The sequence below is a fragment of the Haemorhous mexicanus genome, chromosome 2 (genome assembly GCF_027477595.1).
Source record: "Haemorhous mexicanus isolate bHaeMex1 chromosome 2, bHaeMex1.pri, whole genome shotgun sequence".
NCBI classification, from domain to species: Eukaryota; Metazoa; Chordata; class Aves; order Passeriformes; family Fringillidae; genus Haemorhous; species Haemorhous mexicanus.
In genome coordinates this window covers 108,653,211-108,725,299 of record NC_082342.1, presented here as the reverse complement: position 1 = coordinate 108,725,299, position 72,089 = coordinate 108,653,211, and the positions used below count along the sequence as shown (strand labels likewise).

General features: G+C 43.3%; 1 protein-coding gene across 1 annotated transcript; it reads right to left on the bottom strand.

Moving 5' to 3' along the window:
* Positions 1–25,509: 25,509 nt before the first annotated feature.
* Positions 25,510–64,243, bottom strand: PTCHD1 (patched domain containing 1). The gene is made up of 3 exons (XM_059839898.1): positions 63,808–64,243; positions 51,083–51,743; positions 25,510–33,125 (listed from the first exon to the last, which is right to left on the bottom strand). The coding sequence occupies exons 1-3, from the start codon at positions 64,234–64,236 to the stop codon at positions 31,471–31,473; spliced, it is 2,745 nt and encodes a 914-aa protein (XP_059695881.1). The 5' UTR covers positions 64,237–64,243; the 3' UTR covers positions 25,510–31,470.
* Positions 64,244–72,089: the final 7,846 nt, after the last annotated feature.

The following is a 72,089-nucleotide window of genomic DNA, read 5'->3' as shown; positions in this document are numbered from 1 at the left end:
TTGTATCTCAAAGGACACCTCTCTTGTGCCACCCAGCTGGATGGTTGGACTCAATGATCTTAGAGGTCTTTTCCAGCCTTAATGATTATATGATGATTCTACACTTAAAGGGTTCAGGTGCTGCCCTGTTTCTCTCTTGAGCTCTGCACCACCATCCTTCATCCCACTAAATGATGTGCATTTTTACATCAATGTCAACAACAAACATCAAGTCCTTGAGTTTCTTCTTTATTGAGACGTGAACTCTGCTTCAGGATAGTATTTTCTGTATTATGATTTTTTTTTTCATTTTCCTCAAAGTGGCTTTTTTTTGTCTGTCTGGTTTTGGAGGAAGATCATGGCTGCTTCATGGAATCAAAGCCTGTGAAAAGATTTCTTAGCTAGTCTTTGTAGATGTAAAATTTTAAATAAATACTTTTCACAGACATTGTGAACTCCTGCTTGCCTCAGTAGCTATAGCACAAAGACTTGAAGATGTATTTGAATTAATGGAGGTCATTAAATTAGTTTTTTAAACCAAAGAACAAAACTTTATGTAAATTACAGTGTGATTTTAGGGGTGAAAATGGTTGGTACTGGTGACAGAGACAGCAAGAGAGGAGAGAGAAAGGAAAAATAAAGCACCAGCAATAAAATCAAGCAAGTTTGTTTAAGAATAGCTGCACAGTCCTTACAGTAGATTTTTCAGCTCATCTCTAGGACTATGAATATTGTATATGTAAAAATGATTTACAAAAAAAATCCACCTTGTTCTGCTCAAGACAAAAAGGAATGACTAGGCTGGCTTCATTGCCAGTATAAACTGGGCAGTAAATATAAGGAAAATAAATTGAGAAATTGTGGAAAAGACTTTGAACAATTGTCCCAGCTCAGGAAGGAGTGAGGAGGGGCTTGGGACAGGACTGGGGTGGTGCTGTTGCCTGGGAAAAAGGCTTTTGTTTTCATCTTTATCTCACATTGTTAAGACACGTGTGGGAAATGCTTCTGGCATGATGGAATCCAGCAGTTTGATGACCTGCACTGGCCTTTGTCTTAGCAGAAATACAGGAATATTTTCTACTCTGAAATAAAGAAATAAAATCCATCTTTCCTTCCATCTGCTTGAATAGGAGTTAGATTGGGCCCCAAGTATTTTAAATAGCTTTGTGTTGAATTTCAGCATGAGCTTGGCCAAAATTAAAACATTAACTTGGAAACAGAAATGAAGGCATGGGCGAGGGCATAAATGACAGCTGGGAGAAAAAGACCAATCAACAAGTTATTATTTTCATCTTCCCTTTCAGTTTTCATTACATATGACCTGATACCTAGGAGGGATCAGTTTGCTGCTGAGAACTGTAGGCACCCCTCAAAGCAGAGAACAATAACTGTGAAATGCAGAAACCCTCTAGCACATGAGTGCAGGTTCTTGAACTTCAGGATCTACCACTGTAGCTGTGGTGATTTTTTTTTTTGTAAGTGCCTTGGATGCTGGCACTGCTGTCAAATCCAGAGTCCCGAGGTCTGTAGATTACAGAAAATGGAGGAGGATGATGTAAATGATGGTAGAGTCTTAGATAATCCATGTTTTACCAACTTATGTAAAAAAATATTCAAGGGAGACATTTCAGAAAAAAACCCCAAACCCACAAAAAGCAGCATGATGTGACAAAACACATTGTTCACAGAGCATAACTCAATATTTTAGAAGATGAGCTGCTATTTTAGGCTAAAGAAGCACTGACTAGCCTGCCATACAGGGAAGGACCTGCTCTGAGTTACTAAGGAAAGCTAATGTTTTTCTCCCAAAATAATTAAAGCATATCTGGAAAGTCCTAAGAATCTCCTGATCTAAGGAAATGAAATGCTCTGCTCAATTCCAATTTCTCCAAGTTGCTCCATTTCAAATGTAAGAAAACAACTTAAGTCAAGAAATGCCTTTGGAAAAGGAAGCAGTTCAGAACAATGATGTTGGGAAAAATCAGATTCTACTTGATTATAAAAAAAATTATTGAGAGAAGGGCTTAATGTGTACATTTATCAGATTAAAATGAAAAGATGGGAAAATAATTAAAGAATTTTACTGCACCATAGTGGGTATGTCTAAAAATGTGCACAGTTTTTCTTTTTTTTTTTTATTTTTAAAATCTATGTTATAATTTTGGGGGTGCTTTGTCAGACTGTGTGTGTGCATACAAATAAAAGAGAAAAGAAACTTCAAGTGCTAGAATTGGCAAGCTTAATTTAGGTTTTTTAAAACAATCAGTGCTTGTGGTGATGGTAGTAGTTCTCTTTCTGTGTACTCTTTCTAACATGACTCATTTGTTTGTGATTAAAAATTTAAAAAGCCACTTCAGGCATCCCGTGAGGATTTTCTGCAAATCCCTGTATTTGTGTCAACGGGCCCATATGCAATTTTAGCTCAAAAAATGCCTTTGTCAATCCACCTTCTGGCACCTAGGATGTTAATAAAAGGCGAGGTCATGGCCAAAATTTGCCTCTTCTATCATTGCTGCTGTAAATGGGAGATGAGCTTGTAGTTTCAGAGCAGAGTTTGGCCTTTAATTGGTGTTGGCTCATCCTGTGTGATCGTGAAACATTATAGTAACACATGGGGTTTTTATTGTAATTCCTTTGCAAGGGATATTCTTGCTTTTCCCCTTCTCTCTAGATTGCTGTTTATCAGCTCTGCCCAAAGGAGAATGTCATTTATTCTCTAATGATAATTTGTTCTCTAGCCCAGTGAGTGGGTGCATCGAGATTTGCCCGTTCATGTTTATCTCAGCTCTTTGGTGAAACCATGGAAGCAATTTTGCTAAACCCAGCCTCTGTATCCATGTGTTTCTTTGGCTTTATTCGTGGGGCAATCTTTTTTGTCTGAATTACAAAGGTTTTCATTACACCTTTTCCTCGTCTTGTAACCCAAATCTGCCAGCTCACAGCCAAAGCAACCATTCGTGTTCAGGACTGTGCTCTGAACTTCTGAAGGCTGTGGAGATCTGAAAAGGTGATTTTAGTCAGCTGCTTATTTTGCCTAAAGGTTCTTTGTGGGCCTCCACAAAGGGTTTTTATCATATGTGTTTCCAGCTGCTGAGAGGGTTAAAAGAGGACTTGTGTATTTGCAGAATAGAGTATAAGAAATTGATACCTTAGGAAGGCTGAAGAAAAGGCTAGGAAGTCAAAGGGGATAAGGAGATATTTTGATAAACACTTTTGTCTGCTTCTCATCTGTGGTTATCCAGGCCATCTTGTACTTAATTATGCATCTGGTTCTGGTTTTGAAGTCTGAGGTAAAAAGACTGTTCTATACTGGAAGTGTTTTAGAATTAATTCCTCCAATTTTTAAATTTTGTTCATTGCACAATGGCCTTGTGTGTTATTTTAAGATGAAGACTGTGCTAGCATGACTATGCTGAATTTTCTCAAGGGTAAACTGCTGCATACACCTGAAGCCACACTGAAAATCAAGGTGGAGATCCAAGTCAGGACAAGGCAATTTGTTTTATGAGCAGGCTGATTCACCAGAAGCAAATGAAAGATCCAAGAGAATCAGTCTGATGTCAGCAGAAGATTAGCAACACATGAGGATTTCTCATAAAAACCCAGTTCTGACTAAATGTTTTTGTTGTAAACAACTGCTGCTGAAATGCTACACGAGAAGAAATACCCTCCTTCATTACAATGCTCCGAGTCTTTCTCTTTTCACAATATAAATGCACCAATTTTCTTTGGCTTTTATAGCTCTGGCAGATAAAGTGTAGAGGGCTGCTTGAAGGATCACCTAGTTTAACCTTTATTAGCACATGAATGCATGAAACAGTATTAAATAGAAAATAGAAATGCCTGAAGATCATATCAAGTGCTCTGTTTGTATTTACAGGTTGGACTGTAATTTCTGGAGATACTGGATGACAGGTCTTTGTCTGCCTGCCTGTTAAAAAGAAGAGGTTGGCATTCTAGAGGTAATAAAGCAAGAAAGATCCTCTCTTTCATGGTTTTGAATGCTTTACTTCTTTTTCCTTAAATATATTTAACAGTTTCTCTCTCTCCTGGAATAAAAATTGTAAATTCTAAGTGTGTCATTTGGCTTTCATGACATTTTATTCAGTGTCAGAATGTGACAATGCTCACTTGTTTCTACCTTTTGACATGATAAATATGGAAATATGAGGTATAAATCTTTTTCTGGAGATGCTGTTGAATTAAAACCCTATTGTAATATTCCTTAAAATGGAAAGTTTAATTGTAAGTGAGCTGAACACTGTGAAAACATGCAGCAAACACACAGATATTTTTTTCAATTTGTATCTTGTATAATGGGCTCTTGAAATCAACCTGTTGGTTGAATAAGTTCTTTAAAGTGAGATTTGACTGGTGTGAGTTGGTTCTCTAGTGAGGGAATTCACACACACAAATTGAAGTTATTTTTCTAAAATTCACTACTAAGCTCCTTCCTTCCTCTCGGAACCCAAAAAGACAGATGTAAAAGAGCAGAAAAGGCTCCCCTATCAGCCAAAGCACATCAGTTTGCAACTCATGCATGATCCAGAGGTGTTGAACAAAAGATTCCTGAGGTAGACACCAGGAACTCATTTTCCATTGGATGTAAGGAGGCATTTTCCCATTCAAATTCCACTTGCTGCAAGTAATTTAGTTCTCTGCACTTCCTAATTGTGCATGAACAGCAATGAAGGGGTGGCCTATAAATGAACCTTCCCAGAAGCTGCAGGCAGGTTGGCCCAATGCAGCTTTGCAGGGCCAAGAGAGCTGGCAGATTTTCTGTGCCAAACCAGGTTCAGCTGCTTCTAATCCATATTCTGCTGCAATTTAACAGCCATGTCCTCCTGCTCCTTCAAAGTCACTCCAATCTTTGTCCCTGCTATTGTTCCTCGTGTTCAGGCTGCAGGGCTGGGGGCAGTGAGCTGTGAAGCCTCCTGCTGTTGCTGCTTCCATTGCAGGGCACAGGAATGTTCTGCGTGGCAGTGGGGAGGTGGGTGGGGGATTCCCCTCTGGGGAGGGCTGAAGGTGGAAAGCAGAGCAGAGCTGGGAGAAGGATGGGGTCTCCTGGAGTGTCTGAGGGGTCCCCTCTGGGAACACAAGTCTTTTTGAAAGGATTACAGCCCCTCGTCCTTGCCACATGCTGTAATTTCCCAAGTGTGTGCATCTAATCACAGCTGTCACTTACTCAGAGAGATGGAAAAGATTTGAGGTTTTTTTTTTTTTTTTTTTTGCCCAGCATCCAATTTTCCTCACAGAGCCACATAGCTCTGAGTAGAACTTTCTGTTTTGTGTAAAAAAAAAGGGGGTCTGTTGCTTTGTGAGAGCCTGTCCTGCTCTCTGAGGTTTCTGTCAGGGTGGCACGGGCCAGGCTGTGTTCTGGTGGGTTTGCTCCGCATTGTGGCAGGAGGGGAGGCAGCCCGAGGGGTGGGTGTGGGCACTGGGGCCAGGGGCTGGGGCTGGGTCACTGGTGACAGGCAGTGCTTCGGCTGACAGGGTCACCCTGGGGCTTCACCTTCAGCATGCTGAGCTCTCTGACCTCTCAACATTGCCCAGATGAAAAATGCTCTAGTGGGAACTTGACCTTTTCCTTCCTGGTCACCAGAAGTCTGGGGGAAACAATAAACTTTTATCAAAATTGATATTTTCTTGAGAAAAGGTCACTATTGTTTAAAAAAGAGGAATTTTTTTGTTTGTTTTTACTGGCTGGTTTTGTTGTTTAGCTTTTTCGTGAGGGGAGTACAAAAAATCTGTTTCAAGGAATGGATCTGTTTGCTATAAATCAAAGGGAAGTGGAAATGGGCTGGGCACTCCATGAGAATCATAAGCTTTGGCTCAGGAACAGATTTCTTTGTTTCCATTAAAGTTAGCCTGTTCAGGACTTCTACCTTGTCTTAACAAATAATTAGTGAATGCCATCCTCTCTCCCTATGATTTTTTATATTAAAGAAGAAAGCCCAGCAGAGGGTATTTCTGTCTCCTTGGTGGAGGCTGAGAGAAAGGGTCCTGTGTGAACAGGTCCCAACATACTTATCACTTCAGCTGATCAAGGTGGCTTTTAATACAGCATTGAAGAATTGGAGAAACTCAGAAAATTTTACGTTGACTGCTGAAAGTCTGAATTTTGAGAGTAAAATAAAGCCAGAGCCACTGAGAAATCATGAAATGTTACCTGTGTTTTCTCTTTCTCTGTTTTGACTTTGTCAAAGTAGAAAGTCTTCAATAAATCACAGAACTCAAAACATGAGTTTTGGGGACTAATTCTTAATTACTTAGCACTTAGAGCCTGAATTATTGTCTTTCTTGAAAAACCTCAAAAACATCAAGTTTTACAAAGGAGAGCACAGGGTAAACATTTGAGGGTAATACCACATGCTTTGCATGTTAAACAACATGATAAAACATAATGCACCTTAACTATGGCATAGCAACAGGTCTTCCAAAAATAACTGTGCTAGTTGCAGATGAGTCTCACCAATTTGTTCCAAACCAGGATGGGACACCAAAGTATTTTAACCAAAGTCTAGAGAAGAAAATAACCCTTGGATGAGATAGAAATAGACAAGAAAAGTACAGGATGATAAGAGAGTTGGTTTTTAAAAAACTTTTTCAGACTATTTCTTCTCTCAAACTATTAACAACAGTGTGTTTGGTTAGATGCAGACTTAATTATCTTAGAGGTCTTTTCCAACCTCAGTGATGGTATGATTGTGTGATTCAGTGACTTGGTCTTGTCAGAGACATCTTCCCTGTCACGAATGCCATTTCATAAGCAGTGCCAAACAGCTGCAGAGCACTGTCATTATTCAAATGCCCATAAACACAACCTGGTCTTAGAAGTGAATATAGAGAATCCTGGAGATGAAAAATGAATTGGAGAGTGACTAAGCAAATTCAAAGTCAAATGGATCTTTTTGGTGCAGAACCATCTTAGCCTGTTAACGTCTCTTATTTAGATAAAATCTATACTTATGGATCAATGCTGTGTGGTTGTAGGGCTGCAATAGCAATGATGCTTCTATAGGGATGAGCAGCACAGGCAGCTCCAAGCATTTCATGGCACCAGTGTTTCCTATAAATTAAGTGTGCTGCATTATATTTTATTGACAGGAAATGGCTAATTTGTCTCAAAGCATCTGGCTCTTGATTTTATTAATCTGCAGGATGCCTAAACAAAGAAGCATATATATAACATTATGTCAAAAGGATAATTATTTCTGGAAGAGTATTGCTTACATATGAGACACGCTGGTGCTTCAAATAACAAGCAGTGGAATAATTGTCAAGGCTGTACAAAATCAGAAAATATCTCAGAAGGGGATAAAAAGTTAAAAACTTTTCACTGGCTTCTTGAGAAAAAACATTATGCATACATACATACATACATACATACATACATAATTGTTACAAATCTGTGCATGTGCACTTCATCCTATCTTTAGTTATTTTTTGTGCATTTAATAATAGCATTTCATATTCTGTCAAATTCCATCCAAGCAGTTAACAGACATTAATTGAGATCCATGGTCTCACACCTGTCACTTTGATGAGAGATGCTGGAGTGGAAATGGAAGAAAAATGTAGGTTCTGACAGCCAGAGAGAAGGATGTCCCCGGGTAAGCTGTGTGCTGAGAGTCTGCCTGCGATCCCTTCCTGGTGCTGCCAGCTCTGAGAGCTCTGCTGCAGCTTTTGGAGTTTTCCTTGAAGCTTCCCTGTCTGAAGTCACACTACTTTACTGCATTATGAGGAGACTTCCATTGTCAAAGAGACCAACCTGGAAAAGGGTACTCCAAAGGCTCAGAAAACAGAGTGTAAAAGGAGTATCCTTTCTATTTAAAATATAATTAAGGATGTTTCATAGATTTCATAGAATCATAGAAAGGCTTGGGCTGGAAGGGACCTTAAAGACAATCTAATTCCCATCCCCAGTGACTTTGGCAAGTGCAGGGCTGTTGGGATGTTTCCCAGAGCCAAACAGGTAGTCATGAACCTTGCGAGAGCACCAGCAATTTCCCGTGAATCCAGGAATAGGCTCCAGACCCCACATTTTCTTTCCCAAGACTTTCAGTCCAAGCCTGTGGTTCTTGGCTGGATGATGATGCCTTCAAGCTCCTGTTGGATCAGTTCTGCTGGTGACACACAGGGAGCTTGGAATTGGTCCTTTGGATCTGTGCCTGCTGTGCTGGGGCACTGAGTGCCAGTGTGCAGCAGCCCAGGGCACTGGCACTAGAAAGAGCTCAGAGCTGTTTAAGGAGTTTGAGCTCCTTCAGCAGAGGTTGTGGCACCCAGCTGAGTGAGAGTGAGCTCCCTGCTGAGACAGCAGCTCCTTAAACTTCTTCCACATTACTTTGCAAATGAACACATGTCCCACCTTAACTGTGTTCCACTGTTCCCCTTGCCCTCCTGGGAGCAACCTGAAGCTACAGGTGGGAGGGGTCTGGCCAGAGCACCGTGGTCTTATGCCAGGTGGTTGCTGATGGGTTTGTCACAGTGGTGAGGCAGGTTGGGAGCCTTGCCAGGCTGGATTCTCATCCCAGACCTCAGGGTTAGGCCTAAATGGCAAGACAGATGTGTCATGGAAAGCCAGGCCTGTGGCATTTTCTGGGGTCCCCCATGGCAGGAAGGAATTAATCTGACTCCATGTTCTTAGAAGGCTAGTTTATTATTTTATGATATTGTATTATATTAAAGAATGCTATACTAAAACTATACTAAAGAATAGAGAAAGGATACTTACAGAAGGTTTAGCAAGATACTGATGAAAAACGCGTGACTCTCGCCAGAGTCCCAACACAGCTGATGGTGATTGGTCATTAAGTAAAAACAATTCCCATGAAACCAATCAAACAACCACCTGCTGGATAAACAATCTCCAACCACATTCCAAAGTATCAAAACACTGGAGAAGCAAATCAGATAATATTGTTTTCCTTTTTGTCTGCAGCATCTCAGCCTCCCAGGAGAAAATCCTGGGCAAGGGGATTTTTCCAGAAAATATGACAGTGACACAGGCCTGTCTGTGTGTGAAAGGTGATGCTGTCACCCAGCTGGTGTAAGACACGGAGCTGGGAGCAGGCACTATGACCACCCAGCATCTTGTATCCAGCTGCAGGGATGGAGTCCCTTGGAATCAGTATAACATCCTTTCTTCAATTGACAGATGTGAGAAAACTCCTAAAAATGCACACAGCACACTCACATGAACCTCCTCCCCCTGCTAAGGCCATCCATATTCTCTGTAGCCACTACACATGGCAGATGACTCCAGAGAGCCTATAGCTGTCCCCAACTTCCATCCACTCCTAAAGATGTAGTTGGGCTAACAGATTATAAATTAATTATCTGAACAAACAAACAAATAATTATGTCATTTATCATTGCATTACATTATTCTAGTATATTAGTTATTAATAGTAATATATAAACTCATACCTATAAAACAGATTATATAAATGAATGCTATCCAGCTGGGCTAATGTTGCAAGAGTAATGCTTGTCAGTCAGCCAAAGCCACTTTTAGGTGTGGATAGCAGGTATGATGTTTGCAGAGCAGATGCTGCTTATGTTGAGTGAAGCTGTCTCCAAGTGCCTCTACAGTACACACAGGCACAATCATCTGATTCAGTTGGGATTAGGACTGTGTAATTCAGTACTGTAGAGAGATCAAAAGATTTTTAAGAGGATGCTGCCTGTTAGAGGAAGGGATAAATTGGAAGTGCTGCTAAAAGGGTTTGGGTTTTGCTTCCAGATATAAAGAAAGGACTCTATAGAGAGAGTTCACTTCTTAATCTCTGAGTAGTAGAGAACTGGCCACCTGACAGAGAATTAAACTGAGTCCTGTGGTCATTTAGTTACTGTTTTGTCAGCTGGGGTTGTCTGATTATCCAGAGATCACTTGCATATTCTTTCTGTTTGTAAAAGCTTTCCTTAAATAAAGCAGCCAGGTAATCAAACCTCACTCCAGGCTACAAAAATGTTTATAATTGTTTTTCTACATTTCATAACTTTGCTAAAATTTAAGAGTTTGTATTTAAAACTTTCACTGCCAAAACATGTGCCCAATTTCTATTCTCTGAAACGAATTTCCTATTTGCAAGAAAGAGGGGATAGCCTTGCCCAGGCAGAGCCTTAGGGTAGGGCTGGAAAGCTGGGTGAGGAGCAGGGCTGGTGTCAGGATCTGTCCCTTACTCCCTCTGTGAAAACACCCCTGAAAGAGTGAAGTTCTGCTGACTGATTTCATCCTGTGTGCAGAATGGTCACTGTGTGTGTGTGTCTGTGGTGGAGAGGGACACGGGAGTGGGAAGCTTGGGAAGGTTGGGGATGAGGAAGGGGGGCAGGATGGAGCCCTGTGGGATGAGGGTGGGGCTCAGGTGACACCAAACCCGAGGCATTGAGAGTCACAATGCATCAGGAGGGCAGAACCTGGCCTGAGGAATAGAACAGCTCTGGGTGCAAGGGCCAAAATTCACTTACTGCCATTGTGGAGTGCAGTTCCTCTTGCTAAGGAGCCAGAGTGGCCACTTGCCATTGTCATCTCTGTGACACCTCTGCAGAGGACTATTCCTGCCTCAGGGTTGCTTCAGGGCTGCAAGCATGAAACCTGGGAACTTCCTAGCCCCTTCTGCACTTGTCATAAGGGTTTTCTTACAGCACCAGAAGAGGGTATGGAACTAGAAAAAAAAAAATCAGTTTTCAACTTGCCTGTGCAAAGCTGACTTTACAATCCTGAATGGTAACAAGTGCAATTTTGGGTTACTTGCTCACCCTTCACACCACACAGAGAGTTTTCTACAGTGCTGTAAATAGTTCAGGGTACATGGGCTGGGGATGTGTCAGAGCTGTGGAGAGAAACTGTCACCTCCAGCACCTCTGCATCATTTGCTGTGGGAACTGGGAATCTGTGCAGTGAATAAGATGGAACAAGAGGAAATCTTCTGGGATGGGCTGTTAAATACTGCCCTGGAGAACTTTCTTTTCTTCCTGACTTGCCAGAATTCCACTGGGATTTAAATCACATCACTTCACTGATATTTCTCACAGGTGATGCCTGTGTGTTCTTCAATTTCTGGATTTCTTATCTGAGCCCTTCAGTCTGACTTGTTGAAATGAAATGAGGAATGCTTGGAGTTTCCAATGGAAACTGCATTGCTGTGGAGAAACCTAGTGCAATAAAATGCCTGGTTGGTTCCCCAAGAAAGTCAAACTATAAACTTTTAAAGTGACTTAGCCCTGTTGACATTAATATCTCTGTGCCTCAAGCCTCTATTTGTAAAATGGAAGTTTCCTCATTTCACAGGACATTTGGGAGAACAAAGTCATTGTTCTTGAGAAAAAGCTCATATGCTGAGAAGTGGTAGGGAGGTGGATAATTCTGTCTTACAATGGAATCTGAGTGACTTGTAATAAGGGTGGCATCGGTGGAGAACTGAACAAAGATGGAAAAAATGCAGGGACTTAACAATGTACTTTGTCATTCCCCCAGTGGGGAATATCAGGGGAGCAGTGCTGCCCTGTCTATTCTGTGCAGAAGGACAGGAGCACGGTAGGGAGGATGATTTATGCAGTTAAAAGGTACCACAACACATGTGATGGACCTAAGCCAGGTTTGCAGGAGCACAGCCCTGCCTCAGCAGCTCCATGCTTGGCACTGTCCCTGGGCTCTGGATGTGCTGCACAGCACAGCACCCACTAAAAGGCACCAAAAGGAAGTGCAGGGAGGGTGACAACAAAACTTGTGTAGCAAAGCCAAGTGTCCCCACCCTGGGTGCTCTCTGCACTGAAATGCTTCTGCCCAAGGGTGCTCCTGCACTCAGAGAGTGTGGCTGTGGGAGCTCAGGTACCAGTGGAGACACACACATGAGGCAGGGCTGAGGTGGAGAATTAATTTGCAATTCAAATGTAGTTACTGAGGTAGATAAATTTAATTATTTAGAGACGTTCAAGCCAGATTTCTGAGTGCCACGCTCATGTGTATTTGTCAAAAACGATCATTTGCTTCATTTACTCTGCAATGATTTTCATATTTTGAATTGTCACCTCAGCCCTTAAAGTTGTGATGTATGGCTGGCACTGAAATATCTGAGGAACTCCAGACAAAGAGTAAGAGCTTGGGAACGTGGCCGAGGCTGTTCTTGCTCCATTGTGGTGATGAGCAGGCTGCATTGCTGAGTGCAGGGCTAACATACACCACCATCTGCCAGGTGTACATGGGGAAAAGCCAGATCACCATCGTGCCTGGGTGCCTAAATGTGTGCGGGAGGCCAGGAACAAAAGCCATACATTACAGAAAATGAAGCCTGGGCAGATGAATTCCCTGTGAGGTAGTGGGGAAATCTTGCTGGCCTCATTTACCTCTGTGATTTCATTGAGGTGAACTTGCATGAGAAACGCAGGAGGAAGCTCTGTTGTTCTGATGAAAGATATAGAAGGAGCATGCTTAAGACAGAGATGGAAATTGCAACCCTTTGGTAGGGCAGAGATTGAGAGTAGATATGCAGCAAGTTTTCTGAGAGCATACATTTAATTTTACTCTTTTCAGATGCATCACTGTGAGCAGTACACTGTTTTCAGCCCAGGCAGATTTGGCACTAGCAGATTTTAGAGGGTTTTCAAGTGGAGTGGCACACTGCAGCTTCAGGCCCTCTGTTCCTCATGATTAATGCATCCTGCTTTCTGTGTACAAGGAACTTTGAGCTGCACAGGTACATCACAGGCACAAAAATGGCAAGAATTCAGAAAGGATTTTTCTCACAACCCTGATGGCTGAAAAATACAGAAAATTTTCCTTTTTTTCACATGACCTCATATCTTTGTTGAGCTCCATTTATCCAAAAATAAGAAACCTGCTTGTTTTGCATTTTGATGGATGAGTCTGCTTTACAGCATGACATTTTACAACTAATAGTGAGTATTTCTGGAAAGGGTCTTATTGAGCAAATCAAAAATATGTTTTTGCATCATAACCAAAAATATTGTGTGACACTGTCCTTAAAAATAATATTTGTTCTGTATTTTTATTTTATCAAATTTGTTTCCTACCTTCTGTACATCATTGTGACACATTCTTTTGTTAAGAGACCTCTAGAGGAAAATACAAAGTTTTCTTTCCTTCTATATCCTGTGCTTAGATATCTTGACTTTTAAAAGGGAGGCAAATCCTCTCTCTGTTTTAGGGCCTTTTTGATTATATAGGCCACTCAGGAATATATCTGAATTTGTTTCTGTTGCTTAGGAGTACAAAGCACACAGTACTGTAAGTCACTCCCTCTGGCTAATCCACCTGATTGTCTGTTATCTGTCTTCCCATGCCAAATGAGACCTACAGAGAGACCTACAAGCCTGACAGCTCCCTCTGGATCTTCATGGCTCTGCTATCTAGACTGGTGTCCAAATGAAGAATCATTAGGTTTTTGCACAGTCAAAATGGTCTGGAAGACCTGAGCCCATCAGCTATTAGGATGTGCTTTTCAGCATTGGTGTTTCTGACTCAGGCTGAGGCACGGGGCCATGTGCTCCTCCCCGTGTCCCAGCAGGCAGGCAGGGAGACTGGCAGCTGCTGGGAGCTGTGCTTGCAGTGTCCCTGCTGTCCCCTGCTCGGTGTGCAGCCCCTGAGCTCACGTGGTGGAAATCACCTGTCTGGGAATGAGGGGGCCTCCCCTGGGGCAGCTGCACCACGGGGGTGGGACAGGGCAAGGACAGCCTGGCAGCCTGAGCACCTCCACCAGAGGGCAAGGACTGGGCTCCCCGAGGGAGCAGGGCTGGGTCTGGTGCTGTGCTGCGCCCCTGTTACAGACCAAAGCCCACCAGAGATAAAATAAACTGGGAGATCTTGTTTCAGCACCTGAGAGATCGATGGAAAAGCAGGAAAGAGGCATCCCCACAAACTCCAGAAACCCTCTGACCACCTGCCACCCCTTGTGGATTGTCATGGCCCCCATCAGCTCCCTGCCTCTCCTGGTGACACTGTGTGCCCCTGTGCTCATCCACAGCCCTCCACTGCCATGATCACCTGAGCTTCAGATCTGAAAGGAGAACTATTCACTCATTTCCTCCTGTACTTACAACATTCAGGATTTGTCTAAACTGCCAAGAAATCTTGAACTGCTTCCACTAGTGAAGCATTCATCTAACTCTTATGTGACACTATTAGTTCCTTGTCTGGCCCCTGTTTGCAGGTGTCTCACCAGACTCATCAGGTGGATGGATGGAAACATCACAGGTCCAAGAAACGTGGCCTCAGTGTGATGATTCAAGTGTTTGAGTACTCACTTTATGTGATAGGTTGTAAGTCTGAGATATTGAAATGATTGAAGAAGTTTGGGCTGCTCATAAATTTTTCAGTGTCTTTTGCAAAGGATGGGGGAGAGGCCAGGCAGGCCTGAGTAGCAGTTAAATGAAACAGAAAATACCACTATTAATAGGGAGTGGAGAGGTGCTGGTTTACTAATTTATTTGGTTTTCCTGTGCCTCCAGTTTGCATTAGGTCCAATGAATTAATGAAATTTGAATGAGTTTACAATAGTTTTCAGATAAGACCAGTCCTTGCACAGAGAAAAAAAGAAATATAAGATGTAGTATTCAATTATACAAGAGTAGGGAGAAAGTACAGAGCAGCTGACTCGAGGTAAATAGACTGAGTGTTGGACAATGCTGTGGTGCTGCCAATCTATCCTTTAATGATTATTTATTAAGAACAGACAATATGTGAGCTCTCCCTCACTGGCTTCTCTTCAGCTGGATGCCATCAATTCAGGAAGGCTAACAACAGTGGCCTTGGGATAGACATGTTAGGAAGTGTGTTAGAGGCTACAAAAAGATGGAGAAATGGTGCAGGTATGGAAAGAATATTGTATTTACCTTTTCTACAATGAAAACAGCATGGATTTGAATGCTGCTGTTGCTATTGATTCTTGTTGACTTCATTGAGAGATACATGCAGTCAGGGATGTGGAGTTTGATTTTATGTGGCTAAACATTTAAGGAAAGCTGTCAGTGACTTTTCAAGGCAAAAATTCAATTACTGGGATTTTGACATCACTATCTATTTTCTCAAAATTATTTTAAGATCTGGTATCATCCCTGCCTTTTCTCAATATCCTTGTTTTCCTCCACTGTTTCTTCCTTTCTTCTGATGGCATCTCTATATTTTGGCTTTCTTTTCTGCTTATTTCCCATTCCACTTATTTCTTTGACTTTCTCCCCTCTTCTTTTAATCTCTTTTTTCTCCCTGCATGCTTTCTGTTCTTTCCTTTACCCCTTTTTATCTCCCTCATGCATGCTCTCTCACTTTTACATTAATAGGCTAGCCACAAGCAGTCAGCAGTTTAAGCTGGCTTTTAATGGCAGTAAAGAGAATGAGCCTTTCCATTTGTGAATAAAAATATTCTTGATAACTTTGAATGACTTCTTCTAGCAGTCTGAGATGGTAAAAGAGGAAGTCTGAGGTGAGCTTCTGAGGAAGATGAATCTTCAAAGGCAAATGCTGCAGTGCAATTGGCATTCTGCATTCTGAAAATGTTACAGAAGGAATTTGAAGAGCTGGACACATTTAACTTCTAATACAGTGTGTCCCCTTGTCAAGTGCCTCTGACAACACAAATATTTCATTATGTTCAATTGCCAAACCCCTTAACCGTCTGCACTGAAGTCATGAGAAAGTTTATAGAACTGCCTCTGTATAATGTGATTACCAAAAGATCTGACTGCATCTGGAAAAACAACTGCAGTTCAAGCTTTCCTTCCTATTCAAAATTTGCTTGCTGAAGGACCTTGCCAGGTCTCGGTCATCATTTGGCATTCTCAGTGTTTTACACGACAGGAACAATGCCTCTTGTGTTAGCTGGTCTGTCTGGCATCCCTAAGCTTCATGACAGAGGTGAATTGAAAGCTCTCCACACAAGCATTTAATTCTCCGTTCCAAGGAGCAGAAGGAGTTCCATGGACTGTACCCAAAATGGTGAAGGCTTCAAGTATGGTGGCAATTTCCTTCACATAGAAATTATTAAAATGAGGTTCAAAACTAAGGTCATAATCCTTTGCCTACCTCTTGTGTGCAAACCAAGTGCAAGCATACATCTAATACACAGTTGGACTGAATGCCCCTAAAGTATTTTACAACTTAAAATATTCCATGATTCTATGATAATGTTGACTGAGAGCCCCCAATGGAAGAGATAGGGAACATTAATGGCAGAAATGGGATGCCTGGAGGAGTGCTGCTTTTCTTTCCCTGGGTAATTGTGCTTCTCTTCAGCCAGTTAATTTGGAAAGCGGGAGCTCAAGAGGGTCCTTAATTTAGCACTGGCAGTAGTTCTCACCAGCCAGCCTAAGCCAGATGCCCACATCAGATCCAGATGCTCAGATTAGGAGGTTGGCCCCCTCCATGGAAATAGTGGACAGAGATACATCCTGCAGAACCAGGTGAAATTGGGACCTTAACTCATCTAGAAGGAATCTTTACCCTGAGACCAAGAGAAATTTGGTGGGACCCTTGCCACATGTAGGTGGTATGAAAATTGAATTGTGAAGCAAAGCAACTGCAGTGAAAACACACTCACCCGAGGCTGTATTAATATAATTTTGAATAATGAATATGTGAGAGAAAACCAATTTGCTTTTAGATATCCCACAAACAGGAAAAATATCAGATAAATTATTCATTGTGAATTATTTGCATAGGCCGATAGGAACTCATTAAACACAAGACTGATTTGCAAGGAAGAAATGGGCAAAGTATTTAATCTGGTATTTCTTGTCTCCTCAGCTTCCAATAATTGTCGATTGAACAAATTAATTTGTCCCTTTCTTCTGCTGTTAATCTGTACTTCATGGACCCTTCTAGCTGAATGTTTTACAGCAGAGATTTTCTGTGAGCTAAAGAGCTTGAATTTCACAGATACATATTAAAGTGCATCAGGAAACAGTAGAAGACATCACATTTTCTCCACTTATTGTGGCTGAATTGCTACAAATTTTAAATTGCTGTACTTAAAAGTATTAGTTACAGAGACATAAATCTCCCATTTTTTTGAACACATCCCAGCCTCTACAGGCCAGGAATCCAGCTTTTATGCTAAGTAACATGACAAGCAATTCAAGGTGCCTCTGTTTCTGAATACATAATTTGAGCCAATTTAAAGGGACATAGCTTGGGGCAACTTAAATTGCTATACCATACTTGAGTTGGAAAACAGTGGATTTTTGCTAAAAAGAGGGCTGAATCAGTATCTAGGTTGTTTCAAGCAGTTTTTTGTGTAACCTCTTCTTTAAACCCTGCTAAACATGGTCTTACAGCCAGCCTAGGCATATTCCCAGTGCATGTCTATTCTTGGAATTAGGATATACAAATTGACTTGTGTTTGCTGCAAATTAGGATGATTGTGTATTGTCCCACCTTCAGGGGACACAAGAAACATTTGATACCAGTTCTTATATATTCTTTTCATACAGAAAAGTGTTACTGTGGTTCTCAAATTCATCTCTCATAGAATAAGCAGGCTTTCCTGAAGAAAGTGCATTTTTCTGACTCCTCATTCTCATTTAATTCCATACTCTTTCCAAGGGTCATGCCCACAGTGTTCAGTTGAAGATTCATCTCCTCTAAGGAGAACAGAAAAAAAAATGTCTTCCATGTCTTCTGTATGTGATTCTTTTAATGAATTGGATAAGGATTAGATGTGGTGGCTTTGTAGCATTGCCACAATTTTTATTCACTGTGAAGCAGTGACCAAGTGCAATCTCTGATACTCTTCTGCAAAACTGCTGTTTAATCAGTTTTTCCATACTTTGTGTTTGCACCACTGATATCTCTTTCCCCCGTGGACTTGGATTTTCTGAATTTCTTACAGTTGGTTTCAAATAATTCTTTCTTTCAATGGTCTGAGTGTGTTTGGACTCTGTTCTCAGCCTTCAGAATTCTGCAGTTCTTCCCAACTTAGGCAGACAATGCTTTATTAATATCTTGTATACCAAACATGAGCATGCACACACATGCAAATGCAGAGATAGATTTGAAATTTGACCTGGTAATTCCTACTGTACCACAATTACTCTGGGATTTGAACACAATTAAATTTCAGAAACACTTCTCTTTTGTCAAAATAGTGCCATTTGACATTGTACTTGCTTTGTATTCAAAGCACAGACCAAAACTGCTACCACAAAACTGATTCTGTAACCTTTGTAGAAAATAATGATATGTCCTCTCCACTCATTGTACTTACACTAAACTCACAGCACATATTTTGTAAAAATTAGTAGCAAGCTTGGCTTTTGTTCCCTCTGCAGTATTTTGAATATCCATCATTAGATCATCTTTCTCTGTTTCTTGTGGTGTATTGAGGAAAGGAGAAAAATGATAATTTTTCCAAAATTTTGGATTGCTTTCCTTTGCCAATGGCTAAGGCCATAGGGGCCTGGACTGAGATCAGCCTTTTGCATAGGAATCTCATATCTGTGTGTCTGTGAGATAAATGAGGATGAGAACAAGCAAGGAGAGAGAAGGAGGGTGGCATTGCAGGAGGGCAAGGTGCCAGAGGATCTTCCTCTGAAGAAAGACAGAGATCTTGAAATGTGTGTTGTCACTCCCAGAGGAGAGGGGCACAGTGCTGCTGGAGGTCTGCAAAGCAGAGCCTTTGTGTGTTGCAGACTTGGTAGGATAAACCACGGGTCCTTGGAAAACAGGCAGGACCTGGCTCCCTTGAACTGTGTCACTTCCCTGCTTTGAGGGCATGCCAGAGATTTATCAGTTCTCCAGCTGTAAGGGAAGACCTTTTTCCCCTTTCCTTTTCCCCCCAGACTTTGTAGCCGAGGGAGGAGCCCAGGAATTAGAAATCCTTTGGTGTTTCATTACTGGCACATTGCTGGAAAAATGCAGTCCTTTAGGCAGTGACCTAGTTAAGGCTCCTACTTCTGCAGAAATTTGGTGTTCCCACCTAGGCAGCTCCTAGCAAATGCCTGGTGAGCCGTTCCTTTTCTCTCCCACAATCTCTGGAAGGTTGTCTCCCTCTCTTTGCAGGTATAATTCAATTCAAACAAGAGCTGCATATTCCTTGCTAGTCCTTGCCTAGTTCCCCAGGCACTGACCGAGTCATTGCCTTCCCATCAGCCTCAACGGGAAGTTGCATAATGCTGCAGAGACACAATGGAGAAAGGGATATTTTTAAATGTGTGCTTTATTTTTATTTTTTTTTAAACCTGTATAAATAAATACAAAATGACAAAGAGGTTCATGTTTACTAAACATTGCATTTGATTGTATGACATTACACAGTGTGTGTCACGATAGTTCACTTTGTAATTGTGTCCTTTTAGCTGTTGGTGCATAATTCTATAACTCCTAGGATACAATCAGTCCTGAAGCTGCATCCAGCCACCCCTTTAGTGGAACCCCTGAGTACTCACAATTGCAAGAGTGTATTAGGGGAGCGCTTGAGTCAACTGGCCAAAATTGGGGAATTTCATAAGAGAGGTCTGGCATAGCCAAAGGAGAAGGTAATGGGAGGTGTAGGATACATTCTTGAGAAAGGAGACAGCAATAAAGGTTTGGAGGATTTTTATTTCTGTCTTTTGTCCCCTTAGTGGTTAACAGAAACATACTGAAATTAACCAAAGCCAGCAGAAACCACAGGCTCATTTAGGAATATGATTTTTTTCATGCTCACTGAGAGCAGGCAAATGGACAAACCTTGCATGACCAGTTTTTACGTGATGAGCTGGTTCATATTTGAAAAGGGTAAAAATATACTCAACCACTTGATGAAATGCTGATTCTCCAAACCACTTACCATCCTCACCCATTGAAGGTCAACTGCCAAGGTTTTATGGACATTCTCTGGTCATGATTTGCTTGCTTGCTTCTTTAAATTGCACTCCATGTGCTTTTTCACATTCATTCTCTCATTCATTCTCTCCAAAAGGCTTGACTAGAGCTACTTTACTTTCACATTTTGAACTTTTAAAGATATTTGCTGCAAACAAATTTTCAATTCTGTTTGGCTTGTTTAAAGCAAATTGTTTCCAGGTAGGTTAGAATTTTGTATAGATTTCCCCCATTATTCTGTGAAATAATACACTTGTTATGTATTTTAGGAGTCGGGGTAGCTGTAAAGGATGACCTTTGAGTACTTGAGATCTATGGCTGGCCACCTGAGTATGGTTTATATTTGGTCAATGGCTGAATGTATATTAATGATAACTATGTCTAAAGAAACAGTTACAGATTTGAGTGGAGGATGAAAGCCAAGGATCTGGTGACCTTACAAATGAGCCATAACAAGAAGTTAAAAACCATAGAAAGTTTTTTTGAGAATCTTTCCCTGACTTTATTTTTCCTGCATCAGGAGATTTTTGGTAGCATTCAGCCAATTATGCATTCAAATCTGTGTTTCCAAAGAAGTCCAATGTTTGCTATTGTTTGCATTTGCTACTGCCTTGATATCTTTTCTCAGCTCACATCTGGACTCTCCTCTCCTGAACAGAAGGTTTTGTATATGAATTTACGTGCTTTGAGCTTGTGAGACTTAAAGACTTCTCCTTTCAGAACAAAGGTAAAAATGTGAACTTTATTTAAAAAAAGAAAACTCAGTCTTTTTTGCTGAAAATTTCAAATCCAGCAACTCTATTCGCCTCTCCTCCCCTTCCCAATGCTTTATTTCCATTGGGCAACCTGGTTTCAATAGAGCAGTTATATTCTGCTTGGAGTATTCTGGAAATCCATAGTTCTTCCTGGCTGGGGAGGGGAATAGTGAGCACCTTTTAAAAATTTGGTACTGGAAAATGGAGGTCACAAAATTCCTGGTAATTGAGCCTCACAAATCTAGATGCCACTGAACGGCAATGATGGGACTTTTGCTTGCTTTCCAGTTCTGTCCTTCCCACTGTGGCCACCTTCCTTTCCAGATGTACTGACAGAGAATAGAGATGGCAGGTGTGGGAACCTGGGGCACATGGAAGAGTTCATATTTAAAAAGATTTGTTTGCTGTGAAAGAAGTCATTTTCACCAAAAAGGTATCTCAAGGAAACTTGCAATATGAGTGTCAGAGGGACTGTGTGGCATGAAGCCAAAGGCTGCGGGCTGCTAAGATTTGGGAAAGCACAAGCATAAGGATGCCTGGACAGCATCCATAGCACATCTACTGCTTAGGGAAGCCACAGTGTTCCACAGAGGCCAATTTTTCTTATAAGCTTTTAAAGTACATTAGAAATTGGAATGCCCCCTTTTGCACAGCTGTCTGATGAAGGAGGAGCAAGGCGTTGCATTGCCATGGCTCAGGCATTTCCTGTGCTGCTCTGTGCTGGCCTCTGTGTCTCAGGTCCTTTGTCGCTCAGACACTGTCAGAGGGATCATCTGCCTTGGAAGCAGACTGACAAAATGAAACTCAGCCTTTGGCTTCCAGGGGAAGGGGAGAACAGTTGTCTGGAATGTGCTGGGTGGTGATTTAAACAAATGCTATTAGCTGTAGCTCCTGAGAAGTCTGGAGAGAGGTGCTGACGACCACAATGAGTAGGTAATTCAGTATTTTCCCCATAATTTTTCCATTTCTCCCTTACCCGAGTTCTACACTTTAAAGCTCTGTTGGTTGTAGTTGTCAATAATTTAAAACTCTTACCTTATTTTTGATCTGGTGCTGGAACAGACCACCTGAAGAGCTCTCCAGGGCGGTGAGTATATTTAGGAGGTTTTCTGTCCAGGTTTTCATGGAGTTCTCTACTATAAATCTAGGCATTTCTCATCTGAGTTGATTTTTTTGTCTCCTTTGAATTTACAGTTTCCAATATGTATTTGTCATTTCTACCTGTGAAATGTTCTCCATGAATTTATTATTTGCTTCTCACTTCAAATCTTTTGTATTCTGAGATTCTGGCTTTGAGGGATATGCTGGGCAAGAAAAATAAAAGGAACTCACTGATGTTAGCAATCTTATCCATAATTCTGGTCACATATCTCTGCTCCACATTTCCCTTCTCTAAGCCAAATTTTAAAAATATTTTTCTGTAAAATAGATTCTTAATGTTAGGTATCACCACTGACTGTGAGGCAAGAACTCTTCCTTGATGGAGATGTTTGAAAGTGCTGAATGAACAGTTTAATTGATATTCTATCTCTCCTCTCCCTGTTTCTGCAAATTCCATATAATAAACTGCTGTATGAACATCCTCATAGACGATGATATTAAATATCCTATGATGCCCTGACAGTGAGCTTTGGATGCTTCTGGACTGCTAGATCTATTAATGCTGTGTCACTTGTTCATATCAGAGGCATGGCAGGTCAGCAAACTGTCGGTTGTCCTGTGACAGCCATTGCAGCCACCCTTCCAGTACGATCCAAGATATTGACAGAAAGGCTCCCATGAGAGGAGCTAATGAGCAGGAATAACCCCGAAATTACAATGTGGCCACTGCCTCTGGAGCCAGTGTCAGGTGGCAGAACCCCACCTCTCTCGCCAAGAGGGGAGTGATGTACGGATTGGTCAGAGTGTCAACAGACAGGTTTGGAACTGCCTGCAGTAGTATGCAGAGAGGAAAGAAAAGAGAAATCCAGTTGCAGATGGATGTCCTTGAATCAGGAATCACTTTAAGAGAGGAGTTTCCCTCTTCTTGCTGTGGGTTATGTGCCTGAGGGCTCACGGTGTGAAGAGAGAAAATTGATCGCATCTTCAAAAGAAAAGGAAAGAAATCCTTCCAACACACAAGTATTTTGTAAGGAAGGCATGACTGTTTCAGAACACTAAAGTCAGCTGCTCTTCTCTAAATAAGAGCTGTAGTAAAGTAGTGAGGGTCAATTTGTCATTTTTAAGTAAGTTATGAGCCAGAATCCGTGACCAATTTCTTTTTCTCTATGATACTGTTTATAGATCATGTCCAATTCTTCAGCTCTGGGCCCCAGATTAGATCATGAATGATAAACTCCTTTTATTCCAAAACAATGAGGTACTGAATCTATATTTGAAATCATATAATTAGTCAGCTGTGATTTTTTTATTTTCCTTGTATAGACAGATCCTGCCTTTTATGAAACAGCCTTAATATACATTACAGCTGCTAGTCTTACATATGTTCATATGATTTTTCTCAGTCTCATACTAGCTTAGACCTTCCTTCCCTCTGCAACTAAGAGGGTTTTTATATAATTTCTTTCTCATCCTCCTGACACTATAAAACCTGAGTTTTATTGACAGCTCTGCATTTCTGTAGCCAGTTTCTTTGTTCCTAAACTCCTTACCAAACTTCTCTGTTGCTCCTCCCCTGCTGAACCATTACTAATCTCAGTACAGATAAACTATTCTTCCTACCAGCTTTCAGCTATATTTCTAGGTTGGCTTTTCCTCCTCTTCATACAGAGCCAACTTGTGTTGGGCGTATAAGAAATACATAATTGGTATGGGGGTGTATGCACTATATATACATTAGTGGGGCAACTCATTTTCCTGAATATAGCTGACAAATAAAAAATCAGTTCTTACTTGTAGCATCAGGGAACAGATTGCTTATTATGAAATATAATCAGTATGTGAAGGCATAATTTTTACAAATTGTGCTTTCTGGCATCAGTTTGTTTGTATACATTTAAAATTTTGTTTCCAGCAAACTTCACCTGTGCAAATTGGTAATTTCTAAGAAGATAAATGTCAGTTTTGCTCAAAAGTATGCCTCCTCACAGAACAGAGCATATTTCAGAGGATTCAATGTGGCCAAAAAGAATGGAATATTCTGCATTCATATTTAACATATGCTATGTATCGTCTGGATACCCAGCTAAGGCCTTTAACATGATTCTTACATTTCTCATATGTATAAATTTTCAAGTGGACTTTCTTCTCTGCTGATGGACTGTTGGATGTCTTATTCCCTGGTTCTTTCTAGCTAGTGCTTGGCTAGTGCTTATATTTGTTATATTTGGCCAGTAAACTGAAGTCAGCAAAAAAATCCTGTTCGTCTCAACGAGTTCTAAATTGCCACTAACCTTTAAAAGTTTAAGTAATATTTACAGGATGAATGTAAACATGGGCACACTTCACTGTTTTGGGTCCACAATCCTACCTAGTTTCTGTGTGCAAATTAGTTGCATAAATAAGGAAATGTGGCCTTTGGGAGTGAAAATATTCTGACTTGTGTGCAGCAGTGTAAGAATTGCGTGTGGGATTCAGACACGCTGCTCACGAACATTTGTTGGGCTGAACTGTATTCCTTGATAAGCTAAAAATCAGATTTAACATGCCTTTATTTTGAAGGTACAGGTACAGATGAACTTTCAGAATGAAATGTGCTGATTACACATTTGGAAAGCCTGAATTTTGTAAATTAGCTCGGTGGAGATTTGTATGAAGGAACTCCTGCTAATACAAATGAGGAACACCAGCCTGGTATGGGGGATTTGCTTCTGAGTTCCTGTGTGATGCTTAGACATAGCCTCTCTTTCATTACACTAGCAATTAGAGAAATTGATATCGTTTGAGTTTCAGTTTCAGATGGAATTTTTGGCAACAGTGCTTCTGGATTCTGAATTTAAGGCAATGAGAGAAAGAATGACTGAAAGGGACAAGGCCCGGAGCCATAACAGGTGACAGGAATCACCTTTAAATTGCAGACCCAAACTTCCCATTAAACTAAAGTGGCTGAAAGCCCTTGGTAGCCAAAAACCCCAAACCCCTGCTATTTGTTGCAGTGACTTGGGATTCTGGCTCACCTGCTTTTTACAGTAAAGTGATGCATATCTCAATTCTGCAGTCACATGTGACACAGCACCTGTAGCTGTCATCCACATCCCCTGGTGGAGAGGTTTGCTTCTGCTTTGAAGCAGTTGGTCCAAATGGGCCTTAGGGGCAGTGGTCCCCTTCTCCAAAACATTAGGAAAGAAGTGTAGATGGGTTATCTGTTTGGGCATGGGAAGAAGATGATTGAGCACAGTCATCAGAAGATCCTGGAGCAGCAGCTGTCGTTTTGCTGATGAGAGAGGTGGGTCTCTCAGTGATGATGGGGCTTCTGAGTTTGTGAAAGGTAAGGCCTTGGTAAGAAAATTTTTAATAGTAATAAGTCTGTTCAACTGCAATACTTCTGTTCAACGGAAGTAATACTTCAGGTCTACCTACCTACTAGATCTCAGAAGGTGTGGGTCTTGTTTGAAGAAATAAAATGTAGTTTTTGATCAAATCACTTTCAGATTTTTGCCTTAGCTGTTGGTTTGCCAGCAGAGGCTGGGGTTCTGCTGCTGGATTGTCAAGAACACCCCCAAAAAGCACTCAGATCCCAATAACATGGAAATGAATGGATGCGGTTTTCCCTGTGCTTGCTGCTGAGCACTGTGCAGCCTGGAACAAGAGGGGCTCCTGCAGAAGCAGCATGCCCATCATCCTGGGGACATCACTGTCTCTGTGCTGAGCAGGTGCCCCTGAACTACTCCACCACCCCTGTCTGTGGGGACTTGGAGACGATGCTCATCCTGATTATTTGGGTTAGGCCAGGAAAATCAGTCTGTTGCATTGGCAATGGCATGGGATTTCTGTAGCAGTTTGGGAGCACAGGAAGCAAAGAGAGAGACAGCCATTTTATTTTAGGCTTATGCTATACATTGAGATTCATTATACAATTTTTTCCCCTAAATTAATACAAAAATAGTAAAAATAGATTAAAAAAAGCCTAAACGAAAACCCCTGACATCTTGCAAGCCATTTATTTGATGCACAGATTAAGACTTGGAGCTTAAATAATCTAGAATTGTTTCTGCCGATCTTGTTTTGTTTTGTTTTCCCCAAAACTAAAAAAAGGTAATGACTTGCAGAATGCCAACGACATCAGAACAATTTGTGCCTGAGAAGCGGCTGCCCCAGGCAGGCGCACGTGATGCTGAGGTGCCCTCTCTCCAGGCAGGAAGCTGTGCCAGGACAGCAGGGCAAGGGGTGGCATGTCAGGGCATGCCATTCTGCTCCAACCCACGCACCATGGACAGGAATTTGTGTTCAATGCCCTCCTGGGATCCCTCTGCCATCTCTTTCTGAGAAAACCCCAACCAAACAAGAAGTTGGCCACTGCGCTTTCCTGGCAGTGGATGGGTTTCACAAGGGCCTCCTGGGGGCCCATCTCCCCCCACAGTTTGGAGTTAAAGCTTCTCCCTGTTCTCTAATAAAATTGGGGAGGGGGAATAAGGTTGCCTTCCCCAGTGCACTGAGCTGGGGTCACTGGTGGTGCCCTGCAGCAACGGTGCAGTGCCTGGCCACAGGTGGAAGATGCTTCCTACCTTTGGGAAAGGGAAGGGGCTCTCCCCCCTTCCCACCTCCTTCTCATCAGGCTTGTGTGTACCCCAGAAAGGCTTACTTATTTTACAATGTTGATAAGAAAATAAATGACAGGTACTTTTAGTGATAAATGTAGGGATAAAGCCATGGAAGAAATACTTTGTCCCTACATAGCTAAATTGCACAATCTGATTTTTATGGATCAGGATTTTGACATGTGCAAAGGCAGGGGAGGAAAAGGCTCTGGGTAATTCTTTCCAACCAAGAGCTTACAGAAAGTGATTTTCCAACAGTGCTTGTGCCTTATCACGAGAGCACTGGTTCAGGAAAACACACCAGCAGTGCTGCCACAGCTTGAGAATCGTGAGGAACTGTTCCTGCATGGCAGCTGATGCTCTCTGCAGGCTGCACACTCTGGGAACCCCTGCAGGGCTGTGGGATGGGGACAAGGGAAATGGCACCACAACAGCCCCTGGTCTGGCATCCCCAGTGCCCACACAGCAGTGCTGTCCCTGCCCCTCCCAATTCCCATCCTGCTGACAGTCCCAACCATGCCAGAGGAGCTACTGTAACTGGAGCGCACAGCAAACCCAGAGCTGACTCCTACTAACTCGACTTCCCTTCCCCCGTCTCCCTGAACATATTTGCTTTCCAAGTTAACAAAGTAGGAAAACCCACCACTTTGCTAAGTGTTGAAGTCACCAGGTCTTCTCCCACAACCCATTTGCTTTGCGGGCTCTCTCTGTTTTTCAGAGAAGCCAGTCTTCCTTCTGGACTCCCCCGATCTCTGCCCAGACCGCTTAGTTTTGTTTTCCCTTTGAATAAAAATAAAGGTGTTGGCTGATGTGGGATTTCATGGCTCACAGGAGGACAGTCAGCCTAGAAAAAAACATTTAAAAGTACACCTTTCAATTTACAGTACATGTTTTACCTGAATTCAGAGCTGGCTCAGAAGACTTCTGAGAGCAGATGTGAATCCTCTCATGACTCAACATAACCTCAGGCCACTTTGGTACTGTATTCCCTTCAGGTTCATGCAGTTGACCATAATAAGTGTATTTGCTTGTCTTTGGAAAAGAAGCACTTTTTCTTTCACAGACAGGTTTTTCTCAACAATTCCGGCTCTAATTTTAATCTAACTAGAACACTTCCACATTTCTGCTTTGGGCAGAAAATTTTGTCTTTATCAATTATTGTTTATGGTATAGTTATTCCAGCTATGACAAATTTTCTTTATTTTTTTTTCCATTTAGAGTAATTGTAAATTGAAAGTGGACTTGTGCTAACACAATATCAGAAGTTATATTACAAGAAAACTGGATTGATCTTGAGGGCCATATGCACGTAGGTTGGCTCTTTTCCCCCATGCTTACCCTGTAGTAAAAATATACTGTACACCATACCTTACTGTATGGGAATTTTCATGTTTGTAGAAGATATACGTGCTCAGTGAGCCATAGTCCTACATAGTCTTGTTAGCCTCAGCTAAAATTTTCCCTCTTAGATTTTAGTCAGTGCCTGACAGTGTATACTACTCTGTTCTACTCATTGCATTTATAAAAAATTGGATCATCTATATTGCAAACAAAACCACAGTGATACCTGGGCTAAAAAGCCACTTAAAAGTATGACAAAAATCTGCTTAAGCCTAGGTAGTCTTCCAAACTGGAGGTTCACCAGTAAGGGTAAAATCTCATGCACAGTTAGCCACTGGGAGTGCTTTGGGCTGAGAACAGAGCACTGCATCTGCACCTACTAATCAATCAGTGCAGGGAGGTCCATTGACTTTGGTGAAGATAATTGCTCCAGAGGAAGAAGTTGAAGGGGAGGAAGGCCAAAGTGGCTTAGCATAGTCTGAAACCTTGAGAACGTGGTTCATGTTGAGGTATTCAAGCTACCTGCAGAGAAGGAGCATTTGGAGCATCCCTCAGACACATCAGGATTCAGGCCCAAGTCTCACGGACCTGGGCTGAGTGCACCTTGGACACTTCCATGGCTGTACCTTGCCAGTGCTGGGGAACAGAATGGCAGCTTGATGTGAAACACAGTGAAAAATGTATGTAAGGTGGTTTTGGCTCTGTTCTGGGTTTTCTCTCTTTTGGGGATGCTCCAGGCTCCTGCCTGTCCTATCCCTGTGTAGAAAGGGGCATGGCTCCTCTTCTCCATCCCAGTCTTGGGTGGCTAGCCGGAGTTACTGGTTACTAGAGAGGGTAAGATGGCATTGTGGGGGGAGCTACTGGGAAAGGAATCTGCCCTTAAAAAGACTTTTAGGAATGGGCTGGACAAACATCCTTCCGAAATTATTTAAATGTGGATGGCTCTGCCCTGGGGGCAAGGGTGTGGACTGCATGACTTCTCACCCTGCCTTCTGTGGACACTCAAGCCTCTTCTGCAGCACTTTGTCACAGGAATGCCTCCACATCCTTTTTCTGACAGGTTTGGAGATAGAGAAGTAATTTTATCCCTGGTTTTATCACCTTTCTTGAAGATCTCTGAAGGCCTCACATGGTGAGATTTAATAAGAGATCTGTGAAACTGCAAGCTTGTCTTTGGACATCTCTTTAAAGATGCTCCTGTCTATGCACTGCAATTAGATGTGAGGAGGTTTATGGTAACTATCTTGGCATCTGGTGTTTGCAAGTGAATAGCATGAGGGATGGCAGAGGTGTAAAATCAGTGTTTGCCATGTATTCCTCTCGGCAGTGTACAAACAACCTCTTTGAGACGTGTCCCATTTCCAAGTGTCACACAAGTCAGTAGATCACTGCAGAGGAATTGCAGTTCCTCTGTAACTCTCAGCTAATTTGCTAATGCCCTCAGAAGTTTAAAAGCCACTGCAGCTGCCTGTTGAACAGCCAGGGGACAGGGTGACTGGTATTTAAACAACATACTGATGATCACAGAAAATCTACAGTGAAGTACATTTAAGGAATATTTTTTGGCCGGAAAACATAGCCCCAAGCCTGAGTCTAAAAAAACCCAGGGGAAACAGATCTTTTTCCTAGCCTTACATTCATTTGGCTGTCTTCAAGGTGTCTGCCTGTGTTCTGCCAAGGCTGAAGTTGTTGTTACAGCTTCCCAGCTGCTACTGAAGCAACTGTTGTTTACTTAAGCAAAGACCCTGTGCATTCCTGGACACAGCTTCCTTTCTTCTGGTCAGGGAAGGGACTTATCCAGGGAAATGTAAATGTTGCCAGCTGCTCTGCAGATTTGTTTTGCTAGTGAGAATGTAATATTTTGCTTCAGGGCAAAATATCTGGTTATCTTATTTTCTGCTAGAAAGGATGCTTCAGAAATATCTCTTGCTTGAAGATTAATATTCAGTAGGTGGCATTTGCAGGTTTTGTACAGGGCATTTGGGGGTCACTGGGATTTGGATGCTAAAGAGACGTTTCACACAATGAAGCACATCCTGGTTTTGTGACCACAGACGTCCTAGTGACTGTACAGGTACCACAGGCATCCTCCCGAGCCACGGTGCTCCCAGTGCTCCAAGCCCCATGGCTCCTGCAATACCCCTCCCCCTCCAGATACTGACATTGAAGCAAACTTTGTCCCAAATGCTGAAAACTTTTCAAGCACTCTTAGTTTCCAGATGAGCTGCAAAAGGGAGTCTGGTTGGAATACATTCCCGTTGCACCACAAAGAACAGTCCATGTGAAAGCACCCGACACACGGCAGCCAGCTTCCTGCCACGGGGTTTCCACAGGCAATGTATGGTCGGAATATTCTCAGCGAAACCTACAGAACTGGCTTACATATCCCCACTGGGGTTCAACCACATGATAAAACCTTACAGCAATGAGCCTGTCGCTCTTCAGGGTGGAGGGGGTGGAGGAGGGAAGAGATGCTGCTTTATCTGTTTTACTCCACATCACAGATGCTGACAGAATTATTGATTTAGAACTCACGGCTCCAAAAAGACTTGGTAATGTAATCTTTTTAAGTTGGGTTTTTTGGTGGTTTTTTTTTTGATTGGGTTTTTTTTTCCCCTCTCAAATGTGATGTTTTCAATAGGCCCCTTAGATATGGGCTCTTTGGGGACGTTGTAAAACTTGCTGTTGCTAAACCACAGTCCCAACCTTCAGTTTGTTCCACACAACTCTTACTGTCTACTGTCTCCTGGAAGAGCCCATAGCTGCAAGGTCTATTGCTTTACAGGTACTCTAGGAAGATTGAGGGATTAAGTTATACATTATGTAAAACTACCCACTAATCCTCTTAGTGTGCATTACCAGTGAATGGCCTGAAATAGGCTCTCACTAAAAGAGCCCTAACATTCACTTTCTTGATGACATTTTAGTATTTGAGGTTTGTATCATGGATTTTGGTGCTGAAATATTCAGTACACCATCTTCTGTCTGCTGCTAGATCCACTCACGTGTCTTAGTAGTGTGCTAACAAAATTACAGTTGGTAAAGCAGATTACATGTTTAACTAGTAGCGAGACATGTATAAAATAGAATTATATATTTTCTAGAGTGACAGAGTCACATGGATTTTTTTTGTTCCTTTTTTTTTTGTTCTTTTTTGTTTTTATAAGAAAAAGAAACAGCTATAAAACCATGATTAAAAATGTTACAAGGGATGATTTAAATTTTAAAATAATGATCCTTTTAGAAAAAAAAAAAAAAAGTGATTCATAACATAAAGGTGTTTGGAAAGCACTTGGTTGCTGTGTACTGCCTTCTTTCCCAGTACAGTTTGCTATCTTTTATATAGTCTTGCATAAATGTTTAGATTAGGGGAGAAAAGAAATATTAAATGTGATGGCAAAGACTTATAAGAGCTGACTCACTGACTTGAGTTATTGCTGTGCAGAAAGTTTGTAAAGCCTTTACATCCAGCGAACATTTAGTGCTACTTCAGCCTTGACAGTTGACCTTTCAACATGATTTGGTTTAGCCACAATAATTGCAGCATCTGCAGTACAGACGATGCAGACGACTGCTTAAGAACCCAACTTCTTCCATTAGATCTTACTTCATGCATCTAAAATTTAACCTCTCTTTGCATGGGTGTGCAAATTCTCCCATATTACCTGTTACAGGAACTGAGCAAGGTACAATACCCCAGCTCTTTTAATTTTTTTAAAATTTATTTTTAATTTCTCCCATAATTTTGAATATTCCTGGATTTAGTTTAGAGGAGGGAGGGGAAAACTTCCAATCTTCCTGTCCCCACACATTTAGTCAGTACTGGTTTCTTTTTTTTTTTTCTCAGTAAGACCTAGTGTAAAAAAGCAACCAACAAATCAAGTTAGACTGTTGTAATTTGGTCAACCACTCTGGTGCTATCCATATCCACCATTTCAACACACTCTATTTCCTCACGATTTTCAGGATTCTTCTTCTCTTTCCTCTTCTTCTTGGAGGGTGGCAGGAAAGTCAGTATCACAGGTAAAATGGCAAAGCAGTGAAAGAAGGTGACTAATGCTATTAAAAACAAGCACCTGAACAGTGTACGGGTCAGATTTGAAGGCACAGCTGCAAGAGGAATCAGACCAACAATATAGCAGAGGTAGCTCTGCAAAATAGCTACCCCATGCACTTCCAGGGCATTTTTCACCCATTTAGTTCTTGTGAACTCTTTGCCCAGGACAAAGGTTGATAACAGTGGAGCACAGTTGTCAATTGTATAATTAATTCCGTAAATTAAGCACAACACAGAAATACAATCTAGTTCCACTTTCCACAAGGTCATGAAACCTATAACTCCAAATTCAACCGAGGCAACAGTTAGAGTGAGCCAGACATTGATCAGAGAGTCTGCCACCAGGAATGCAGAGAAGAAGAGCAGAAATAAAGCACTAATGCAGGAGTTTTGTAAGGGGGCTCCCACTGAAGAGGCATAACGATCCATGTACACAAATGATGGATTGAAAACGATGAATTTCACCTTGGAGGTGAGAGAGAGCTTCCTCAGGGTCTCCAGGAGGTCATAAAGTTCTTCCCTCTTGGTTTCCATTGTCTTGGCCACCAAGAACATCCTGGAGGCCACAACATCAACTTCATTGTTGTATTTCTTGGAAAAGATGATATCCTCTGAAAAATGGGCAAACTGAGGGGTTTTCAGGAAGGAGTTCCTCAACATATCAGTGAAATTCTTCTTCGGCAATCCAGTAGATATGTTGAGTTTCCTAAGGTAATTTAAGTAGCTTTCGAACCAAGATATCCTCACAAAGCCCTTGGTGTACTCCAGCACATCCTCCTGGACACTGGTGTTCCAGTACTCGATTGACTCGTAGATGTAGAACCCAATGACCGGGCTGTAGTTACTGAAATACTTCTGCTGGGCAGTCGTGTACTCGATGGTCCGAGTGGCGGTCGCTACGATGTTGCTCAGGTCCGACCCCTCACTGACCTGCAGGTAGCCCATTAAGGCAAAGGAAATATAAACAAGGTAAAAGAGAACTACAAAAGGCTTGACATAAGTGTTTGTTATCCAGTCACAATAATAGCGTTTCAGGAACCACACCAAAAGATGACTCTCATAAGTGTTCGTTTCCTCTGAATCATCCGTGTCCTCACTGAATCTGGCTGTCAGAAGAAACCTATACCATGCAGGCTTCTCTTGCAATACCTCTGGCTTTGGTACCTTTCTGCAGAAGATACTATGCTGGTAGTTGTTTTCTATGTAGCCAGTAAACACCAGGCTGGAACCATAAAAGGAGAGTACATAGAGGTAGTTGAAGAAAATTGCAATACAGGAATTGCAGCAGAAAATCCTGGCTGCTTCAATGTTAGTGAAGGGACTGGCACCTATTCCAAAAGTGACCAGGTACATGGCAGTGGTGAGAGAAAACGAGAGCATGGAGTCTGCAAATACAGCTGCAGTCCTCTCTTTAACGTGTTGGTCTTCTCTAGTTTTTCTCCAGGAGGACAACATTTCAAAAGTCCCATACAACCCGTGACCTACAATAGAGAACAAAGGTAGTATTCAATGTATTCAAATACCAAATTTCATAGAAGAAAGTAACGTCAAAATGCTAAAAGGCTCAAAGGAAACACAGCTGGATGCTACCAGTGCTTGAAGGAAACGTCCTGCAGAAGAGAGAAATGATTATGGAGGTGTAAACCACAGGAGCACGTTTGCTACCTGCCTAGCAAACCTTACTGTGAGGGTTTGAGGAGAATGCTGCACTGCTGGCACAGGATTCATGGGTTAAAGAAACAGGATTTTTTCACTCTACTTGGCTGTTTTGTTTCATTATTTCCGAGTGCCTGTGATGGAAGACGCTTTCAAATTAGTTTTTCCTGGTGATGGTATCTGACCTGTGGTGAAAACAAAGAAATACGACCTTGAAGTGCCTGTGCTGGAGGCAGAGCATTAGTTGGCTGCATTGTAGAAAATCTGTAAAAAACGAAAATTCCACATAAACTGAAAAATATTAATTAAATCAGTTACTGATTTCTCCATTTCCTGTACAAATTTTCCATCAGGAAAAAGAAATCCTAGAAATGAAATAAACAAATAAAAGCACGAATAAATTTTAGAGAAGGACGGTGGTAAAACTGATATGGAGCTGCTTAAGGCATTGGTCTTCTTTATATATCTGAGAGCTTGTAAAACCAAATACAGCCCTATATTTCTTGGCAATACCTACATTTTGTAATATATTTAATTGACTCTTAAAATGGATATACCATTCATAAAAGGAATGACCTAAAATCCTGTGTTTAACCCCCAAGTGTAGGTAAATCAGGAAAAATACATGCTTTTATTTCAATCCTGGTTGGTCATCTTCCTCTTACAGTTTCTATGTTGTGAAGATGCATTTGGAAGACACAGACCTCTGCTCTCTGGTAGTGATCCTGAGCTGGGAATGCAGCCATTGACCATCTACCAGGTGAGAGGAGCTGAAGTAAATGTAGTTTGACGATTTACACAGAGAAAAACAGAATATAGTCTTTGTATCACACCTAAAATGTGAGATGGTAATTTTCTCATAATAATTTATTATAACATTCATCTTTACTTAAGAGATCTTTTCCATATAATCCCAGCCTCTTTGCTGCCTTTTAATTCCTCCTACTCCTTATTCTTTTGCTGATTTTGCTGTCACTTGTCTGCTTCTCTGGTCTGCTCTTGGATTATCTCCAGAAATTCCCAAAAGTCAGTCCACTGTGTTTTGCTCTTACCCATCTTCTCTGATAGTTGTAGATAAAATGATCAGTGCTAAATTAGCTGCTGATAACACTGAAGTGCAATCACTGAACTTTTGAAGCTGATGCTCCAGTCAGGAAGGTCAAGGTGATTCACAGATCCCACTTAGAATTTCAGGCTGTCTGCAGAGTACCAAGATTGCTGTATCAGCTCTGTTCTCTCCCCCTGTAGACAATTATCACTTTTGCTACCAGGGTTATAAATACCAGCCCATAAACCCCAAGCAAATGAGGTATTTTGAAGAACTGGAACACCACAAGATATATTAGGGATGCTGGAACTAGATTATCATGAAGGTCCCCTCCAGCCCAAATCATTCTATGATGCTGTGAGTCTATAACCATGTTTATTCTTAATCACCTCATACAGGCTAAATATTTAATTAACTGGACAAAATAACCCTTTTGTGGTCAGCACCTTTTACTGTAGGGGCAGTTGTTGCTGATTCACTCCACCCTTCTTGAAATCTGTATTTTGACAGATGGCAGAGCTGGTCACTCTGTTATGCTGAAAAGAATAGGTATGGAGTATTTTATAAAGAAGTCACAATGCAGAGCTCATAAGATGAGACAATAGGACAGCTGGTGTATCTCCTTATCAATCATCTGGTGTTTAGTGTAACCAAGTCCACACTCTCATGTATATCAGATACTTTACCTATTTTGTTATTTAGAGTCGTGGCATGGACGTCAAATGTCCAATTTGTAGCAGTATTACAGACCTGGCTTTGGCATTCATCTTAATTTTCCCCAACAGTGTTTTACAGCTGCTTTCAGAGGCCAGGTCAAGACTGTCAATTTGATAACTAGCACTGTGCCCCCTCTTAAAGCTAATAGGGAATACTGGAACTCCCCAGACATAAAATCAAGCAAAAAGCACAATCAGTGACTGGCACCCCGTTGCTAATTATGCTTCAAATAGTTATGTTCTAGGCTCAGTAGGGAAAGCTATTAAGCTTGCTTTCAGTGTGTTCTTTGTAAAGACAGACTGACCTTTATTTAAATGTAACTGATCACTTGCCAAAGTAGGGAGTGAGAGGTTTAATCCATTTATGGCTCCCATGAGTCCTGCAGACAGGCTCGTCTGTGAATTTCACATGGCATCATACGCATTAGCATTGAGTGAGCAAAACAGGATAAAATGAGGTCATTGGATATTACAAATTACTTCCATCATGAGCTTTAGCTATAGCATGTCTTTGTAAAAAAAAAAAAAACAACAACCCAGCATTAATAGTCTCTTGCCTAAAAATACTCAAATAGCCATATTAATTTGGGGAACCTTTGACTGTGCAATGAGAGAAGGAAATTAGAGCTAGTTAAATATGATGCTAAGCATGACATTTTAACAGGTATCAGGCTTTGGATAATGCCTGATAACATGACTTCTGATACCACATTCCTTCTTTAAGCAGGAAAGATAAAACCACAATTTGCTCTTGCATAATCTTCAAGACTACCCTAAAATGGAATCTGATTTAGAGAACTGCTCAAGTAAATGCATGAAGAGGCGTCACCACATGTGCTCCACAAAGTCAAGAGAAAAATATTTGGATTCTTTTCTATTTTAGGATAGGTTCCTTTTGTTGTTTGCTACACAATCTGTGTACTAGGAGCTGGTATTTTCCTTCAATTGTACAGTTTGTGATTTCTCTGTCCATTTATACGATAGCTACAGAATTATCATTTACATTGAGGAGGACATGCCTAAAGTTGCAGACTTTTGCACCAGTGGCACTCCTGACCTTATCCAGTTTCTTCAGAAAAAAAATAGGCACAAATTAGGCTTGGCAGTCAAAAGATTAGCTGTATTTAGCTAGGATGGGATTTACCTGACCTAATTTACCTCTAAATACTGATGTAAACACAACTTGGGTAACAATCTTCAACACTCTAACTCGCTGATGTTCACATAAGTTTAGCCCACAGAGACTAGGGCAGATATCTCCATGGAAGCATTTTGAGAGAATTTCTTTCACTTCTCTGTCATTTCAGAGTTTTCATTTTTTGCATCCCTAATCAATTTGCACCAATTACTTCTATTTCTCTTGCTGTTGCTACATCTACTCCATGTAATATTAATGAGACGAAGGGAATTTTTTTGCTTGTAAATAAATTCTGTAATTGCTTCAACTGTTTTTCCCTTTTTAATAGAGATTTAGGCACAAATCTGTAATCGTTTAGAGCAACTTGTTCATTATTCACGGTCATTCAGTAAATAACAAATATGAACTCAAACAGCTAATGGGCTACTGGAGATCTTTTCCTGCTGACATTTGCTGTTATGATTCACCGGTCGTGCCCTACAGTCAGGCTGTACAGTCACGAGCTAACAAGAAGTACACAGAAAGATGGGAGTTTTTTAAGAAAAAGAAGTTCAGGGTCAAAGGAAAATGTTAAAGGGAGAGGAGAAAGGTATTTTGGACAAAATGGAAATCAAACTTCTTTTTCTTATTCTCTTTTTCTGCTGCTTTGCATTTAGGAGATATTCCTACCTTATGCTGGAGGACTGAGAGCAGACATTCTGACTTCTTTAGTCAAAGAAAATTAAGAAGAAAATTACTGTTAATGCTGAGGATCTCCACAGGTTTTTTTAGCCTGAGGTGAGCTACCTTTAATTTTAGAACCTGATAATAATAGTAATACTACCAATAAACCCGATAAATTAGGCCTAGCTTAAATACAGCATTTTTATGAGTAGCCGAAAATGCTATAAAAAGTTTCATTCGCCTCCTTCAGAAACAAGTCTTGCAATTACACATGCTCTGCAAAATCAATGCAGAGCCTACATCAGAAAAAAAGCATTTGTAGGAAGTTGTGAAAATGAAAGAAAAATTTTATCTTCCTTAAGATTATCGAATCATTTAGCTCATTTTAAAATACTACTTATGTGCAGGCACTGAAACAGTTCTTTTCAGTACCATTTTCAAACCTCAAAAAAGAAAAGCATCCTTTCCCCTGTTAAGTGGTTGCTCAAGCAAGGGGCCCTCATGAATTGGCACGGGCAGACCGGGCTTAGTGCTGGCTCTTCTCCTGACTGCAAACAGAGAGACCCAAGCAGAGGGACGAGAAGGGATTGAAGCAGCCCTAGAGCCTGTGAGAGGGCAGCAAAGTGACCTGCTGGTCACTGGAGTCACAAACCAGTTCCTCTACCTGCTTGGCTTAATTGCTTACCTGAAACAATGCCTGCTGCCTGCTTTTGTAAAACAAGTGAGGGGTATCAATTCTGCACTAAAATCATGTGAAGTTTTGATCTTATTGTGGTAATATGAGGCTTGGATATCCAGATAGACTACTTCCATCAGAGAAATTGAAGGGAGTGATGGAGAAAGAGATTTTTGGTTCTTCTTTTTGCACTTTTACCCCTCTATGAAAGTAGAGAATAATAGTACACTGTGGGTCTCATCTTTTTTGTCCTTACTGTTTTGAAGGTTGTATGTCTCTGTATGTGTTTGATACTTGAGTAAAATCTCTCTCAGTAAAATGCCACTCACAGGTTGTGAAGTTCCAAACTTCTATGTGGAAGGTGGCATTTCAGGGCCAATAGATTTTATCAATCCCATTTTAATGCAGAGGCACACAAAACACTAACAACAACAGATCTGCCCCTCAGGAAGGCTGATAAAGACTTCAGAGGGAGCAGACTTCAGAGGGAGCAGACTTCTCTAGAGGCAAAGTTGGGCTGTGGGGTGTTTCTCCCTCCTCAGGCCTTACTTCCTCTCTCCTACTGAAGTTTTCCACTCCCACATGGCTGCTGATTCACCTGTTTTACTCTACACTGGACTAAAGGAATGGTGGGGATCAGAAAGTAGCCTTTCTTTTTTTTTTAAGGCTACTTTTGAAACAAAATCTTTTCCTTATGCTGACGGCACAAAAGATTGTCTGAAATGGGTAATGACTCATGGTAGGATATATGGGAGCCTTGTAAACTGGGTGGCTGAAAATTCAAAGTGGGAGCATGATTTGATGGAATTTCTGAGGTTAAGTGTGGATTTTGATTTTACTGCTTGCACTGTAATGGCTGCATCCCTGTAACACTATCAGCTCAGCTGGACCAGTGTTGTCCCACTCAGGTTAATTTAAGCCTGAAATCACCCCACTGAATTGGAGCACTTGTCTACAAGAGGAATTTATTGTCCTGTGAAGAAGAGTGTGAATGTACAGAGGGCAAACTATGTTGCACCAGCTTTCTTTGTGGGTATCTGTGAAGCGCAGCTTGATTCACATTCAAAGTGGAGTGAAATATCATCCGCAGAGACAAACACCAGATGAATTAACATGAAATACCTAGGATGCTGTAAATGCATATCCCAGCTTGCTGCCAATGCAGGCAAGGTCTCAAGAACTGCTCTTGTGCAAAAATAGTACATAGGAGATCAGAATCACATCGCAGGAATTGCCCTTTCCAAAATGGTACCTGCAATAACATATGATATAATGAAGGTACAATGAATTTTCCTAGCTGACAGTATTAAAAATAACAATGTATGCTGTCCAACTCTAGAATTGCTTTCTACAGTAATGTCAACAAAGAGGCTGAGATAATTTCCCCCTGCTGACTTATTTTTTTCCAGCTAGATCAGTGATCTCATCAGCTCCCATCTTCTGACAAGCCAAGTGAAACCACTAATCCCGACTCCCTTTGTCACAGGAGTTGCAATCAACCAGTTGTTGACTAAAGACCTGGCCTGCTCCATGTGGCCTCTCCCAGCAGGCAGGATTTCAGCCCAGAACATCCAGCAGGCTCAAACTGCTACTGAAGGTGACAGGCAGAGCAAGAATATCTGCATCCAGCTGAAGCAAACATCTGGCTCCATAGCCTGTTCTCACTAAAATAACACAATACCACAGCTAAACGAGATCCTTCAGTATGCAGACAATCAGCACCAAGCCTATTTATACAACACTTTTCACTGAGTGGATAACAATGTACTGGCAAGGGTTGAGCTGACCAGCTATACCATCATTAGCATGCTGTTGTAACAAACCCTCAGCAATGTCCAACTTTGTGGTCCATAAATGGTGCAACACTCCAGTTTTGCTGCATGGATGTCAGACTTGAAGGAGGGTGTGTATTGCTGAACATCCCACAGGGCAGACTTGTCTGTCCCAAACATTTGTGCTGAGCTAAGAAATGCACTGTGAATCCTACTTGCTTTTCCTACACTTGCCTGTTTGTGGGAGCCCAGTTCACAGTGTAGAGTAAAATCCTGGAGGATACTAACATCCTGTAAGGTACTCATCTAAACAACTGTGTTTCCAGGCAGCAGTGTTTGTCTCAGGGAAATTGTGACTAGGGAATTGCAGGCTGTGGACAGCTGAGTAGTGTTAAATGCATCCTCTTTGGCAAAGTTATTGAACTCCCAGCCACACAAGCTCAACCTGACCTTATTTCATACCTCCAAGCACAGGTTCAAAGGCCAAGTAAGATTGAATGCTATGTGCAGGCATGGTACAGGGATTCAGGACACATGAAGAGCAACATGGGATGGGATGTACATAAGCATAGGCTGTACATATTGCAGTGCTTTATTCACCTCCTGTCCCACAGACTCCACATGTCAGTATTGTAACTGCATTACAGGTATGACAACAAACCTCAGAAACAAGGTAACAATACTGTTGGGTAGATTCAGTATTTGCAATTATTGTTTTAAAGGGTACTAAATTTTACACGTATTATCACCTGGGATGTACTAAGGCTTCAGGTACTAACATCTGACTTGGGATCTTCCCAAGAGGGACACATACTGAAATTAGGTAGGTGAGCCTGTTAGGTATCTAGGCATAAACCATTTGATCAATCTCTGGTTTTGCTTTACATTTGATTATTAGCCATTCGTCCTCAACTTTCAGGCTGATCTCCCAACCGTGTTTACAACAGCATTGGCCATCCCAGTCAGAAAGCCCCATGCATGCCCAAGTATTCCTCAACTCACTACCAGCATCAAAACCACAGTATCTTGGTGCATGCACACCAGATAAAAATCTGCCTCAGTCTCTGGAGAGAGAGCTGTGTTTTGTGCAGTATCTTCTTGGCAACAAAGTAAGAGAAACCAAAATGTTTAATAATATGCTCTCAGAATCTGCTGTGTTTCACAGCTGTGGGTGGCTGTGCCCACAGAAATGCACTGTGAAGAGAAAGTGTCCCCGTGCATCACACGCTGCCTTGGTTGGTGTGTGCAGAGAAGATGTCTTCAGCTGGTGCTCAGTGCTTCACACTGGGAGACCACAATGATATTCTCAGTCATAGATCCTGCTGAAAGACTCTCCGGGCCATTAAGCCTGCACTGAAATTGCTTAATGCACAGCCAGGAAAATGGAGTGTGTCTGGAAATCCAGCACAAGGCTGAGGCCTCATTTAGGTCTTGTGCAGCACTCCCAGACACAAAAGGGGAGTAGGTTCCTCCTAAGACTGGTACGGATCTGCTGCACCACAGTAATTTAGATCCAACCTTCTGGCAATGAGGGTCTGCTATAATATCCTACATTTTTAAATGAGCTTTTGCAAATGGAGCACCCAGTCAATTCTTTGCTGTCCTGTGAAACAGTCAGCTTTGGTCAGGTGCAGCCCTTTCTGACCCGTACTAAAAAGTACCCATTTGCACAGAGCAGGCACGGACAAAATTAAATCAGCCTCTCACCTGAACTCAGGGGACACAGCCAGCAATGCTTGGGGTGCGTGCTGCACACACTCTATAAACTCCTCAGTACTATTTTTTATCATGGCAAACAAACTAAAATGCACCAATATTTAAGAAAATGGTACAAGTCACAAGCTAATTTTAAAACTATGATCACATATTACATATACATATATATTAACCACGATGACATATAACTATTGAAATGAAAATCATCCTACATATAAATCTCTATCTTTGAAGAAATGCATGTACGTGCACAAGGCACACATAAACATTCTGTAATTTTTCTATCTATTTAAGGGGAAAAGAAACAAAGAGAATGAGGAATATTTTAATTAAGTAGAATTAAACAATGCCTTGATATTCATAGTCCTGGACCTCACCCTAATCCCTAATCCCTAAGTGCTGGTGGTAACATGGTTCACTACTTTTTATTTTTGGAGTATTTTATAGCTATTTACTAATAAAAAAAAATCTTACTATTTAATATTGCATTTTCAACTTATTTTTTTAAAGTATACCAAATTCTGTTTAAATTAACAGCCTCCTAATATAATGATTGTACATGCAATTCAGAATTTACATGGTGAATCCTGAACAGACCCATTGATTTCAATTAAATAGAATCATTGATTTAGGATTTGGGAGAATTATGGATGTTTTTATTGAATTTTTTATTTTTGAAACAATGTAATTGAGATTTTGTTGTTACAGTGATAGCAAGAATGTCATATAAACACATTTTAAAAACAAAGATACATTTGAGGGAAAACTTGAGTGGATCTTGTATTTTGATAAGCAAACTAAGTTATAGTTTAAAATCCACTTTTATAGATAAAGAGAACATCTATTCCACTTAAAAATCAGTAAAGGGTTGTTTTGGCATTTAAATAGCAGGCTGTCAGCTCTATTTAAACGTGTCACTTGCTTTCCTATGTTTTCACAAAAGACCTGGCAAAAGTTAAAAGTCATATTTCTTTCAGTGCAACAGAAGAAGATGTGTGTTAGCAAAATCTGGTTTTAGCTGCTGGAATATTTATGTCTGCATGGGTTGCTCATCTACTGACTCCCCAGACCTGTTGCAGATGTGAACCAAAAGCATTTGAGCCAAACCTGTGCTGTAAGTGCAAGTCTGTGCTTCCAGAGCAAACACCAGGGAGCACCTGACTCTGTCTGGCCTCCAAAGGTCTCCCTGCCCCAAAGTCCTCCCAGGAATGCCTCTTCATCCTCTTTAGCTCAGAAACACCAGAAAATCTCCCAGGAAGCAGAGTGCCCTGCGTAAGCTGTCTTTTGAAGAGAGAGGGAGAAATCTGCAAGGAGGATGACAAGAGGAGGAGGGCAGGAGTCTGCTCACCACTGCTGCTGGCATGGGGTGCAGACCCCAGGGTGTGTGGGGAGCCAGGACCACCCTGTGCACCAGGGGAGCTGTACAGGATGGGAGAGTGCCATGCCAGGACAGCAAAGGAATGACAGGTGCAGCTGGCAAGATGAATTCCCCCATGGTGTACACAGCTCAAGCCTCACTAGCTGAGGAGGTGGTCACATGTGGAGTTAGTCTGTTAAGAAACCTGGGCTTGTCTCACATAGGACATGCTATGACTCACATCAGCAGAAAATTGAAAACTGATTTTCATCACTAAGTGATTTTTGGACAGATTTTATGCATGCTGTGGAAAAGTGAGAGCCTCCTGCAATCCCCCGTGCTGTGTTGATGTTTACCATGTTACAGAGCAGCCAAGTGACATACAGCAAACCTCCTGAAGATGGAGTAAGGCATAGGGGTACATTTGGGGCAAACAGGTTTTCAATCTGCTTTAAATTTCTAAGGCTACAAGCTAAAATATCATTTGCTTCTAGGAGTGCGGTCCCAGTGGAACACGGGCCAGTGGAATATGAATTTATTTACCACTCTTCAAGTTTCTCCTTTTCTGGCGAGAAAGCTACAACTGCAACATCTCAGGCATACACTTAAATTCTCCTGTTTTAGTGATGTTTGTCACTACTCTTACTCATAATATATAGATCAACCATATGTGAAACACAATGTTCAGAAAGTTGCAAAAATTCAGCTAAAGCACATCCAACCTACTATTTTTACGGATTAAAAAAAAAAAAATTACAAGTTTGGAACTCAGCTTGGGCTTTTCACAAAGCATCCAGACTTATTCCAATTTATTTAATTCACCTCTGGATTCTCTGTCAGAGGTTTCATGACCTGAAAATGACTGGTCCCCTCTCTGCTATACCTCTAGGCTATTGCTTTTTGGGGGGATGTAATTTATTTGAAGCTCACAATGTGCACCATCTCTCTCACAGCCAGACCTAAAATGAGTCACATCAGTTCCTGCTGATGTTCCCCAGGTCTTCATTGACCACCCAGGACCAGTACATAAAGTGTACCACAAACATGTATTTATGTATATATATATATATATATATATATATATATATACATACACATACACATACATTCTACATGTAGACATAGAGACAAGATTCCTTTCTTTAACCTCTGAGCTTCCAGTAAATTCTCATATATGTGAAAGTCTCTCTTGAGGGACTTCACTGCTTGAAGAAAATCAGGATGTCAGTGCCAAGCTCTTGGTGTCTGTGACTGTTTGGGATACCTCTGACAAAGCCCTCCACTGAGCCCTTGCGTGCACCGAGCTCCCCACAGTTACAAGAATGCAGACAGTAAAAGGGTACCAGCTTTCTGTTACTCTTTGCATAAATGAATGTTCATTGAACATGCTGCATCACCTGTAACACATTTCACAAGTGTACATTGGAACACCAAAAATGAAGAGGAAATGGCTGTACAGCACTTGGTTTCAATATTAAGATGTTCTCTGGACTGACTTCCTATGGATACAGCTCCTCTCTTCTAAAAAACATTGTAAATTATCTGAGTCATCAGCAGTGTTCTGAAGCCAAGAAGCACGACCGTGTGCAGGGATTTCACTGGGCTTTTGCTGGGGAAGGGGGAACTTGGGCACCATGTTGGCTGTGTGTCGTGTCGTGTGTGCCAGCTGCAAGCTCTGCCTGCTCCTTTTCAGCTGCTCAGGAAAGGGCTGGTGTCTAAAACAGTCTGCACCATTTGTTTTTCAAGTCTATTTCTTCCCCATGCAATAGTGGCTTCTGTGTTTGGGTTTCTTAAGGGGCTGGAGACATCATCCTTCAGGAGGAGAGCTGGACTGAGGAAGACCAGCAGGTGAAGGAGGTGATTAATCAGCTCCACTTTGGGTGGAAAGTGCTGACTTTGGTGAGTGAACTAATTGGTACATTGAGTGAGGAGGGCTGGCCTGGGAACCTACTTCTGCTCTTCCTCCCTCTTCCACAGGAGGAACAGAAATGCCATGTGATGCTTGAAGGACTGCATGCTGCTTAGAGATGTCATAAAAAACTGAGGGACTGAGAACAGAAAAGGGAGAAGAAAAAAGCATGACGAGGAAAATGACATGCCAGGGATTCTGTCAGTTCAGGGTAGATAAAACCAGATAATTTTATTCATTTCTTAGAAGAGGGATGAAAGGAACAAACCACAAAATGCTTTAGGACTGTAACTGAGCCGTGCAGGGTTGAACTGGGAAAGCTGAGCAGATGGAGTGACAAAAAACCAAGTGTACTTCCAGGGCACTCTTGGAGTGCTTTGGCAGTATGAAAAAAGGAAAGGATGAATGGTGGAAACCACAAGCAGCTGAGATACAACTGCAGGGCACAGTGGGGACCTATCTGTGTGCCAAGGAAGTTGTGAAGAACATAGGGAAAATGGTGGGAGCAATGGGGCCAGCTGTGGCTGAGGAGAGGGGAAGATGAGAGAGGAGAAATGTAAACAAAACCCAACAAAATGGCAGAGGGGGCACACTGACAGGAATGTGAAAAGATGAAGGAAGCTCAGTGAGACCAAAAGATGCTGAGAGTTGTGCAGGCATTAGGAAGGAGATGCCATGGCCTGGAGCAGGAAGATGGGTGAGACCTGCTAGAGGAGGCTGCCAGATATTGCAAAAGAGATGGATGAGATGGGAGAAAGAGACATGGGGGCAGCCAGCTGAGCCAGCTGAAGGAGGACATGCTTCTTCACAGCATGAAAGGACAGCAGAGGGACAGTTGCACAGGTGGAATGAGAAAGCTTAGCTGGGGAATAAAAAAACAGACTCAGTAAGCTTCATATTTTTATTAACTGACAGCAGGAAAATTGGAGGAAGAATACTATACAAAGTCAAACATTTGGGGGTGTGTGTTACTTCTGTGTGTGGACTGAAGGGCACTGGGGAGACCTGTGGAAGGGTTGCTTCACTGTCTTTGAAACTCTCTATATGTAACCAATGTTGACTCTTCAGCTTTATGGAACATAGCAAACACTTGGATGCTTGATAGGAAGGGTAACGGATGCTTTTTGGGTATATCAATTTGGCATATGTTGCAATTCTCTACCAGCATGTTCTTCAGAGAACATGGCAGCAGCCAGGCCAGGTGCCTTACTGGCTCCGAGGCACAGCACCAGTGAGCCCCATGTACTGGTGTGTGCTGGCCTGAGCACCCTCAGGTTTTTGTGCTGCTTGTCAGCTGCCCTCCTTGGGTTAGTTGCCTGTTGCCTTCATGGTCTCTAACCTTCAGCAGTCCTCTCATTTGCCCTCCTGTGCTTTTCACTCCTATCACCAAACACATTGACCTCCCCTCTTCTTCTGTTGCCTTTTTTCTTCCAACTTTCTTTCCCAACTGTCTCTGACCTCAGATCCCATCTATGGTGCTCCAACTTTTTGCATTTGTAAAGTACAGGTATCTGAGCTCACTTGTCCACCAGCACACTTCTCCCCAAGGCAAGCCACATGGAAGGTGTGCATCCAACAAATTTGTGTTTCTAGGAAGTGACTGAAGCTTCTCTGCATCTGTAAGGTGCCACTATGAGCCCTGGTTCCTCCAGGTACCTTCCAAAGTGCTCCATACCTCAGCTGCTCCCATGCCTCCTCCGCAGCCCTGTAAGGGCGTCCTTCTCCCCCTGACTTTCCTCCACCTGAGACTGAACCTCAGGAGAACCCTGCCTGGGTCCTGCCTGACATTTCCACCTGCTCCTTCCCACCCATCCCTCCCTGGATCTCTCTGTTGACTGCTTTTCCTTTCTCTCATCCCAGAAGGGGCACGCTGCAGGGCGGGATGCGATGGGGTTGTAAGAAGGGGTTTTCGTTTGCCCCTGTTTTTGCTGAGTTTCACACACGGCTGCCTCTCATTTCCTTTTACAGTGTGCTACAAGCTCAAGCCACTCTCATAACTTCTACCTGATTTTCCCCTGCCAGCATTGGAGGCTAAATATAAGCTCAGGGAGCTGGCCCTGCGTCCCTGCCCATATCTGGCAGCGCCCGGCGTTCCAGCGCGGTTTCACACAGCCGATGCTTTTCACGAACTTGGCAGCTGAAGAGAGCCACTTCTCCCCGAGTAAGCTGTATTCATTTCTGAAGAAACAGCAAACACATTGCTAGCTTGCAGTGCAAAGGGATATGTTGCAATTTTCTTTTGAGTGCCTAGGTTCCACTCTGCCTCTGGGAAGGGAAAAAAAGTCATACCAAAAACTTGTTCAGACAGCGTTGGTTGTTGTCGAATGATTTGTTTGGTAACGCTGTGATTTTTTGAGGAAAACATTATTTTGAAAGGTTTGGCAGTTTTTAAACAGCATTTAATCTGTAAGGGAAACTTATGATGGATATATTAGCATCTGTGCCAGACCAAACATCTGTACTTTTTAATGAAGAAAGCAATTGGAAATCAGAATTTTAATTCTGTTTTTCAGCTGACACTATAAATCAGCTATTTTAAACCCAACCTAGTTGTAGAATTTTTTTTTTTGTTCCTATGTCAAAAATGAACATCTTTAATTCAGCAAAGTATTCACAAGATCTAGACATGTCAGCAAGCTTGTCCTTAAATTACTTGTTTGCACACTGATGGATGTGGATGGCAGTTTGAAAAAACCACAGAGACATAAGCTAATTCATACTATGTCCAGACAAGGGTGGGAGTCTGCTAATTTTTCCAGGTTTTAGGCTTCACTTTCAGGTTAGAAATACCTGTGTTAACCTATAACTGGAGAAGAGCAGCTCCCAGTTTGACTTGACTAGATATCCCAGAGAAAAGAGTGGCTGCAGCCAGCCTGGACTCTGCTGCCGCACCCCACAGCCATTGGGGGGGTTCAGGCCAGCCCCAGCCACAGCCTCTCACAGCTGGACCTCCAGGCACCAAAGGGAACCTTCCAGTATCTGCTGGGGAAGGGGGGCTCTGGCAACATTTCTCCCAGCTTCAGTTTTTGCCACTGATTTAGAAATCAGGGATAGCAGAAAAGAAACCTGCCTCACCATAGAAGTCGTCACAGTAGTGACATAAACTGTGTAGAGTCACCTTTTGTAAGATGGGTTACAGTAATCTGCCTTAATTAAAAGCGAAATAGGTGAGAATAAATTACCCTGATTAAAACCAAAGTATGAAGTGTTTAAACTGGCATGTCATATTTAACAGGTGGAGTAGGCAAAAGATATTCCTGCCTACACTTATACGGCCCGAGTTTAAGACTGTAATTTGGTAAATTGTGGGAATTTAGAAACTTTTAAAATTCCCTGTTGAAGCAAAAGCAGAGGATTCAACATCTACAGAGGCTGGTACCCTTCACTGTAGCTTGTTTGTTCTTGGAAATGGCTGACGAATAAGGGATGTCAAAGAAAACAGGATGAATGGAAGAAGTATTACAAAGCACTTTGATCAGACTATTTTCCAGACATACTGCCCATATTTCTAGACTGGGCTTGTGACTGGACAACCTATTTAGAAAGTAATTCTTGAAAATATGAAAAGGTTGATAATTGCAAAACATTGCTGGCCAGCTAATATATCTTGGAGGCAGTGATAGTCTCCAGATAAATTTATTGAGGAGAAATGGTGTGAGATAAACAAGCTATAATTCAGCAAGGACAGGGGCAAACTTCTACATGTTGTTTGGAATAAATGGCTATGAAAACAGGGTAGAAAATTACATGAAGGATCTGTGAATTACCATGTACCACCAACCAAATGCCAACCATTTCATACCGCTGAGAAAAAATGAATGACATATGGCGACGTATGAACAGCAGTGCCATATGCAAGATGTGAAAAATCATCCTCCTACTCTACGTGCTGCTGAAAGCCTCAGTCTGAATCCTGTGCCTGGATTTAGGCACCACACTCCATGCAAGATGTGGAATGGTCAAAAGTAAGAAGATTGCTGGAAGTCTGGTAAACACAGTCTGAGGAAAGCTGGGATGAAAAGGAAGAAGACTGGGCAAGTGAGAGTGGTACCAAATATGCAAAGAAAAAGAAAAGAAATTGTTTTCCAGATGCAATGGATAAATGAAGACAGCTAAGTTGCAAAAGGGGAACTCAGGTTAGACATGATGCAAATGCTGTAGTGGTTGTGCAGTGAAACACAGGAGGAAGTGGTCCAAGGAGGAGACAGAGTGCATGATGAAAGCTATTTGTTATGAAAGATGTAATCTCATCCTGTGTCAAATGATGTCTGGAGAGTGTCCCCCCGCCTCCGCAACACTGATGAAAAGTTAAAAATCCTCAGCTGCTATAAACCAGGGAAACTTCATTAATGATGTATACCAGTAAAGGGGCCGTGCCTGAAATGTGTCCAGTGTAATCATTTTTTCTATCCCATTTCTGCTTTTAGCCATGAGATTATGAGTAATAGATACAGGGCTACATCGTTAGCCAGAAATCCTTTAGCTTTCTAAAGGTCAGTTAATCTATGATCTAATCTGATGGTCACTGGAATTAGGTGGAAGCAGTTCAGCAGGCTGTAATGGAGGGCTCTTGGTGTCTTTCAGTTGCCTTGACTTAAAACATCCTTTATAAGCAAAACAACATCTAGGTATGAAATACATTTCAAAACACATGAATCTTGCCTTTTCACTTCAGGAAGAAAAAAAAAAGGCCAACCTGCTTTTCTAGCTACCTGCCAGTTTAAAACAGTTCTCATTAAAAACTCCAAAATGTTGTCAGTGCCTTCTGTTCACCTGTTGATATTCCCATCTCTTGGGAGATTTTATGCAGCTGGGGAAGCAGGCAAGATTTACATGAACTTGGCTGCTCTATCTTGACTTGTTCACAGTGGGAGCTGAGCTGCCCTTTTAAGAGTGGAATACTTCAACCAAGCAAGAGCAAAAAAAAAAAAAAAAAAAAAAAAAATCAGGAAAAAGAAAAAAAAATAAAGGAAAGCAGAATTGCTATACAGCTTGGCACTTAGAGGAGCACTAAAATAGACCTGTGAAACTTTACATAGTTATCTGTAAGTCTTTGAGGATTTCAAATCTCAGCATTGTCACTACTAGTAAATTAAAGATCTGAAAGGTTGTCCCAGTGAGCAGATATTTGATCCCTAAACAAAGTTAATATTTCATATTTTGAGTCAGTTTTCCCACGTACTTTCACTCCATACGTCTGGACTTTAGACTGCTTTTCTGCTACTCTTGTAACACATCAAAAAATCCCCTCCTATCTAAAGTTACACTTACTATACACTACTTAGTTTGAGGAATTGAATTTTATAATACATGAACAGGCACAAAAACCCAGCAAAGAAACCAGAGACTCAGGTCAGAAAGATACCCTTTCTTTGACTCTTTCTGGTGCTGCATTTCCTCTAGATTACAATGTAGTTTAATTTTCACGGATGTCATCTGAAAATGACAGCCGATGTAATGTAGCTGGATTCTGTTTGTCACTGAATATATTCTGTATGTTAACTGGTAGTGTGATGCACTGAAGCATAGTCTTTAATTAAAGTGCAACAATACCACAGTGCAGCAGCACTACAGTACCGGCACGGCACAGGAACCTGGGGCTGGATATAAAAATAGCTGTGCTCAAAACGTGTCATATCACTACATGATGTGACTAAGTCAGTGGAGACACTTTTACACTTGAAACCTGAAGGATTACTGAACACTGATTTTCAGCTGGGGAAGCTGTGATCAAATCAATGCATGTATTATTCTCCACAAATGAATAATGGCGTGAACAAGGACATATTAAACACCCACAGTGCACAAAGCTTTTCACACTGGTTATGAACCAAAAACAAACAAAGAGGCTGCGAACTCTCCAGAGCTCTCCTTCTGTCTCCCGTGAAGTCCTCCTCTAGGTATGAAATGCCTCTTTGGGTACAATATGCAGAATTCCCACAAATGCCCTGGTGCCAGCAGGAGAGGGCTCTGACTTTGGTTTGGGAGCAAGATGACCAGACTCCTGTCCTCCCCTTTCCCACCCTTGACGAAAACAAAACAAAATAAACTGAAATCACTCCATACTCCACAGTGAGTGAAGATGGTACAAAACCCATGGAGATAAAGATGTCTCTGCTGGCACAGGAGCCAGGGAGCAGCCAGTGCCACTTCCCTCCATAACCCTCTGCCGTGGGATGTGCTGGTGCTGAGCTTGCAGGTGCATCCTTGGCCAGGGGTGCCAAAGTTCTCACCCCAGGGCTGTGAAACTCTCCCTACACTTGCTCAGTCAACACAAGGACTTCTGGAGAAATGCAACCCAGAACCAACCACTGCTCTTATCCCACAGGGAGACACCTGCCAAGCCAGAACAGCACCACTCTGGTCTCCAAAGGAGCCAGCTCCCCCTAAATGTCCAGCATGGGCAGCCCTTTGATTTGCCAGCACACCTGATGCTGTCAGTGTTGCATGGGGACCACTGCAAAGGTCTCCCTCCAAAACCAGAATCAAACATCTACAGAGAAGCAGCAGCTGGGCTGCAAAAGGCACGGCATTTGCACATCCTTGTTCCTTGCTACTGCACAGGCTCCACATCCCACAGCATGGTGCTATGCCACACTGGAACCCCAGGCATGATTTTAACATCCAGGCACCATAAAAACAGTTTAGGAAAAGAGGCAGTGTGGATTTGGCATGGGGCCGTGCTGCAGGAATAAGACAACAGGAACCATGCAGTGATGCTTGTCTGCTTGCTGGGAAATGTATCAGGGAGGCACAAACACACAAAAGAGAGAGAGGAGATAGTTACCTAACATGACGAAGGGAATTCCCAGGAAGGTGGAATTGTATTTCCCACCAGTGAGATTGATGATCCCAGCAGCAGTCAGGGTGGCAAGGGTCACTGTCAGCAATCCCAGCAGGCCAAGCCAGGGCTTGCTGCGGACACAATCCTGCATGGAGCAGCAGAGAATGGCCAAGGTGACCACAAGGACCAAGCTCGTGATCAGGTAGCGTTCTGACACCCTGCTCGTCTTCTGGAAATCCTCCTTCAGCGAAGAGGAAGTGAAAGGATACATTTTGACTTTCCTGTTGGATTTCTGGAAAAGTTCAACAGTGTCACAAAAAATGGATTCCCACTTCTCTGCCACCATGTCATTCAAGGAGTTGATTGCCTGCAAGTAGTAGGTGAGCTGAATGGCTTCTGCAGACTTCACCCGGTCCTTGCTGTGCACAGTAACCCCACCGAGCTGGTGCCCATTGTACACTTCCCTGCCATCCTTTAAGTGAGTAATCGGATAAGTGATTGCAAAATTAGTTCGATTAGAAGAACGAGCAGCCTTTAATTCCTCCAGTACATGCACTATGTCGTCCACTATGCATGTCTTGTCATTGTTCAGGATACATATATGGGCAAACGTGTAATTGAAACCAGGTCTTTGAACTTGGATCCTGGTCACTGCAGAGTGCAACTACAAGGGAAAGAGAAATCACACACGTTATTCACCAGTTCATCTCGCACAGCAGCAGCCAGAACGACAGCAGCTCCTCACCGCCGTCCCTTTTCTATTTGATTTAAGCAACAACAACAAAAGTTCTGGTGACTGCAGTATTAATAGCACAGTCATTGCAAAAAAAATTAAAAAAAAAAAAACATGCATCAAATCATCAGTATTATTCTCCTGTGTCCTTTGCTGGTAACTCTGGTATAATGTGATGTGTGTATGTGCCACATGCAGCTCCTGTTTGGCCTCTCTAAATAAGTAAACTCAACAGGTCCAGCTAAAGCCCAGCCATGTCCAGGGACACCGTTGTGCTCAGGATTGCCCAATTACCCTCTCAAGAGATCAACTTGAAGTACAGAAGGCAGAAGAGCACTGTGACCAGGTGTGCCACCTGTGCAGGATGCGCTGGCAGCCTGGCAGTGCAGGGGACCAGCACAGGCCACAGCCTCATGTCCTGCCTATAGGGACTGCTGGCACAGCAGGGAAAAGAGATCTGGCAACAATTAATTTGCCCTCTTTTCGCCTCCCTCTTTCCCCCAGTAGTCTGAGAGCAGGAAGCAAAGGCAGAGACAGACACTGGTTTTCTCTTGCTCTCTCTGAGAGGTTCTGTTTATTAGTGAGGGTCCCCTAACTTTAGGGTTTGTAGGTTATTTAGGTCTAGCAGGTCTCAGTGCATCTTCCTTTTTGTTTCTCATCCTTCTGAAATTTGCCATGCCTGAGCTCTGACCCCAAAGATATTCAGTTATTTTTGAGCATCAAAAAGGCAGAAAAAATTACCATTTCTTCTTGAAAAATACTGAAAACTCTTGCAACCTTTTCTGAATCCATTTTAGCCAACATAGAAGAAACAAGAAATTTAAAATATGGCAAAAGAATAGCCCTAATAAGGTAAAGTTACAATGTTTTTAAAAAATAAACTATTGAGTTTGCTAATGTGTATCACTCTGTCTGATGATAAACACTGTTTAAAAAAGAGAAGGTAGCGTACAGGTGAGCAGTAGAGCTTATACACTGTTGGGGGGGAAAAGGAAAAAATATCTAATAATCCTGGCTAACCTCCTGTATCTGTTGAAACTAAACAGTCATAGTGATTTTTGTGTGGTACTTGAGACTTATTTGCAGCACCCCACCCAGCTACCCTTCCCCCTCCTAATTTATACGGTACTATCAATCTGATTGTTTTGTGATTCCATTGCACACTCTGTGATGGGTATAAATTTAGTTATGCCTCCATTCCACAGGATAATGTGACATCATATAGACAAAGATTACAACATTCCTATATTCTCATCTTGTTTCTCTAGCAGCTTGGGGCTGTATTTTTCCACCTTTGAATAGTTTTAATTTTTTTGTCAGAAATACTGACATTAGGAAGATAAGTTTGAAAAGTGAACTGAACTAACAAATCTTTTCACAGTACTGTGAGAACACAATACCTGGCCATGGTGAGAAGCAAACTTTTCCATTGTGGTGGGAGAAAAAATGTAACTGTCTGTGCAACAGATTAGGGTCTTTTGCACAACTTTCTTCTAAATCAAAACAAAATAAAATATTTGCAGGAACATGACAAAGAAATGAACCTCTATGGGGAATACTTCCCATCTTTTCAGTTTGGAGTTGCAAAGTTCTGCTGTTTTGAGGTACAAATTCTATTGTAAGTGACTACAGTTTGGGGAAAATGCCCCAATTTACCAGATCAAAGACAGATATCTGGTTGTAATTTTTTTGCAATGGGAGCTACTGAATGGTTTTCATTGACAACAGCTATAAAACAAGATGTCACATAAAGAAGTGCAGCTGAGGGAAACCAGGAGGAATAGAAGGAATTTCCTGCCTTTATTAGATTCACAATAGAACTCCTTCAGAGAGGATCTATGGAATGACACAATGCAGAAGAAACTAAACTGACATGCAACTTTTATCAAACAGTGTGTGTTGCTATTTACCCACCCTGCCTCACTGCAGCATTTGCTTCCTTCCACATCTGAAGCACTTTTAATATTTAGGTTATAAAATAACCTCATCTATTACTTCATCTTTAGTGAAAGGCTAGAAGCTAAATGTCATACCTAAAACACTCCTTTCCTCTTGGAAATGATAATTTCAGGCTGAGGAGCTTGTTCTGCATCAGTGGCCTGGTGCTTCTGAGACTGTGCTGGGCTGGACCAGGTGCTGTGTGGGGAGGACCTGCCCATCCCACCTCTCAGCAATGGGGCTTTGGGGAAGAGAGGCAGGCAGACAGCTCTGTGTCCTGGTACATCCTGTCAGCTGAGCAGCCCCTGGAGCTGGCTGCAAGCTTAGGCAGTTTAGAGCAGCTATGAGATATATTCTGAGCTTTGCCAATGGCCACAATGTTTGGTCTCAAATTGGCGGCAAACAGCCAAAGAAGAGGAAAACTTGCCATTCCCTCCATCCCAACAAAGGATGCTCAGAACTGCACCAGCATGCCCAAAGATTCAGCACTGGGAATTCTGATCCAGACTTTCCTTCTCAAGACAAACACAACACTTTATCTGCACTTTTTTCAGACCCAATGCTAGGAAAGCCCTCTGCTGCCTCAGTGCAGGGCAGGGTGTGCTGCAGCATGGTGCAGGCTCTCTCTCCTTTCTCCCTTTGCCTGCCTGTGAGCCACAGGATGCTGCCTCCTCCCTGATGAGAGCTGCAGTCCCATGGCATTCTCCTTTTTGCTGCCGTGCTGGGAATTCAGCTGTGCCACAGTCATAACCCTGGGTGAATTGTTTCCACAGAAAACAGAAGCTCCATGAGCTTACAAGGGCACATCCTGTGAGTTCACAGGATTGCACAGTCTGCACTTTGGCTTGCCTATGGAACACCAGGATGTCCCCCAGGAAACTTCAGTCTGATGGTAAAGGCTGTTGTGGGATGGGGACAACATTAGCAATATGCTAATGCATAATGCATATTGCACTCCTCAGTGCAGAGGATTCTAATAGCAAGTAACCATTTAACTTGGAATAAACCTGGCACCTAGTCCTGGGACAAATGACTGACTACCAGATCCTCATTGATTCAGCTGCTCTTATCCTTACTGATTCTGTTAGGAGAAAGGGAAATTTAAAGGAATAACAAAATCTGAATGAATGGTTCTTCTTGAAGGTAGACATGCATTGCTTGCTCATCACTCACAGCTTTTTCAGCTAGGTAACAGTGCAAGGAACCAAAAAGCAGCTCACTGCTGAGATGCCAAAGCACTGCAGCATGAGAACTGCACAGCACCACCTAAGCTCTCTCACCACGGTGGCACACGGTCCCTGAAACTGTTCAGACCTGAAATAATAACATCCACTTCTTCTTTCTGCCATTGTTTAAACCGTGACCATTGCCTGGACTTCCCCTCTCCCTTCTGAAAATGGTACTTATGTGTCCTGCACCACCTTAGAGATTTCTAGAAGCGTGTTTTCCTTCAGTCTTTAGTCATTTGCATTTGGTAACATCTTGGTCTTGGTCTTTGCTTACTTTTAGTCCCCTGCTCAGTCGGTTATTTTAGACAGAGAGAAATGATGGCTTCAACATGGAGACAAATCCCTTGCAGCAAATATCTCCAGGTGAGGGCTGTACTGGTCTCACACCTCCCCACCAAGCCATGTTTAAGCCTGTGGCACAGCTGACAGAGGAGAGGTGGTAAAATTGCACTTTCCTGACAACTGGTTCTTTCCATGGGCCCAGGAGGGGACGCCAGGAAGCAAAAATCCTTCCAGTTATCCTGGGCTATGGCATTTGCAGCAGGGCCTTGGAGAGCCATGGCTGGAAGTTCTTCAAACTGTTTTATTTTTGCTGGTCCTCCTACCTCTGCCACCAGCACAGAAAGACAGGTGCTGGGAACCAGAGCCCCTCAGTAAGGTCAGTTTGGGTGCCCTGGGATGGCCAAGCCCCCCACTGGGCTTTATGAGCCAGCTCTCCACTGTGCAGAGCTTGGCACAACTTTCAGCAGTGCCATCAAAGCTGAGCCTGAAGGCAAAACAGTTCTACTTGGAGATGTATGGTCAGGACAGAAAGGAAAGCTTGTTTTTATTCTTAAGTCCCTGCAAAAGATGCAGGAAGCTACAAGAAGGGGTGAGAAAAACCTGTAGCCCTTTGCTTTGTCAAAAAATCCTTTAATTCAAAAGTGAGAAGGTATTACTAGAATTTTGTTAATTTAATCAGGTAACAAAGACATCTGCAGCATCCCTGTGAAGGAAACAGATCCCTTCCCAGCAGGGATGGGTTAGAAACTGCTGATTCATCTGCACAATGGTCCAATCCCAGAAATCCTTTGAACTCATATTACATAATTTCCTACCCCAATCAAATCTATGGGCAAAGGGGATGAGGACCCAACCACCAGCATCCCACTTGGATCTCGCCTTGCTGGCGGCACAGCTTTGCTCCCAGGGAAACTCCACAGTGACAGCCACAGCAAAATGCAGTGGGACCACTCAGCTTTAACAAGCTCCCATGCCCAGCTCGTGAAAACACATCCTGACTCTCCTGGAAGCTGGGTCAGCCACAGACACCATTTCTAATCATAAGGATGTGTACAACTACCTCCTGCTTATCATATATACCTCAAAAATATGTTTAGATTTGCTGCTGAGCAGTGATATGTGGTGTTTATAGAGGACATCACTCATTGTAAGGACTCGACTATACTTTGTACTTGACATACAATGAATGGCCAATGAGACAAAACTAGCTAGATATATGGATGTCCTCCTGCACTGCCAATGATCTGGCAGGCAGACATGTTTTACTCTCACGAGCATCATCTTTGCAAAGCCATATTACTTTGTTGTTGCTGCTATTATTTGACTTATTTAGCCTTGCGGTCTCCATCTGATGGTTCAAATCTAACATTAGCTTTGCTCTTCAGTGTTGCCACTCTTAGAATATTTTTGCTGTCATTTTCACCAAGTTTGAAGTATTGCAATTTTTTTTTTAATCACAGCTTTCATTAACAAAAAAAAAAAAAAAAAGAGGGAAAAAAAAAGAGGGAAAAAAAAAAAAAAAGGAAAAAAATTTCCAAACTCATGATTATGGAGGAAAGACTGAGAAGGCTCTGAACTCATTACCTACTACTGTTTAAAATTTTATTACTGTTTTGGATTCAAGACTGAAAAACTAGAAAGCAGGATGAAGACAATAATTTTAAATATACACTTCATTTTTATGAGAAGCTGGTTTACTCTTTTAGTAATTTTTACAGGTAACTTGTGCCAAGGAAAATGAAGAGGAGAAAATGCCTTTAATGGATAGCTATAAATTTCTCCACTTCTTCTATGATCTCAGTAATCTCTGGCATTTCATACCTTTGCAGTGTACTTTTTTATTCACGTCAAGAGGTGGCCTCAGTCAAAACGTAAAAAGGTTATGAGAGGGAAAAGACTTGCACAGCTTCCAGCTTAATTTACAAAAAATCCCCACTGTGGGTTCTGCAGATATGGGCAGAATTAAACTTTCAAGAGTGCATTTTCATCAGGAGGTGCAGAGAGGGAGGGCAAGGGAGCCCCTGGCCAGGCTGTGCCTGCTGTCAGTCCGAGACTGTGGGTCCAGGGCAGAGGTTCAAAGAGGGTGGTGGGCAGTGGCCAGCCAGCCTAGCAAGGGATGAAGAGCATGCATACAGCCAACAGAGGAAGCCAACAGATCCTAATGGCTCGGGATAAACATTAGAAGTCACAGCTGGAGAGCAAGCAGCAAGGATCGCTGTGAGTAGTTTGGCTCTTTTTCTCAGTCCTACAATCAGGTTTCCTGAAGAGACGCTAAGATACTAATTATGCACGGGATTTATTTTTGCAACTAATTTTTTCAGCTGTCTAAAACACAAGGATTTATCTTTTCTCCAAACAATTTTCAGAAAAATAAAATCTAAAAATTGTTCAAACTACAAGTCAGCAACTGAGGGACAACTATTAGTGCTCAAAGCGACAGATGTGCGTACATTTACATTTCCATCTGTCTTCTTGGTAGCTACAGAAAATCGCTAGATATGATTTTTCTTTTCTAATCTGAAGTGGAGAAGCTTTTCTAATCAATACCATCTTAATTCCACCACCTTGTAAATCGGCCTGAATTTGTTCCACCGAGAGAAGCCCACTCTGTTTTTTGGGCTGACTGCCGCTGGATGACAGGACACCTGGGCAGCAGAAACCTCTCCGCGCAGCCTGGTGTGCGGCAACAAGATCAATTTTTCATGATGGGGAAAAAAGAATAAAACTTCGCTCCAGTGTCTGATCTTGCATCGGCTCCACCACGGGTGGCTTTCTCCATGCACTTCAGATGTCTCCATGAACACCCTTCCATCTTTATACTGCTTCTCAGGGGGCTCTTACCAAGCAGAAGCCTGAGGAACAGCCTGCAGGGAAACCTTAACAGCTGCAGGTTCACAGCCCACAGTCTCAGTTAACAACTCTGCTCCTCCTCCTGTCTGTCACTAAGAAAGAGGGGGTTCTCTGGCTGTAAACCCCAATTTAAAGGCAGGGAATTGTCACAGCTTTTAGGAAGTACAAATGTGGTCAATGGGGAGGCCTGGCAGCTCTCCCTCAGCTCTGTGACACTGCCTGGGGGTGGTCTGGTCTTGGTGGCTGTGACGCACAGATGTCCCTGGCCTCCGATGCCTGCCCTGTCCCCTTGTGTTCTCTCCTAGAAGGGTGATGCCCCCAGCACACACAACACATCCAGCCACCTATTGAAAACACCTGTCCCCCATGTGGTCTGTTTGCTACAGGGGAAGAAAAGTCTGACCTTCCAAGGCAGGAAAGGCAAGGCAACAAGGGATGCTGGGCATTCCAAGCACGGGCTGCTCAGCTGGCAGCAGTGCAGGGTGGTAGGGAGCATCACACCATGGAGTGAAGCAGGAGGGAAAGCAGAGGGGCCCTGTCCTGGCTGGTGCTATTGGAGTAGGACCAGGGGGTGGTGGGCACCAGGGGGATGTGATCATCCTCCCAGGCACAGGCAACTTTAGGACTTCTGCTCCAGGTGCTGCCCAGTGCCTGCAGGAGAGACCAAACCCTCTTGCCTGCAGGAATCACTCTGAGGAGCGGCTGCTGCTGACACTGGGAGTTCAGGGGGGGTTCTGCACACACTTCCACACTGTCCTTGCAACGTGCTATTTACCTTCCCTCTTCCTTGGCTGTGCCCAGATCTTACCTGCGTATCTTAATTCTCATCTGTTTTCGCATAAGATACATTTTAGCCCTGCAGCATTGTGCTGCTATGACAACAGGCTTGCACTTCTGCTGCTTTCACACCCTTGTTTTTCTTGTATTAGGACTCTTCCCCTCATCTTACAGCCTTGCTCTAAAGACATGACTTCATCCTTTATTTTGTTTTCAGCAGAATGCCCTGTATGTTCTATTAACTGTTTCTGAAGAAGTGTTTTTAGTGCCCGAGCTACCCTGAGAAGGTGAAGAGCTACTACATCCATTGCTAGATCCACAGCTGACTGCCTGTGTCCAGGCATTCAGGAGTAGCCAAAAGTTTCTAAAAAAAGGATGCGTTGTGTTAGTCAGGATTGCAACAGACCCAGCTTTCAATCACAACCCACTTCCACTGACTTTGGAAGTAATGGTTTAAGCGTGCCATGTTTGTACAGCAAAGCAATTGGGAATACCACAGACAAGGGAACGTGGTTATTTCTAAACACGGTTGTTTCCTCCACGAATTTCCTCACACGTACAAAGTAAGTGAGGAAATCCGTGAGGACCGTAGTCAGAGCGTGCCAACACACACGTTAACAGGAACAGAATAATTAGGGAGCAGAGAGAGGAAATAAAACCCCAACAAGTATGAGGTCTGCAAGATTTTGAAGCTGAACTGTTTTGTTCTGCAGCAATCAGAAGTTCTGAAGTTCTTAAATAAATGTGTCCTTAAACAGAAATACCTGACTTTACTTCATTTGGTGTACAAATACATATTTAGTCAGTTACCTAGATCAAATAATGGCCAGTTTAGGAGAGAAGCAATCTCTAAGCACTACAAATCTGTAGTTAGTAAAGGTTTCTTTAAGAAAAAAACCCTTGTCATCTACAGATTTTTATAGAAGGAAACTGCAAATACAATCCCCTTCAGTAAGGCGTGTTACATTTCAATCCCTTTTCATCTTTATGTCTTGATATCTTAAGCGGAGTTTTTGCCAAAAAAATATTAGTACTGTGTTATTGTTATAAACAAAACACAGTAATGGAAACGGAAGAGAGAATATTTTTCTGCAAAAAAAAAAAAAAGGTAAATCTTTAACTAAAAAAAGTCTTTAGTATGGTGCAGTTAACTCACTGCAAGCATACAGGAATAAACAGAATCAGAAGGATCGGTGTCTCAGATTCCAAGTTAGAATGTATTTTCTGAGGTTCAAAAATTGTCTAGGTCTGTATTCCCATGAGTTTGTATAACTTTAACCTAACAAGTCTCTCACTGCAAGTGAAAATAACACCATGAAATGATAGGGGGGCTGCTCTAAGGCTATTTTTAGGTGGGATTCTAGGTTTTCTTAGAGAATTTCTACAGACTTTATATAATCATCTGAACCTCTGCATGATGGTCCACACCAAGTATCCCAATTATTTTTGCTTTTCTAAGCACTCATTTGAAATACAGGGGTAAAAGCACACTTTCTTCAATTAGGGGTTTTTACCTCCTATCTCTCTCCCTCAAAAGACAAATCTTGAGGAAGAAACGTCCTGCACAACAACAGCACAGGATGCCAGTTCCCTATGCTCAGCTATAGAGCAGGTACTGCAGCAAGTAAAATTTCATTATTGTCCTCCCACAATATATCAGTCTCAGGATGCATCTCCATATCTGAGATTCTACCAAGGCTTTTGATTGGAACACCTATTCAAGACCAGAGACTGAGGATATGTTTAGATTTCTCCCTTCTGCAAATGACAATGGCAGCTGGAAATGCAATGTTGGGATGGCAGGCCTAGAATGGTGTAAGCACTTACAGGGAGCAATGAGAATGATGGATAGAGATTTACATAAAAAAAAGAAATAAAAGAGTGCTTGGCATTGTCTCAAAATCAAAACTATTCTATAAGGGAGCCACACACCTCTCTGCTAATGAGGAGAGCCCCTGTGTGGAGCAGCTTGTGTGTCCAGCAGGACCTGGGACTGTGCGGGGAGCAGCCGGCGTGGCGCTGGCAGATGTGCGTTGACAGCGGGAGCCCTCCAGCAGCTCCTGCTCTGGGAGTGCTGCCTGAGCCCTGGGCTGAGACAGGGCTCAGGCAGCACTGCCAGAGTCTGCCCAGAATCTCCTCCCAGCCAGCAGCAAGGGATTGTGCAGCACTGGCAATGGTGACTTGTCAGCCTGGTAAAGTGCCCACCAGGAACTGCACTAAGCTAACCAGAGTGTTTTAGAGATGTCACCATCAGAGTCATTTCATTGAATAATGAACTGACTTGGATGTTAGACTGATGAACTTTTGACAGGACGGTCTTTGTTTCGGTTTCAACCACTCAGAGCCCAAAACTTTGTATCCCTTTACTAAGGAGCAGTAACAGAAGCTGACTTCTTCCTCTGCCTAGATTAGGGAAAATCCCCTTTCTTTAGGGAACATACTAGGGAAGCTGTAGCTGCTCAAGGCTCATTCGTTTCCCTCTTTGGCAGATGAAGTGGGATATGGCAGGTAAGGAAACCATCAAGATGTGCTGCAAGAGCATCCAGCATCTGCCTGGGGCAACCATCCTCCTGCGTCTCCCATCCTCCTGCTTGTGGGTGGAGATGCAGCAACAGCCATGTGGGAGGAGCCAGCATCCAACCTGACATTTATTCCAAAGCAAAACCTCTTCCTTGGGGAGGTCATCCTCCAGAAAAGGAAAGATAAGCAAAAGCTGCCGTATAGGTTCTCTGCCCTGCCTGTGCTTACATGGCAGCTTCAGAAATGTGAGTGGGATTTACTCTGTGGTTTCACCCAGGACACTTATTTACAAGCACAGTCCTTTGAGCTGGTTGGCTCTGGACTGCAGCTGGGGCTGCCTTTGCTCCCTTCTCCTTTTCATGCAACGGAATGTGCACAGGAAAGCCTTGATGGCCTTTTTCTTTCTCCTTCCCTTGGTGGGCGCTGTTAACACCAGATGATGTAGGCCTGCATCACCACAGATATAACAATATTGGGAGCTAGGAGCACTCCCTCCTGTTTTGCTGTTCTCTAGCCCATGGGACGGGCCATGCACAGGGTTGGACAGGCAGCTGCCTGAGCCTGCCTCTGCCCACTAACAGAAGCATAATCAGGACAAGGAACTTAATCCATTCCACACAAAACATTTTGGAATTAACTAGATAAGTAGAGAGTTGGAAATAATGCATCAGACACATCTGACAATGTCTAAACAATCAAATGGAAACGGTGTTCATTATCTCACTAAAAGAAAAATAATATTTTTTAGTGAAATGGGGCTGTGTTAAATACTGACAGAACTTTCAAAGTTATACCTCTTTTGCTGATGTGATAAATCTTGTGCAGAAGTTTGCCTGCAGAAAGATTCATTTATTTGTGTATCACTCAGCTATCGATAAAACTACAGATCTCCAGAGAAAGCAGTACAGAGAAAAAAATCCATTATCATTATTATCCTATGACTGAGTAAATGTGCATATACTGGATGCAAATGCAATTCACAGTGAAAGAAAATGAAGGAATGAAAACAATTTCTCTGGAGTTTTCTCATTCGCCAGTAACATTGCTGTTACTGTACTTAGTGAGTCGACACTCATTAAATGTTTGCTCATTACTGTTGGGTAATATGTCAAAAAGAAAACAGAAAATACTGCATGGCTCTGTACCACTGCTCTGTATGTGCCTACAGTGGAAATAAAATATAAATAAATTCACTGTAATAGTTATTTCATTGTTTAGTAAAGAGAGAGGTCTCCCTGAAATCTCTTAAAATAGGTGTTTGCATCTGTTTTTTCATTTTAGAATAGACACTCCTTGAAGTGATAAAGAAGAATTAACATTGGCTTTTATATGGGCTGACAGTTTGACATTCAGAGGGAAAAAAACCCAAACCAATGCTGAAATCTTTTGGGCTTCCACAAGGCAACAGCAAAAATGTGCAGGATTGAGCAAGCCACACCTCTGCTAATTTTAAAATGTTCCTTTCCTTTTTCTTGAGTGAACTTGACCCTCTTAACACTCAAGTTTTTGCATCTATCATCCCTGTTTTTCTTTCCAGGATTGCTGAAAACTACTGGGGCATAAACTAGAGTGCCAGCTTCAAGAAACACAGGTTTCTGACATGTTATGATATATAGCACAGTGAGATGTCCTGTCAGATTGTGACTCGCACACTCCGTGCTGCTCAAGTGGGAAGATGCTGCCCGCTCTAACTTGAACCGGCAGCACAGGCTGCACCATGCCTGCAGTCTACAGCTGGGCTGGATTTTCTCTCCATCTATGATACCGGTGGTGGTGGGCCGGGAGTGAAGGGGAAAAAACCACTACCCACTAAAAATAAGCTGCTGAGTTATGTCATTTGCCTTGATGAGCAGTGAGAAGAAGGTTTTGTGGTACCCCTCTCCATGCAGAAGTGCAGTCCAGACACAGCAGCAGCCCCGCAAACCATTCTCGGCAGCCTGATAGACTGGTACCTAACTGTTTTTGAAGTTTGAGTTTATGAAAGCCCGAGTCGCCTTAACTCGGGAGCACAACTGCCACGCGAGTAGAGACACCAAAAAAATTATTTAAGCAAGCCAGACTGCCCTTCTCGCTCACCCAAAGCAAATAAAAGCAAAACGGGGAAAAAAGAAAAAGATGGGGGATGGGGATGAAAAAATAAAAAAAATAAAAAGGAATAGAGCGGAGACAGCGGCGCGGGCGGGGAGCGCGGTGCCGGCTCCCCGCGGCGGGCTGGCGTCCCAACTGTTGCAGGGAGGTGACCGGGGAGCTGCGGTGGCAGCGCCCGTGCCGGGCGGGCAGAGCACGGCATGCGCGGGTGGGTCCGTGCCGGCGGGCAGGTGCGGGGAGCGGGACGGGATGCGGAGCGCCGAGCCAGGCGGGGTAGCGATGCTCGGGGCCGGGGGACACGCCGGGGTTACCTTCAGGATGAGATCGGTGTGGTGCTGGTCCAGCATGTTGGCCTTGCGGAAGGAGGTGATGATCACCCGGCCGTACCTCCCAGGCGTCTGCAGGTCGGAGTAGAGCCGGTGCTTGGAGCGGTTCACCGGGAAGAGGCTGTCCACCAGGTTCCTCTCGATCTTGGCCAGGCTGTGCGTGGGGGCCAGGAGGTGCTCCACGCTCTCTTCCACCTGGTAGCGGCTGAAGCTGGCGCCCAGCAGGATGGAGATGAGCACGGGTGCCGAGGCGAAGAACACCGGGTGGCTGGCGACGAAGTGGCCGAGCCGGGAGAAGGACGTCCCCAGCCCCCTGTGCAAGACCTGCCGCAACATCCTAGTGCGGAGGGCGCGCAGGAGAGCGAGCGCCGCGCCGGGGCCCCCGCAGCTCCCCCACGGCCCCCTCAAGACCATGGGGCAGCCCCGCCGGGCGCCGCCTCCCCGCCGGCCGCGGCTGCGGGGGGCCGGGGGCCGCCGCCGCGCGTGTGCGTGTGTGTGCGGTGTGTGTGCGCGCCCGCCCGCCCGTGTGCGTGCGCGGGGCGGCTCGGGCGCTCGTCCTCCCGCAAAGCCGCCGTGCCCGAGAGGAGTTTCCCAGCCCCTCGGTGCCTGACTTCCCAACCCGCCGCCCCTCGCCGCGGAGCGGCGGCGCGGACCGCCGCGGGGTGTGTGTGTGGGGGGGGCAGCCCCGCCGCCGCCCCGCCGCGGGAAGGGGAAGGGGCAAGCGCCGCTCCCCGCCCCCGCCGCGGAGTTTGCGCGGGAGCGGGGCTGCCCGCAGACTGCTGACTAATCCCCCGGCCGCGGCAGGCGAGGCGGGGCGGGCGCGCAAAGCCCTCCGCGGCGCCCCCGCCGCCGCCGCCCTCCGCCCAGGGGCGCGGGGCCACGCCGGGCGGCGCCGAGCACGGGGCGGCGGGCGCAGCGCCGCGCCTCCCGCCGGGGCCGCCCGCCCGCCGGCCGCGCTCGGGACGCCGCGGCGCGCCCCGCCCCGCCCGGCCCCGCCCGCCGCCGCCGGCACCGCCGCCCCCGGGACGACGGGGCAGCGCAGGCTGCCCGCGGCCCCGACGGGCGGGCGGCGGGCCGCGGAACGGCCGCCCCCGATGGAGGGGAAGTCGGGTGTGCTTCGTGGGGGGCTTTGTTGCGGAGACCCGCCGCCAGAAACGTCCGGGCGCTTCCCCCGGCGACGGGGGCCAGCCGCGTCCCGGGGTGCCCGACGGCGCGCCCCGAGGTCCCGCCGCACGGCTACCGCGGCGGCGCCGGCAGCGCGGCGCGGCACAGCCCGCCGGCCCCGCGCGGCCCGAGTGGGCATGTGCGAGCGCCGCACATGCCCATTAGGGAAAGCGGGTGCCGGCGGCGAGGCTGTCCCTGCCCGTCTCACGGTCCCCGGCCCCCCGGCATCGTATCCGGAGGCGCCCCGGGCTGCCCCGGCAGTGCCCCGCGCTGGGGAGCCCCGGCACCTGCCGGCACCGCGCCGTGCCCGGGGTGCGCTGCCTCTCCCCTCAGCGCGAACCGGCAACCCCGGCGGCGCGTGGATGAGCGCGCTGGCCCCCTGTGTGTAGGTACAGACCGGATGCGATTCGGGGGCACGGCCTCGTTTTTAAACACAATTTGTATCTAAATGGCAGAAAGGAGCTCAAATGCTCGAGCTGTTGGCATATTTGGGCACGCTGATTCCTAGCGTTGTTATTTGGCCCAGGCTGCTACTTCCCAATCCAAAGATGTTGGTAATGGGAGTCCAGTTACTACCCAGGCCGGTGGTTTTACAAATCCGAGAAAAGGAAGTTTCTGTTTGATAGCTGTTACGTGTGTTTCTGCATAACGGCAGTGGCTCCCTGTTTTGCTTGTTGATAGGCTGACAGTCATCCTCCCTTTTACATTTCAGTAGTGTCTGACCTAAGCTAATGTTTTGTCATGGACGCTTCATGCACAAAATCTTGACATCATTCCTGTCTCCTCACAGCTAGGTCACACAGCTTGAATGCTAAACTCTTTCCATGTTTCACTTGTAATGTGCGAGCAAGTGAGTGGCTTGATTGAGCATGGCCAAGGTCAGAACCAGCATCTCGTGGTTCCTCTGGGTTTTATACCCAAGACCAGGAATCACTCCCAAGAGTGATCTGCCTGTGAGGTCAGTGCAGCTGCATCTACTGTGCCCAGTGCAGGGGTGCTGGGGTTTGTAACACGATCTTACCCCTGCTCGGTTCCACTCCCACAGAGGTGGGTCCCCACTGCTTGTATCAGTCCTACCTAAGTTTAAGAAAGAAAATCTAATTTGAATATATTTTAAAGAACTTTTCAAAGGTGGACATAGAAACAGAAGCACGGACATAGGAGAGGACTGGACCCGAGTTTAGGTGACCATTCACTATTAGGTCAGGCTCAGAGCCCAGGTCTCTTGTCTCCCAGACCAGCACTTTCCCCTCACTGCCATGCCTCTACACAGATCTGAACACAGGCTTACTCACCCCTGTGTGTCGGGGGAACGTCAGGATGTGCCTAGTGCTCTACATCATTAGCAACAAGTAAAGAACTTTTGTCATTGCTGCAGGCAGTTTCATCTGTGCTGGTTTTTTTGGGTCTCTATTAAAGATATTTTGTCATTATTAAAAAGGAAGGGAGATTATTAATTGTTTCAGTAACCATCCAGTGGCCAATTCACAGTTCTCCAGGGTATCTCAGGAAAACTAGTTTGAGAATCTGACATCTAGCCCAGTTCTCAGCACATTAACTTTGGTAAGCTTTAGGTGACCCCAGGAAGACTCAAAGAATCATTTGAACCCAACCATTAACAATATATATGCACTTTTGCAGGGGCATAGAGGAAAAAACTGATGCATCAGCAATTCTGTTGGATATTCCTCTGTCTTCCCAGAGCAGTGTCAGTTTAACTGCCTGTTGTAACTGGCATCAGGCTGCACTGTTAGCTGCAGTGGAAATTATGTCTTTCCAAAGAGAACCATAGGATTTCACTCCACAAAATTCTTCTTCCCTTTGGCCCAAAGAATTGCCCTGCCTTTGACTGTGGGGTTGTCTGTAGGGGAGGAACACATGGGGAATGTTGACATGTGCTACTGGAGCTCAGCTGTGTGTGCTGGAGCTGCACTGAGTACATTACAATGCTGCAAGCACCCTTTGGATGTTCCCAAACCAGCAGGGAAACCTACATACTCCTGACTTTGCAGGTGGTGAAATCACCTTGTTATTGAGCATCGTTGCTCTGGCACTCCAGAAATTGCCATCCAAACGCATTCTGTGGGACTGTGGTTGTCAGGAGGGGAACAGCTGGACACCTCCCACAGCACTCTGTGAAGACCAAAGCCTGGTGAGCTCTCGCCTGTGTTGTAGGGGAGAGCTGGCAGCACGTGCTGTGCAGTGAGCACTGAGCTTCCCCTGCTCTGCAACTCTTCTGGAGCAAATGGAAGGGTAGGATTTCTGTCACGTATGTGTGCCACTCTGCCACGGCTCTGAATGGCGCTTTACAAAATAGATAATGATGTCTCATTGCTCCAGAGAGTTTCCAAACTAAATTAAGAGAGAATGATGGGAAGAGATGGCCGTACAATGAGGTGCAGATGCTGGGAATAGGGATAATGAGGGGGGAACAATATGATTATGTCCTTTCAAAGCAAATGCCTCAGGGTAGCTACTTTTGGGGACAGAGTATAAAAGGGAGATGGGGAAGATGTGACTCAAAGGCAGCATCTGCACAGGGTTCCAGTCTGCTCTCAAGAGCAGCTCTGTCTGCTGGGGAGCATTTGTTGACTCACATCCCTGCAAAAAAGACTGCCTTGACCCATGCTCAGAAGCTCTCAAGGCCAAACAGGTCGTGTGGATTAGCATGAGGCCATAGCATCATTCCCAGGGCCTACAAGACCTTGGTGGGTTCAAGCAGCCCACAGCCCAGGCCAGAGGGCTTTAGTGCAAGAAAATGACGGAATGAAAATAATTTCTCTGGAGTTTTCTCATTCGCCAGTAACATTGCTGTTACTGTACTTGGTCAGTCGACACTCATTAAATGTTTCCTCATTATTGCTGGGTAATATGTCAAAAAGAAAACAGAAAATACTGTGTGGCTCTGTACCACTGCTCTGTATGTGCCTACAGTGGAAATAAAATATAAATAAATTCACTGTAATAGTTATTTCATTGTTTAGTAAAGAGAGGTCTCCCTGAAATCTCTTACAATAGATGTTTGCATATGGTTTTTTTCATTTTAGAAGAGACACTCCTTGAAGCGATAAAGGAGAATTAACATTGGCTTTTATATGGGATGGCTTTAGGATGACTTGAACATCCAGAAATGAGCATATCTTTATGCATCTGCTCAAATCATGTTATGATGGGAAGTTTTAGAGCTAATGTGAGAGGAAGAAGTTGACAAGGTTTTATTTAAAATAACTTCTTTCTCCTAACTCCCAAAAGTGGTCCAATGAAAGAAAAAACTGAGAGAAGTGATGGAGGAGGGCATTCCTGATGAGTAACTTCAGATGAGTGAAGAGGGCCTAGGGGAAAGGAAAGGTGTCAGGAGCAGCTGGGATGGCTGTGGGAGGCATGCAGAGAATCAGGATTTTGCATTGTTTAGTTAGGCATGAGGAATCACAAAGATATTTTAGGAGCATGTGCAGGGGATTTAGTGCTGCGAATGGTGAATGTTTTTTGCAACAGGGCACTGAGCAAGGTGTAATGCAGGTTCCAGATGGAGCTTGGAGAGAATGAAGTTACCCACAGTGAGGAGATGGGTAACAAGGACTTTTTTTTAAAGGGAACTAAAAAGGAAAGTTTAATAATTATGGTTAGACTCTTAAGGGTTGCAAAACCTTTTATATTGACTTTGGTTATGTAGTGCTCATTTATACTGGTGACATGGAAAGACCCTGTGCTTTGTGCCAAGGGATCAAGACAACATGTAGCCAGTCCAGGATGGCTGGGGAGAGAAGTAGCTCTCATTGCATCACCCGACCAAACTCTGCTCTATATTTCTTGGCCTCAGGTCTGGGACCTGGGCCAATGCCAATTAAATTGGTGAGGGCACAGACAAGGTTAATGATAAAGTTCATCTCCCATTGCTGATTGGTGAGGGATCCTCTCAACTTGCAACTTTTGTCCATTTGCAGTTATCAGAAGAGTGAAGCAGAAGGAGGCAGCCTCCTTATTTCCAGCTGGGTTCCATCACAGTAGGAATATTATACAAAAGTATCACTCTTTTCTCTCTTATGTGCTGCATTTCTCCCAGAAGGATGACAATTTTCTCATACTAAAAAGGGCTTTCTGGAAGTAACCTTGGGAAATTGAAAGCTGGTCTCAGTGCAGTTAGTTTATATTTAATCAGTGAAACTTCACTTGCCTCTTTTCCTCTCCTCAGTCCCACCTTCTTTTGGCTGGGACCAGGGAGTCCCATGATGGGCTCAAACAGCATGATCAGAGCTTAAGAACCCCAAAACTAAGGTGACTTTTTAAACTGTGCAACCAGAGAAAGAAGAAATTAAGTAGAGGAACAAAGCAGCACCACAGCCTGCGTATTCCCTCTCTACACCTTTGGGTCATGAAGGATGGAGCTGTCTCAAGAACAGTTGCCTTCTTAACCCAGTGTACAAACCAGCACAATACCCTGCCGAGGGATGGCCACACTTTTTGCAAACTGCATCCACAGATTTCATTGCTGGAATTCAAGATGGCTGATTTCTTACCTCCCTGAAACAGGCTACTGACAAAATCAGTCATGTTGGAAGTTTTTCTTCAGTGTGTGTAAGCCCCTAATGTTCACCAAATGGAAGGGAAGAGAGGGACGAAGGGGAGGAGGAGCTATGGAGGAGCCCTTTGCACTCCCTGGTGCCCTGATGTGTTGCCACCCGTGACAGGGCACACACACCCCACACATTGCACTTGCTAATGCAGATCTTGGGAGAATTCACAGGAACTGAAATATCTTTCTGCATCTGCTGACAGGAAAGAAATCTTCCCTCCTGCTCCTGCATGGCAACATCTCTTCTTTGCAGTCTGTCCTGTAAAATGCAAATATGTAAATGCTCCTCTCTGGCCTGTTCCTTCAAGTGGATAGAGAGATATACAAAAATGATGTAAATCACCAAGAAATACTTTGACAGCTGGCACCTGATTCTTTCCCAAGTGCCCTGGTGGTCACTCTCTGGCAGCTCTTTGCTGATTCATGAGGACTGCTAAAGAAAAGCATGTGTGACATCTTCTACAGAGTGTAATAAAAGGAGGAAAGTGCCCTGTGTGGCTGCTGGAACTCTGGTCTGTCTCTGAGATGCTCCATTAGCCTGCTCCTGGCAGTGATGATACAAAAACTGGAAATCTCCAATTGTACCATTAATATGAATAGATTGAAAAAAACCCTCTGGAATGTGACAGGGAGCCAGTGAGCCTGTGTGGTTTTTTTCTTTTCTCTTTGCTTTTTTTTTTTCCCCCCCTTCCCCCCCCCCCCCCCCCCCCCCCCAGCTTGTATGAAAAATCAGTAGAGGGGAAGGATGGATCTGTTCCCTTGCATGTTGGCATAGGCTGCACAAAAACACAGCTCTGCTTTTATTTGAGCTCCCCTATATTTTGTTAGATCCAGATTTGCTTAAGCTGAAACCTTTGGGTCTCTCTCTGGCTATGTTTTTGACTCCACTGTTTGATATTTGTGATGGACCAGACTATTAATCATGGCCTCTCCCCTGTTCATTTTAAAAGAGTGTCTGCTGACACTTCTGCCAGACCTAGGGAAAGGTCCTTCACCATAAATAATAACGGCCTGATAAAAAAAGAGTCCTTCCTTGCAGAAAGATGGATTAAGTTCTTGTTTTGAAATGCAGTCTGAATGGTCCTGATGCACTGAAATGTTACAGCTAATATAAGCAGACGAGTCAATTTACAGCTTTCATACTACATTTTAGGAGACAAAACAAGCAGACGACAACACAATAAATCTGCTTGGTGTCTTGGTCTGGTTGATGTTAACTGAATGCAGTTGTATTGGATAACTGGATGATGCAGCTTTCTAAAAAAATAGGAAATGCACAAATTTTATCAAGAAGATGAATTTGTCTAAAGAAGAGGACTTAAACAACATATTCTTTGGGAAAAATGTCTGTGAGCCAATGAAGAAGGATTGCTGTCTATGTGTTACCCTGGGTGCACAATTCAAAGTTCTTACTGGAATAACCCTGATTATTCTGATATTGGAATACTGCTAGAAAAGGAATTAAAATATTTAGGGTTCAAGGGACCAAAATAGAAAAGAAGTTTTATTTGTGGATAAATTATTTTAAGAAAATAGATATTTTTCATTTAACTATCACAGTTAAGTATATAAAATCTCTATTTTAAAGGTAAAGCACTGCTTTAAGAGACAAGTTTTAGTATAAAACAAAACATTAACTGGGAGTTTAGTAAATATATCTGGAGATACTGGGATTTTTGGCAGAGTGTAACTCCTAGAATAGTGTGAATGTTTCTCTTTTGTTTATATGCCTTCATACAAAAATGGGCAAAAGAAGTAGGTTGTAAGTGAAAGCAGAAAACACATGGAGCTATTAAAATAGGTTAGCATCTGATTTCAGATTTAGGAATGAACACATACATATGCACACATAAATGCACATGTATATATGAACATATACACATGCATTGTATTTAAGCATATATAAATGCTTATTTATATATCTTTTATATATATTTACAGAGGCTTAAGTGAGAGCAGGAGGTGTTCGAGTTGGATGTTAAAAATGCTTTTTGATGGTGACATTTTTCTAATAGTAATGTGGAGAAGAGTGCAGGCTTTCCAGTACTAGTGGATTTTAAAAGCAAGCTGGATAAATGTAAAAGGTGTGACGTAGGTATTGCTAATCCCACTTGGGTGTAGAAGAATGGACCAGGAATCTTTGAGGACTCTGTCAGACAGCATTATTTTCTGTGACTCCAAGATATGGGCAAGGAATAGGTTAGATGTCACACTTCCACACCTGATGAAGTATAAGAAAAATAGCCTGTGATTTGTGGATGCAAGGAGACTTGTTTCTGAGCACAGTGAACAGCCCCTACATAGCTCATCTACTCTCTCTTTCAAGAAAAATTGTGGGTTTGATGGAAGTCCCTGGCAGAGCAGCCAAGTTTTGTAGACAGGCCTGATCAACCCATTTCTCCCCTGCTTTACTTCTTTATATTCTGACTAACATCCCCTTTACAGCCTCTGGCTAGGCTTTGTGTCTCTAAAGCTGTTTGTAAAAACAATTATCTCAATATATATTACAGATGTACAGCTTTGGGACAGC

What these genes read in the sequence shown, in the direction of transcription:
- PTCHD1 (XM_059839898.1), bottom strand. Translation starts at nt 64,236, where the DNA reads ATGGTCTTGAGGGGGCCGTGGGGGAGCTGCGGGGGCCCCGGCGCGGCG. An exon ending in ACACCGATCTCATCCTGAAG is followed by an intron (nt 51,744 to 63,807) that starts GTAACCCCGGCG and finishes TTTCCCTTGTAG; the next exon opens with TTGCACTCTGCAGTGACCAG. An exon ending in AATTCCCTTCGTCATGTTAG is followed by an intron (nt 33,126 to 51,082) that starts GTAACTATCTCC and finishes TCTCTATTGTAG; the next exon opens with GTCACGGGTTGTATGGGACT.